This window comes from Ornithodoros turicata, chromosome 1 (genome assembly GCF_037126465.1).
Source record: "Ornithodoros turicata isolate Travis chromosome 1, ASM3712646v1, whole genome shotgun sequence".
Lineage (NCBI taxonomy): Eukaryota > Metazoa > Arthropoda > Arachnida > Ixodida > Argasidae > Ornithodoros > Ornithodoros turicata.
The window spans coordinates 29,202,833-29,274,921 of NC_088201.1; the positions used below are offsets into that span (position 1 = coordinate 29,202,833).

Below are 72,089 nucleotides of genomic sequence, written 5' to 3' on the forward strand. Positions count from 1 at the left end.
AGAAACGAGGAAATTGAGAGACCTTTCTAACGTTTAACTACCCAGGGAGTTTCCATCCCTTGTAGTAGGTGTATTAAAAAAATCATTTCAAGCCTCCAATAATTTTGGCTCCAAATTTTCACGACACGACCACAGGGATTATATGCGCGCCTCGTGCATTCGCGAAGTCACGGTTCAAGTCTGTGACTGGACCATAGTTTACTTAGCGCTGAGCCTTATATTACTCTCACAGCATTTCGTAAAAGCAGCACTGATACACATTATGTTTATTCGCTTTCACTGTCTTCATGTCTCCAGCCTCTCGACCAGCCTCTAAGGCCCCCTTTTGTGTTTGTGATTTTTTTTCCGATTTGTTATAGCAAGTCGGCCTACGCTTGACTAGCCTTCCCTCCCTTTCACTTTTCAATAAACATATGCCCCCCCCCCCCCTCGATAAACACTCATACACCGTCTTTGCCGATGTAGCGCACATGCAATGAGTGTGTGTGAGAAAAAGAAAAAAGGAAAAATAGGCGCCACGTGAGTCCTACATTGCTTCTATGCTTGTGCACATTTATGAATTACTTTGCTATTACAGAGCTAAAGCAATGCGCGTGATTGGAAACATGGAGGGTAAGGACTTTGGCTTGTTGGTAGGACATTCTAAGACAGGAATAGCAGTGAGGGATGAACCACTGCAGTGGTGCAGTGGTTCATCATCTATCGTAATTCCGTCTTCATCCTGGATTCGTCTAGGATCCCTCACTGCTATTCCTCTCTTAGAACTGAAAATATGACGCATGAACTTGATGTTTCCCGGGTCCCAGCAGTAATCCCCTCCCCCTCCCAAGCCATACCCAGGTTGTTCTCCTCTGACAAACATTTATTTATATGCCACAAACCACGACACCTAACTTACGAGAAAAGAGGCACGTAAATAATCCGTTACAATAATCCGTTCCGTAATCCGTTCAGTAGAGCCGTTACAGTAATCAATACTTCTTAAGTATCGGAGTGCGGATTGCGATACTTTTTTTTAAAATCGGGGATAAAGTTGTTATGTGGAGATGCGTAATTAAACTTCAATTTCCCGATATAGAATAACGAATTTCTCACATACTCTCATACGCTCCTAGCCAACCATCACCCCGAATGACAACGTTCTCACTCTAGATTTGTTGAAAACGGGAGGAGGAGCCTATTTTGTGCCATTATGCACGGCACAAAATAGGCCCCTCCTCCCGTTTTCAACAAATCAGGGGCGAGAACGTTGTCATTCGGGATGATGGTTGGCTAGGAGCGTGCTATGTGATGAAGTTCATTTCTAAGAGTGTAGTAAGGCACACGGTAGACCCAGTGTCAAATTATTAGGTAATTTTGATTGATTGATTTTTAAAAGAAAAAAATTGACATGTTAGTCTCGAGTCACTCGGGACTGGCTACTCCAGGACGCGTTATTAAGAAAGGGAAAGAAAGGGAAATTACACAAAACTCGACGCTTTGCAACGGAATGGAAACAGAATAAATTAGCACATCACCACCTAGCTTGGCACCAAAAGCGAAATTTCAATGCACAAAAACAAAGAGCGTCACAATCTGTCAGAGAGGTCCGTCGAGACGAGAAAGTGCACAAGGGCGCGCATGGCAGGTATGAGCTGATTTGCTGGCCAGCATCCAAGAACCTTTTCGGTGGAGTATGGCCGATTATCCAGGCGGGACAGTGACGGCACAAGGGTACAACGGTGTGCACTGTACCTCGGGCAGTCTTGGAGTATATGATCCACGTCCTCAACTACATCACACAGACCGCAGTTGGGGGACGGGACCATGCCGAGCTTAAACAAAAGTCGTCCAGTGTATGGCACGTTCACTCTTAAAAATGAACTTCACCACATAGCACGCTCCTAGCCAACCATCACCCCAAATGACAACGTTCTCGCCCTAGTATTGTTGAAAACGGGAGGAGTAGCCTACTTTGTTTCCATTATGCACGGCACAAAATAGGCTTCTCCTCCCGTTTTCAACAAATCTAGGACGAGAACGTTGTCATTCGGGGTGATGGTTGGCTAGGAGCGTGCTATGTGGTGAAGTTCATTTTTAAGAGTGTTGAGGCGAAGCCTGTAGATGAGCGACGTTGATGGATCGAGGAAGCGCTGACGGCATATAAAAACGGAGATCTGGGTCCACTTTGCGCAGGAACGACGTAGAAGGGACACTGCTGCGCCAGTGTTCGCTGCACAGACGTCTCATAAGAGTAAAATACGTAGGGTGCGTCGGTACGCCACGTGAGCCCGTCTCGCAAGTAGGTCGGCAGCCTCATTCCCAGGGACGCCACAATGACCTGGGATCCACTGGAAGGTGATGTTATGTGTCTGTGTGACAGCACACGAATACTCCCTGAGGACGTCACACACCAGTGGAGCGAGGGAGCTCGAGCTCATGGTGCACTGCAGAGCTTGGAGGGCGGTTTTAGAGTCACTGTATATGGTCCAGTGCAATGTACTTTGTACATCTGGATTGCATTCTTTGTGACTGTCCACGCTTCCTTCAGAGCGAGAGCAGCAACGCAGGGAAACGCATTTATGGACGCTGCAATCCTGCCACTGATTAAACTTCAAACGGCAGATTGTATTCACGACAAGAGCAATCAAGCTAATTACTTGAACGTCACGGGTTCTCGGGTGGAGTGCGCACCAACAGCCTCACGTTCCTGTTGCGAAGGGCAACCATGTCCATTTCCCTATTCCATGCTCGCTGCATCGTCGCTGGTCAGTAGCGCAGTGGTCTGATACCACAGAGATTTGTTTCCTGTGTTTTTGTCGTACCCGAAATGCACATGCGAATGTACTTATTTTCACATTTGGAAGCCCCTGATAGTCGAAACTTGCAAGAGTAATATTAAATTCGAATGCAAGCGCTGTAATGCCGTAGTATCCAAGCCAAACGAATGCCCGCAACTCTAGTAAAGACAATGAGTTTATTACTAATAGAAAAATTGCGGCGGGCTCCGAATGGCCGAGCCTTAGTGTTTTACATGAAAACGTCACGATCTCCGACTCCGTAGCGGGATTTTAGATGGGGTAGAGCAATGGGGTATAGTATCGCCCCGGCGATGAAACTCCCCTTCCATCATCACAAAATAAAGTTGTTGTTGTTTGTTGTTCATTCCATCATATTAGTCATTTATTACTAGAAGGTAAGGGCTCACTGTGCGCGCCGGCAGTCGATTTTGCCTCCGTCGCTAATCTTCTTCGGCGCTCACGCAGCTCTCTCTCGATCGCTCGGTGCTGGACTTTGGGGGCTTTTTGGGTTCCGCTGGAGCCCCCCTTTCTTCTGATTGCCGTTTTCTTCGATTCTGGTCACATTTTAGTTTCATATATGCCGACATTCTGACAAGATGTTAATATTTCAACTTTGCAAATTTATACAATTTTGGTTATTGTTGTTGAAGCCGATGTCGCTTAAGGTCCAGGTAGAACCTCTCAAGTGCTATCCAGCGACACCTCGACAGGCGTCCTAGCTTCTCACGTTCGCGAGATAGACTGCCTGCAAGGTAGCGGCAAGACCAGCGAGACCCTCACTAGGGGCGCCACTGTGCCGCCTCTTGGTGTGGATCCTCGTGTTGGTTTCATTTCTGTTACTTACAGTAAAGACTGTCATATTGGAATGAAAATGCCACTTACTTGGAACACAAATGTCGTTTTCGTCATGCATTACCAGGAAATATCAACGCTGAACAGCCTTTTACACGTGCAATGCCTTGATACGCCATGAAATGTGCGAACACTACCCGGGAAATTTCAGTTCAGTGAACACTAGGAGGCGACTCCCAAACTTCTCGGCGCCGCCCGCCACACCCAGCGATTGCATCAACCGAAATGACCTTGTTAACTAGAATCTTACACCTGTAAGTGTAAGCTATATCTGGATTTAGCCGGTTGGTTGCTATCGGTTTATTACTCACCGAGTTATCGCGGCATGAAATTCGGCATAATTTCGTTGCATCGTAAATTTTGACCTGGCTACCGAGCCGAACTTACAGATGTTTTAATAATATAATTAAAATAATTAAAATAATGCACTTTTACCACATTGCAAGAATAAATGCGAGTTCTTTGGCTGATTGTACCGAAAATTCGCACATAAACACAACAAGCTTGGACTGCGTTATCGTAGCGGAAAAGTTCCCGGTGTGCCGCCCAGCACTTTACACCTTCCGGAAAAAAGTCTTGTGTGGACAGAGTTCATATTTTTCCCGGTAAGTTTTTTTCCCTAGTCCGGCCCCTGATCGTAGCTGTCATATAGTGCGCGCCAGCCTGCGTACAAGCATTTGAGAATAGCTGAAGCCAAGAAGACGCAGATAAAACAGGTAGACTGTCTTCTCCTGTTTTGTTCGCGTCTTCTTGGCTCCAGCTATTCCGAAGTGCAGGTATACCAACGAGACCAGTTTCCTGTCTTGATAGTTGCGTACAAGAGACAGATGAGTTCCGCTCACGAGCAACATGCAAGCACAGCATCATGAACATCCACGAATGTCTTGAGTCCATTTTTCGCACGTGATTTGGCGGTCCCGATCCGCAGGAGTGTCTTTGTTCGCATTTGAGCTTTCTGACCTCCTTCTGACAGCCAAGAAGAGGTTGCCATTAGGTCGCCTTCATGAGCCGACAGCATTTGCGTATCGGAATTCTACAGTGTTGCGATATTAATGGGCGTCAAATATGCGGGTCATTTCCGTGCAGTACTATGAACCAGACTATTCAATGGACCAAGTTTCATGGAGCTGCATGAAGGAAGAGTCAAGAATCTGCAGTTTATCGCGTCGTCGTTTCTTATTTCTTTTGTACACTTTCGGTGACGTTTTTGCGTTGGGCTTTTCACGAGATCACCCTGCCCCAAAACGTATTCTACGTTGAAAAAACGTGCAGTTGCTGGAGTGACTTCGTCGAGAGTGACACGTCCGCTATACGTCCTCCACACTCTAAATCATTTCACACCTTTAAAGGTGTAAAATAGGTGTATTAACAAAGATCACACCCGTTTCACACCCTACAACTTTGTTTTGGAAGTTCCTGAGGGTGTAACAATGGTGTACTACGCCCTCAGGTGAAATATGGTGATAAGTGTGTCGCCTGGGTGTAGAAAGGGAGTATGTTTATTTTCGTTCACATGAACAAAAGTAAATATATACAACAACAGGGAACAGGAAGTTACATTACAAAAGTGCATGGCCTGGATTTACAACACGTCTACCATCTACAGATTTAGAAGATCTGTTGAGATAGTGCCTAAATTTCTTAAAACACGTTGCTCCTCATTGAGAGACAGAACAAATACTTGATAGTGCTCATCATACTCAACTATAGTTAATGTTTGTATAAGAAAGATGGTATCAGAGTTAATAACATATATGCCTGTAATAACACGGGTAAGTCCTCCTCGGAATATTCTTTGGCAACAACACAGCCAACAGCAAATGTGTTATCATTATCAACTGCACTTTTCACATAGACTATAGATTCTGCGTGAATATCACGGTCATGAATAAAACTCTGAATTGCTTCTGGGGCATGTTGAAGTATTATCTCCTTGGAACCATCAGTAGATGTGGCATTTCTGATGAAGGGCAGCAACCACACATACATTTGATAAAATTGATGTTTTCTTGCTAATGAAAGGGTTATGTTTTAAAATGTCGAGTTTTTCTAGCAACATCTTTAAAATGCTAGTATTTCCCTTCGAAACGCGTACAACCATACAGATAGGAGAGGACCAAACATCCCGATGAGTCGCGGATAATGAACAACGTAATCCATTTTACAGGGGTTAGATATTTGTGGGTACAGCACTGCAAAGCCTTGAAGAAACGAATAAATGCAACGTTCTAAGTAATGAACATGCATATGGGGAAGGTGCCTGCTCATGAGAAGGTCTACAATTTCACGAAAAGCTATATACACCTGCCATGCTTCATTGCCATGCACAGCTGCCATGCCATTCATGATTGTCTGTATGTCGGCTGTGCATGTTTGCACACATATTTAATCACCTTGATGTGCATACATATATGGACCTCAATGTGATTACCTATACGCAATATGCTGGTAATTGTGAATACACAGTTACCACAGCATATTGCCACAAACCCAGCAGTTTTATTCGGCGTTACACCCTTCACACCCCAATTGCCATGAGGGTGTTAAAATACACATTAAAAGGTGTGCGCCATGAACATTTTGATTTACACCCTTTAAGGTGTAAAACGATTTAGAGTGCAGTACGCTCTCCCATCGTTACTGCATATGTATTTGTTGTTGTTCTCTTACGGATCATACTTGTCCTATCACAATCCTATTGTTGCCACGCCTGAATCATAGTGGGAAAATGCGTGTGTATTGGGGAGTGTGTGTCTGGGGGTGGCTATGGGTGTTTTCGACCGTATGGATCATGTGAAGAATAGCGGAAAATCCACCAGGGACATCAGGGGCGTCAGTATAGTTCACGGGTCACAGGGAGGTAATACGAGTTCTGGAGATTCAAAACATGGCGTACTTGTTCAGACACCTGACGCTCGCGTTCCACTCCTAGAGTGGAAAACCTCCCCACTTCATCGTCAGAATATTATTGTTGTTGTTCACGCTCGCACATAATTATAAGGCTACGCGTTTAGGAGGCGAATACAGTTCTGCAGTGAAAGATGGAAGAAAGATGGGAGTCACTGAAAAGGTTAGCCAGCTGTAGGGGTCGAACCCACATCTTCTGGATTACCGGTCCAGGGCTCTACCATCCAACCTCAGAACATCAGTTCTCTCATGTTCAACAGTGCTGCAGTGCTGGCGAATGCCGTGCTACGAAGAATTATGTCTGCGTCGAGTTGTTTCGCCCTGTACTTCTTCCGCTGGGTACGAGTTGCTAGGACGAGTCGTCTTCCGACCTTAAATACGGTATGCCGTCTGATTTCGGCGCGCGTTAAAGAATCCTCAAGTGGGCAGAATTAATCCGCAGAGCGTCGCTCATGATCATTGTTGTCTCGCGACGCCACGAATTCTCATCACTTGTTCCGCTCGAAACGGGTTAATGCGGCCATTAGTACCCTGAACCCTACTTCTCGTAAGTACCCTGCACGCGCTGGGCCACAGACGCTTTCTTTCCGTAAACACCATTTTCTGCTCTCCCTAATCACGCTTTCTTTACAAGTTACTATATTTTCACTGTAGTCCCGAACCTTGGTGCTATTTCAGTCATTTGTGTGCACAAGGTCGGATAAACGGAGAGAGCGACATACATTCTCTGTGTGTTCAAAAGAGGTTCTGTGTATATCAGCATCAGGCTGGTTTCACACTAACGTTTTTCTCGTCAGTGTTTTTCACGGAGCCAAAACGGAGCCATTGGAACCTACCGGGCTGGATTGCCCTTAGGTTCTATTTTTTATGCAAACGGACGACAAAAGCTTTAGTGTGAAACGGACCTAATGTATAGGAAAAGTTGATAATTCAGAACCCTTGCTTTTGATAAAGAACAAGTTCTTTGTCACTCTTTGCATGTTTAAGAGGAAAGCATCACAACAGTAGGTTGAGAGGTATGAGCCATTTCCAGAGCCCACTGCCCAACTGACGCCAGGGTCATCGCAGGATCAGACAGCCCAGTCTTGCTGTCAACCAATCGACAGTCAATCTGGATTTGCTAAGAACATGATCGCTTCTTTATAACTATAGCTCTAGATGGGCTTGCTCTTCCAGAAACTCACAGCAGGTCGCTTCTCATTAAGGGTGCAAATGTTTTCTTAACAATAATGTATAATAATGCACAATTGAAATACGGAATGTAATTGGTCTGAGGATGAAACACAGAAACAGACGAATACAACACAAGCTTCAAGGTGCCTAACAACATGAACAGTTGAAATATGGCAATATGGTAAGTCGTCGGAAAGCAGATGTCAGCGTATAGCGTAGTGGTTATAGCACACTTGATCGGTAATCGAGAGATGCCCGCCGGGCTTTGTCGACGGCTGCAATAGTATTTCAACTGTTCATGTGCCCCCTTCAGCCTCAGAACAGTTACTTTCCGTCATCTATAATAATGCAGTTGGGAGTCAACGGCGATCTGCTCCAAAAAGGGAAGCGCTCGACGTTTTTTATCTTCTTTGACGGTAACTCTGCTATCTAGGCAGCTTCAACGCAGCAACTGAGTTGTGGCCATGTGTATGTGGGTCAAACCGGGCGGTGTCTAAATGTCACATTTAGGGAGCATGCCCTGGCCACTAGGAATAGCACTCCATCTGGGCACCTGGCGACACACACGAGTACATGTGGATGCACGGCTTTATTTGAAGAGACACGTACAGACGCGTTCTGTCGCGATCAGACTGCAGGGGAGATCCGGGAAGCATTTCTTATCGCGGAATTTGGCACAGATAGTTGCGTCAGCACCTCCTCCATTCTGCTGACAACTCCGAAGATACAGTATCACCGTCGTCGTCCCCCACGAAACAACTCAACGCTAACAACCAGAATTCTTATACCCCACTCCCCTTTCCTGTTTACGCCTAATGCTTTTAAGCGGTTGTGTTAAAATACTTAAATTCCTTAAGTTGTGAGTAGCGGTGTGTGTGTGTTTCCTGTTTTTGTGCCTGCTTGACCTAAACATGAGCTTCAACAAAACGCAGTGGTAAGAACGGGATATGAAATGTCTGGAGAGCGTCTTCCAGCATTTTGTTACCGAGCCACACTGCTTAGTTTGCGCTGCCCAAAATGCGCTATGCGGCTATGAGTGCGCTCATAGAACTGACGAAAGTGCCCGTATTTCGGAAGACATCTGGTCATGCTACTTATTTGCCGCAGCATACTTTATACAGGAGCAACGAGATAATTGAGACGTAACATCGCGTCGTCGGTGAGGGCGAAGAAAGTATATCCAACGTGATTAGAGCCAGTGGTTTATCCAGAATCCCAAGCATGGAGGGGTGTTGGAAAAAATGGGGGGAGGCATTATTAAAATTACGTCATTACAGCTTAACATATCATTACCGACATGTGTCTAAAGCTGAAATCGCAAGGGCACTCCCTGTAGGGGGGGGGGGGGTACACAGGTGAAAATGTTAGGCGAAAAGTTTGGTGAAAAAGTTTCCCTTTGGATATTTTTTCCTGAAATCTCCCAAATGTTCTGTGACACCTCCTAACTTTTTGATTTCAGGAAAAAAGGTCCAAAGGGAAAAAAGATCCATAGGGAAAGAAGATCCACTAGTGGATCTTCTTTCTCGTTTGGATCTTCTTTCCCTATGGATGTTTCTTCCGTATGGATCTTCTTTCCTGTTTGGATCTTTATTCCCTCCGTCACGTGACCACGTTGGAACTTCTTGGTGTTGTACAGTTGCAGTTCGTATTGCGACATGGCTCCTTGCGTACATTTACGAGCTCTTCAAGCCCTAATCACATTCTTAGCAGCAACAGGGCTCCTGCGTGAACTCTGAATATTCATCATCATTCACCATCCTCTTCCCCTCAAACAATTGGATAGGGTGCCGCCTGAGCACGAAACATCTCACTACATCATCATTACTTAAGCATTCGTTGCTGTTGTCGTTGCTTATTTCACGAATTCTTCACAGTCAATGTTATTACAAGTAGAATAAGGAAATAATAATAATAAGTAATAATATCCTTAATATTGTAAACTGCAAGAAATCTGTCGCTAATACCGCCAACAAGCCATCTGCTGGTTCCCTGTCCGAATGACAATGCGTCAGGTCAGTCGAAGCGATTCCAATCACCAGGAGCACGTGACACCACGACCTTTTTTGTGTGTGCGTGTGTAAAAACGTGTTCTTCCATTTTTTTTTACACACTACAAAAGGCAAAGAAATGAGGCATAACTTTAGCTTTAGAGCTGGTCAGTTGTTGGCTATAGCGCAACATATCGATGGTCGTGGACCACATGTAAGAGTTCACATTTTTGTTTACCTATATCTCAAGTCAACACAGGGGCAGTGTTAAAACGACATTTTTGCACTTGAAACGCGTATTTAGTGGGTGAAAAAAGCAAAAGAATAATGGAAGGCACAACCTCATTTTATGGATAATATACATCGTGAGCTGACGTTATTTCAACGCAGTAATGCTCACTTGAGGCATCATCAGTAGAGCCTTCACGCAACTCACTCCCGTCAAGTCATGTAGGTTGGGCGCAATTTGCAATACATTTTAAATATTTCATTATTTAAAAACGGTAGAAAATCCGATTTCGTCTTTATCATGCTTTGTAGGTGTTTTTGCAACTCTTGTTTATGCACGTGTATTAGGCAAGGTAGAAATCTCCGTGGCCGATAAGACCTCTCAACAGTTGGAAGCTTCGTGCTATTGTCCACAGTATCCCCCGTGTCGGGCGTAGTCAGACAAAAGGCGTCTGTATTTGCGAAACAAAGAACGTCGTTCAAAGGCTGCAAAGCCAAAAAGGGTGTGGGGAACTGTGACCTGGAACGGCACGCGGTCACTTAGTACGGGTAGATTCATGAACCCACAGTTGATTCTGGAAATGCCCAACTCATCGGCCTTGGGAGCGACATCATCAGAAGAATCTTCAGTGAGTCATCCCAGTCCTACATGTCAACGGTCCCCATCACGTGACCACAAAGACAAAGGACCTTCGAGGATAAAGTTTGCTGTCCATCGCGAAGAACCTGTGACTGCTTGCGTTGCCTTCTTACCCACAGCCAGCGACCGATGGCCACTTTTGGGATACCGACTTTTGTGCCGTCCCACCACCGGTCAAGTAAGCCAGTATTACAGTACAAGAGTAGACGCTGGGAAAACGCGGTTTGGAATTCTCCTACAAGGACACCAATCGTAAGGACCCCTCGGTAGTGTATTACCGATATGTGCAGTGCTACAAGTTGAGCCGCAGTAACGCAAGTTCCGGCCTGAAGCGCACGGTTGCCCACCTGACTTTAAGAAATGGCGTCATTGTTACGGATCCGGACAATCCTTCCACGCCACACTGCTGCACGCCAGGATCTGGAGAGTGTTCAACTGCCAGGGTACTGACCAAGAGATACCTGTACGAGAAGAGGACAGAGGTCAGGACCACGAAGAAGAGGCCGCGAGAAGCGTTCAACGATGCAGTAAGTGCCGTCGAGAGCAGATTTTCCGAATACCCAGCAGACGTGCAGCAACAACTAAAGGGAGAGCTGAACACCGGCTATGGCTTTGTTGCGAAGAGAAGAAGCCTGTCGATGAACCGTCAGTTTGGCGTGCTGAAGGGAAATAGCGTGGACGCCATACTGCCTCAACTGAAAGTCAGTCACGATGGAGAGCCCTTCCTCCGTTTTGAAGAACGGACCGAGGGAAGGAGGATGCTGATCTTCTTCGCGGACAAAGACCTTGAAGGACTACAGGCGGCTGAATATGTGCTCGGAGATGGAAATTTCAAATTTAATCCGCCTGAGTTCCACAATCCAGGCCAGTTCTATACGCTGCACGTAGTGGTCAAAGCCCATCCATTTCTGTACGCTCTCATGCAGCGCATGGACAGGGCTGCCTACGAGACACTCTTCACAGTGTTAAGGGACGGTCTGATAAGAAAGTTTGGCCACGTACACACCCTTTCAACAAGCGTCACGTGGCTTTTCGATTTTGAAATGGCTGCTATCCTGGCCGTAAAAACAGTCTCCAGCGGCACACAAGGCGCGCCGAAGGTAAGTCCTCATGAATTTTATATGCGTGTGTCTTCAAGCTGTCAGTACACATAGTTATTGAAGGCGACCGCGTACGCTACCTAAAGTAAGCGCCAATAATGGGTTCAGGGCCAAATGTAGAGCTTGACAGTAACTGTGCAAATTTACAGCCGGTGTAATGCGACGCTTGAACATTCTATTCCTCAGTTTTTCGCGTTCGTTGGACTACTTCTAGATGCCTTCAGCTCGTCCAAACAATATATGCGTCCGAATGAACATGATATTTACTTTGCTGTCAATTTTCTCTGGTGTGGTATTCCTGGGGTTATGCATCAAGCTTCGGAACTCTTGCTATTAGTGAAACTCTGCTCTTCACCGACTGTTTTTGCTGTCCAGGTTCATGGATGCGCCTTTCACTACGCGAAGGCTCTCAACACAAAGCGGGACGAGCTGGGTTTAAAGAAGTTGTGCGCCGAACATTCTGGTGTCGCCTTGTGGATGACCAGAGTGAGGCACCTTCCCTTTGTGCCAGACGAATTTCGGCTGCAGTTTGCAGAAGACCTCCTAGCAGCGCATCCTGACTTGCCGCCACTTGAAGCAGCGAGACTGCAACGATTCTCCCGATACTTCGCAAGGTTCTGGATCCAAAATGCTGTCATCAAAGACATATGTGGTCAATTCAAAAATACCGGGCCCCGAACCACGAACATGGCAGAAGGCTGGCACAACGGCCTACTGAGCCGTATCGACAGGCGGCACCCCAGTTTGGCAGAGCTGTTGCAGTGGCTCCAAACCTCGCAGCATGCCACTCAGAATCGCATGCTTGCTCTAAGGCTTGATCCCCTCGCCGTAGGAAGGCCACAATGCCCAAGCGTGCTTCGGAGGAACAGGCTGTTGCTTTCCGAGATGGACAGATTTGAAACGTATGTAGCGGGGCACGTCCCCACGTTTGCTGATGTTGCGAACTACTTGGACTCAATTATTGAGACCGGCGTACTCCTTGCAAGTTAGGGATATTTTGAAATGACGTTGTGATCTGTTGGAATGCAATGACACCTTCCTGCAAATAAAAACGTGAGACTGCTCAATTCGTCCCCGAATGGTGATGATTCACAACGAAGCATATTCTGCTCTTGGGGTGAGGAAGATGGGGACTACTGCAAAACACTTACTTGCGTGGCTCCAAATTCCTGCGCATCTGACAGAAGGCCATACGGCCAGGCATTTTTGGCATATAGTTTGCAGGAGCATAGGGGGGGGGGGGGGATCGGGTTATATAGGTCCTCAATAACCCGGGTGTAATCGGGTTGAGCGAGCTGAGTCTGATTCAACCCTGTTCTGGTGGAATCTGATTGAATCAGGTGTGATTCCTCGGTTTCCTCGGCATAATACTCGTGACACGCGAGTAGACATACACACAGAACATTTACTCCATGCATTTAAGATACCGCAGTGTCTTTGTTTGGCGTGGCGGTTTGGGGTGCTGGACAGGTTGTGCGCTACACCCGTGTGGGATTCGACACACAAGTTCTGTGATAGCTGTGACTGTCGCCCTCGTCCAGCGGTCTTCGTGGAAATATCGGGCCAAACTTCATACAAATTGACAACATGATACGATGGTCCGCTTATTAACCACGCGCTTCCTCGCTTGGATTCCCTTTCCCTACTGATCCTTTTGCCGTATGGATCTTCTTTCTCGTTTGGATCTTCTTTCCCTATGGATGTTTCTTGCGTATGGATCTTCTTTCTCGTTTGGATCTTTTTCCCCTTTGGATCTTTTTCCCTCTGTCACGTGACCCCGTTGGATCTTTCTTCCACAAGCGCATTTGGAGGGGGGAGGGTGTTATAGGGAGTATAGGTATAGGGGGTATAGGGAGGTATAGGGGGTCGGGATAAATCACTGATTAGAGCACTGCTGAAGCGCGCGCGATTAGAAAGTTGTCGTCCTCCTGTGTAGAGTCGCTGAGCAATGTGTGTTTCCGATGGCTGTTGCGCATCAGTGGTTGATGCATTTTGTACCTGCCAAGTATTCGTAACTGTTGCGCATTTACGGTGGTCTAAATGTCCTACCAAATATGGGCCTTTCTCGTGGATGACCCAGATGAACGCGACTACAACAGCTGCTCCGTATCAGCTTCAAGTGTGTCAATATTTCTCAGCTATGCTATCATGCGAGCTTCGTAGTGGACCATTCCCTTGTGACGCTTCTGATCTACCTAAACGCAATGTCTGGCTTCCCTCGATAATAATTGATTAGATCGGGTCTGATCAGGAGTGGTTCGGTAAGTCCAGTACGAAAGTCAGGTTCGGTCGGTGTACGAACCCGCCTCATGGTCGATTTCTCCCTCACAAAATAACGATTTCATTATCCACACGAATAATACAAAGCGATATTTAACGCCTATGTCATACACTGTGTGTGCTGACGTTACTGCAGTTATTATGCGAGCGCGTTGCACAATTGTACTCTTTAGATGGGATAAATATATGAGTTCTCATATTACTTAGAACAGTGATGCGCATTGCCGTGAGCCCAGGAGGAACGAAATCAGTACCGCAGCCACATTGGATATATGCGTGGAAATCAGGTCACTCGTCTGGATTAGTCGTTCCAATGTATGCAGTTCGGCCAACATCTTCATAGTTTTCTAACCGAAGCAGCATGCATAAAAGGTAAAAAGGGTAATTGGAGTAGATTTACACGTACGGCGTGTCAGCCTATTTGTGTGGCGACATGCTGCACGTGCCGCAGGATAGGACTGCGGATTATTTCGACCACCTGGGGTTCTTTTGACGTGCGCCGGAAATCTCCGACGCACGGTGCAGCATGCATGCGGTACATTAAACGACACGCAGCCTGCTCCCATGAAGAGCGCGGAAGAAGCCTATACCAGTTGACGCTAGTGTGAAGCAGGAAGTTGCTACTGCCTGAGCAAGTTTCTATTGTCTGCATAACGTCTCCGTTCCGCGCCTTAGCGATTGCTCCTTAGTTTATTACCATTGACTTTTCTGTATGCAGTATCACGCTCTCAATCCATACATTCTTTTGCAGCACGTCAGCGGCGGCAATTGCTTTACTACTCTTATCAGCAGTATGCAAGATGAGGTTCTGCATTCTGTCGTCTTAGACACGCGACTTACTCAGTCGCATCAAGATTGATATAAGTAAACAGAAACATGAAGACGAACAGAAGTGCACAGACTACGCGATTACAAAATGACGAGCAGGTAGGTGCGGAGCGCAACATGCATTATGCATCATTCCTTATGTGCGCTACTTATACAGAAAGATCTGAAGTGTCTGGAGAAAGCTTTGAATCCTTGAAACCGAGATTGCATTCAGCGACGCATTTTGCTTAGATGTATGTCTTGATTTAGGTGGTTCGGGCCACAACGAGACTAATGCTAAAAAAATAAAAAATACAAAATAAGAAAGTAAAAGTGAAAGAAACGAACGGGCTGAGAACGGTGAGAAAAGTATCGAGAACAGAGAGCAATTCCTGTCGTGATATTCAAAAAATAGTAACTTAAATGTGTAATTCAAAAAACAGTAACAGATGCGCCAGCGGCATGGCCGAGCGGGTTAAGGCGTCCCGCTCGTTCGTGGCAGCGAAGGTCGTGCTGAGGACTGGGAGGTGGTGGGTTCGAATCCTACCACCCGCAGTCTGAGGTTTTCCTGAGTCTGAGGTCTACCTGGCTGTCTGAGGTTTTCCCTGGGTTTTCCAAATACTTTCCAGACGGATGTCAGCACAGTTCACCCTGAAGTCGGCCCCAGGACGCATACTATACCACACTCCTTCCTGCTGTCATCTCTCCACCTGTCGACATCTGTACGCCGCTCATAGCCACAATTGCTTCGCAGCGCTACCACGGAATAAAAAAAAGTAACAGATGCAATAGATCAACGGGTAGTTACAGCAAGGTGCTCTAGAGAGTGTTATATACCAGGCGTTCCACACGAATTGCTCTGGTGGGACATCGCCTTGAGGCTCTTTAATATTCGGACTGTGGAAATCTCCAACTACCAAGAATGTTTCGCACAAATGCTGTGCGAATATTCGGATTTTTCGAACACAGAAGCGAATAATTGCATATTCGATTCGAATTCCGAATCGAACATGGCATTGTATTCGAATTTCGATTCGAAGCGATGTCTCTTCCAAGCCACCTATATTCGAATAGTTCCGAAGCTCGAATGATCAATACGCTGTGCGGACACCATCAAAATGTCGCCGTGTGAGGCTTCTCCGACATTTGATGGCGGGCATATTGTAAGATTTCGAAGACTTGGAAAGAACTCAATAATTTGCAGACTGCTTTTTTTGTAACTAACCAGGTGGTGTTGCAACCATACGGGTTTTCAACGGACTCAAAGAAAGGATTTAAATGAAATATAAAAAAGCCACTTTGTTCGCTAATTTGTTCCCGCAAGCTATACGTCTCTTACAGTGGTACCGGCCTCGGCTGGTTCAGTCGATAGCGTGTCCCAAGGTTACGGGTTGGAACCCGGCGGCCGAAGACGCCAGCATGTGGTGGCAGGGTACAAGCTGCTCATACACGCTGTATTCTGCGAGGGACGTTAAATACAGTGTGCCGCGTGCTGAGGTTTCGGTGCAACCCTCAGGTGGGCAAAGTTTATTCGACCACTGTGGCGTCGCTCATGATCACAGTTATCTCGCGACGTAAAGCCTCGGAGTGGTGAGACGAGTCAGGAACGTGGCTTCAACTCGTTTGCTTTCCTTATACCTTCGCTCATTCTGGTGTAAGACGTTCAAACTTCTGTACATCGCACTGAATTCTGAGAAGGTGGACAACTGACGGGCCATTTCTTACAGGTTAAAAGGTGCTCCTGACCAGACTCAGCTCTAATAACGTAATAACCTTATAGGCCAAAATAGCCCTAAACGGCTCTCTTAGGTATGATTGTACAGTATAAAAGAAGTATTAACCTTTTGAGTAATACGTGCTGTGACGCATTTCTCTCACAAAATAGCTGACAGACCCACTCGGTACATGGTCAAACGCTTTCCGTCCGTCGCTAAAGTATCCCTTCCAGGAAGGATGACACAAGATCGTTTTGCTAAGTTCTGTTCGCTGATGTTAATAGATGACCCGTGGTATCGCGCAATCTGTTGACATTTAATGAATATGCACGAACTAACCAAGCTCAGCAATTGGCGGAGAATTAAGCCGAAGGCACACGCTATCTCAGCTACGCCGCGCTGAGTTCGAAGACCTTCCCGTCCACCGATTCGTATCTATGAGTCCATGAGGTCGAACCACATGGTGAGATCTGTCCATCTCTAATCCACCCACCAGGTAAACCCTAATGAGGTGTTCTAACACACAACAGCGTCGTGACCGTTGCCTCGGTAACACGCCGGTATGAGTGAAAAAAGAAATCGATGCGGAAACCGACTGCGTTTCCTTGCGCACGTTTTTTTTTCTCGCTTCCACCGTAATGGGATTAACGGTGTCCTCACGAGAAATTCCCAGCGTTAAGACACATTACTTCGGGGAAGTCTTTCAATTCCCGAAATAATTTGTGCTCGTATAGGACCAAGTTGTGTAGAAGTAGTAAGGCGAAACATTTTCGAAATCAAGAATAAGAAGCCAATGAACCTTTACCGTTTTTAATCCTAATCCTGATTCATATAGTCGCCAATTTTCGTCCCAATTGATCTGAACTTCACTTGCTATTTATGACCTTTCACGGCTTATTTCCTTGCATTCCAACCGTCTCTTGCCATTTTCCATGCTATTGATTAGATTTTAATGGAATTGTTTCTCTGTTTTTGTTAAGTTGCTTTTAATGCTTGCTCTCAGGTCTTCTTGGGCGTTGTTGGATCCCGTTCGATTTCGTCAAATATTGACGTCTAACGCAATGTCTTATTCCTTGGGTTTCTATTAGTTTTTACGCTTTCTTTGAGGTTTTGTTGGGCTTCTGAAATCTTTCGTGTTTTTTTATTTTATTGTTAAGGTATTGAATATTGCTGGCTTCATCTGGATGCCGTTGAATTTCGAATCGAGTTCGATGGATTGTGATGCATTGCAGCTTAGCGCGTAATTTCTAAGTCGAGGCAATCTAATTACCATGATTGGAGACGCGTAACTGGGAAATGTTGTGTTTGCTACCACTAGTATCAAGTTACTGCCAAGACATTTCTTCGCTGATCCTCGACATCAAACAGCGATCCAGCACCTAATAAAGTAGTTGCCATGAGACGATAATGAATCTTTGAAGGAAGCTTTATTTTTTTAATTTTTTTTCGGCTGCCCTTCTGGTTGAGTTCTCCATTGTTCTGACGGCGTACAGTGCACTCTCGGCCTGTTCTGGCCAGATGTCATTGTGAACGCCATCATACAGGGCGGTTTGGTTGGCGGCCAAGTTGTTTTCTGACGCCTTTTCAACCTCAATTGGTTTAATTTCATAATGGTATGTTTTGCAATAAAGCACGTAGGTGTGCAAATGTGGCCTCGTACTGCTGGCCACTCCTAACGATGCGCTAAAAAGACTCACTTATAGCCGATGCGGTGCACTCAGACATCGGAGGAATAAGCTGCCATGTTGAGTAAAGCACCGTATAATTTACACCAGCAAAACACGTTCATGTATGCTGTCGGGGAAATGTTGACAAGCTCCAAAACGGAATACAGACTGAGACGTGTGACCAGGACAGGATGATGATTTTGCTACGAGCGACCACTTGAGGGTGATCACAAAAACGGCGGCTGCAATGTATCCTTGTGACTAACGCTAAAAATATCCAATCAAAACTGGAGGCCAGAATTAAAATGGGATCCGTATTCAAGTAAATACAACCAGTATAACAAATAGTAATAACAATAGTATAACAATAGTAACAAATAATAAATACAAAAAGTAAACATGTTCCAATCCAAAATCTCTATTTGTCTTCCAGACTGAGATCATGTGGGAACGCGCATGGTGAGCCTGAAACTTGTTTTCTCCTTACTCGGAGCCCAACAAATGAGCATTTCAGAAACAGGGAAAGAAGAATGGCTAAAGAATGCGATGACAGTTAATCTCCTTGCATAGCATATATTTTGCATGGCAATAGGCCGTTCTGACAGCAAGACTAAACAGTGTGATAGGGAGCATTATGCATCCAGCCCAGGTGTGCAGTGTTCAAGGTCGAAGTACGTATATAGCGCTCTCCGGCATTCGAGACATGATACAATCCACCGAATTTTGCCGGTCAGTGGAGCACTTTTGTCTCTGGATCAGTCGAAGGCATCTGACAGGGTAGCGCAGTCTTATCTGTTGCCTTCTTAGCGCGTATGGACTTCCGGCAGAGTTTTCCCAATGGATCAAAACGGAATACATCCACCAAACCAATACTCTGTTGTTCGACAATACCATTGGTGGTACCTTCCATGTAGAGCGCGGTGTTAGACAAGGCTGTCCACTATCACCACTGCTATTTGCTATCAGCTTCGATCCGTTTCTTCGCAGTATCGTCTCATGTAGCAGAGTGAATGGGTTACCGCTCCCTGGTTCTGGCACTTGGAAGGTGGCTGCTTATGCTGACGACATCACAAGTTTCTTCCTCGACCCACACTCGCTCATGCACATCTTGGACCTGTTTGATCAGTACGCTTTGTATTCTGGGGCGAGCTTGAATAAAGACAAGAGCAAAGTTGCCGTTGTTGGGAAGTTTTAGCCTCAATCAACTGAGTTTTGCCGTGTGCCCGACACTTCGCATTTTAGGTGTTCTCTTTACAGCTAAGGGATTGTCACGGTCAAACTGAACACAATCCATCTTGGAAATACAGAAAGTGATAGCCAGAGCGAACACCTTCGCACTCTTCTACAGAGAGAAGGCGTACCTGATACGAGGAGTCTTTACGGCGCGACTGTGGCACCTCTCACACGTGAACTCGGTTGTCCGTTCACTACATTCAGCACCGGCTCCCGTAACATAGTGGTTAGGATGATCGCTTCCCACGCCGAGACTGGGAGGTGACACGAGTCCGAATCCTGGCACCGGCTGTGCTCTATGAGGTTTTTTCTAGGTTTTGCGAAGACTTTCCAGTCGAATGTCGGCACAGTTCCCCCTGAAGTCGGCCCAGGACGCATATTAACCCCCTGCCCCCACTCCATCTTGCAGTCCTCTCTCCATCCGTCCACGTCTGTACGCCGCTCATAGCTATAGTTGCTTCGCGACGCTAACGCGGAATATAAAAAAATACATTCAGCCCTCATCAAGTTATTCTGGAGTGGTATAGAGCACATTACGTCGCACGCCGATATCTCCATTGTCCAACTTTGCGGGAGACATTTGCGGTGTGGATGGGGCCTACCCTAAATAGATACAGTGTGGCACGCAGGATATGGTCAATATTATCTCGAAAATACCGCTTGCGGCTCCCTGCTGGACTCCAAACAAGATCATCGGTACAACAGAAGGCAAGCTTCGGGTTCTCTTCACAGCAATAGCAGAACAAGTTCTTTGGAAGACCGATGCAGAGACACCATACTGTCCAGGCAGTGTTGCTCCGTGGTGATGTTGGTCGACCGTGTTGGGAGTGAGGTGTATGAAACAGTATCTTGAAAGGCAGTTGCTGATGATGGGTACGGGAAACAGCATTTTTGTCTGCATGGACCTGTGCCAACATAGTCGAGGTTGCTAATTCCGGGTGAAACTATTCACAACATTCTAACAAGAACGGTATAACTTCAGTACTTGCTTGCGAACCTAAAACGTAAAAAGAAAAAGAAGAAAAAGGAAAAGGTCGTCTCGACGGCAGAGGCTTGCCGCCATCGTGTAAATAGGCGGCGATTGTTTTTCATCTGTGCCACCTGAGTGAACGTTGTGAATGCTTGCAATGCTCGCCCCAGAATACAAAGCGTACTGATCAAACAGGTCCAAGATGTGCATGAGCGAGTGTGGGTCGAGGAAGAAACTTGTGATGTCAGCAAAAGCAGCCACCTTCCAAGTGCCAGAACCAGGGAGCGGTAACCCATTCACTCTGCTACATGAGACGATACTGCGAAGAAACGGATCAAAGCTGATAGCAAATAGCAGTGGTGATAATGGACAGCCTTGTCTAACACCGCGCTCTACATGGAAGGTGCCACCAATGGTATTATCGAACAACAGAGTATTGGCCGTGTGTACTTTTCGAAAAAAAAAAAGTAGACGGGCTACAGCCGATCCTTTGAGCAATCGGTCTTTCTGGATGCACCTCTTCAGCGAGCGCACTCTCACTTGGGCGCAGCTCTTGAACTTTTGACCTACATGTTGAACTCCATTATCATCTCTGTTCGTCTCTGGACATCATCCCTTTGTGTTTTCATCATCTCATCATCGGTTTGAACTTTCTGTATTAAGTGTACTGGGGTAGCCAGTTTGACTTCATCGAAACTGACATCCCCATTTTTTTCTTTATTCACATCACATCACATCTTCAGCGAGCACGATGGCCCGAATGCCACTATCTTCGCCGACGCAGGTCAGAATCTTCATCGCTCACGACACATTGAGAGAACAAGCTTCAAATATGGCAAAACGGCTCGTTGACGCTTTGTGATTCTCCAGCTGACGGCGACTTACAGTTGGTTGTTGAATGATGGAGCGCGGAGAGTACCCCAACCTTACTCCGAATCGAGTCACCTTCCTTCGTAGGGACTTGGGAGGTTACCCGGGGGACTAATAACCGTCAGTTGCAGTTGAACGCTGTTTTTGTGTTGTTCATCCATGTCTTCATGTGTCCTTGCCTTCTTTAAACGAGCCTCAGAATGCAATAAAAAAATGGCGCCTCAACATGCTGGACTCGCTATTGATAGAAGACCACCCTACTGCAGGTTAAGTATACGGAAGTCGGACGAAGTAGCCAAATGGTTTGTCGAGAGGGGAAAAAAAAAAAAAAAGCAGAAGGGAGCAATGAAGTCAAATGGAACGTACGTAGGTCCAGAGGCTCAGGTGAGACTATGGTTTCTCGGAAGCGTCGGTCGCATAATCGATAACGCGGCCATCGATCGCCGTTCGATCGCCGGTCAAATAATATTCGATACTTCTGTCGCGTCCACGAGACGCTCGGTCTCTGACATCTGGCGTCCTACTAGTCACAACGTGTTTCATTCGGTTCGTGCAGCAAGAACATCACCAAAGGACGCACAAAGGGGAACGTGGGATGCTTGCTGGAAAGACCTTCCAATGGAACAGCAGCAAATATATGATGACATGGATCGTTTTGCCGCTGTGAGACAGGTCACTGATATGAGAAATGAGTTAAGGAGTGTGCAGAACAATTAAGGTGTCCTCGGGTGGCTAAGCAATACAGAACAAAAAGATGGCGAAATTATCAAGAAAAAGGTCAGTAGTAGAAAACGCAAAAAACGAAACAGATATCGTGGGACTAAAACATCTGGAGCAAGCAGGTGGTCGTCGGGAACTCCATACATATTTGAAGACCCCGACGGTGCTGCACAGCGTCCTGACAAGGGCCTGTAATTGCAGCCAGATCGAATGGCTTCCTGCTGTCTATCCAGCTGAGCACGAAGTATCGGCCTCTCCGTTATATATATATATATATATATATATATATATATACACACACAGGGAAAATAGCCAAAGCTCCGTGGCTGCACGTGGAGCATATGTTTATCATTTGATCGTGTACTCCCAGCCGGGGACAGCTGTTTCGTTCTACTTGGAACTCGTCAGCCCGGCGCAGGGAAGTGAGAGTGACACGATCTTGGTTAACGTCTCGGTTATCCGGAATTCGTTATCCGTATCCGGACAGCAAGTACGGGGAACAATCTTCCAGGACCTGTGGGTAATTCTGATTCGCATATCCGAAGAAGTGTCAACGTCCTCTGTCCCTGCTTCCTGGCATGTGCTGTGTTCGCATTATTCCGGAAAAGGGTCACATCTCACCGGGCATTCTGTACTCTCTGTTTGACCCCCCTTTCTTCAGACGTCACTCCCTTTTGGTGTGTGCGGCCACACGGTAGAGATGGTAGACGAAGCGGAAGAGGTCCCCTGTACCCACAGGGGTCAAGAAATCCACGTGTAAGGGTCAATGTTCAGGCCGTTCCAAAACATCGCCTTGTCGTCTGGCATACGCCAAAGGCATTTGCAAAAAGACAAAAACATGTGCGCGGACAAACTTTCTGTGACATTACCCTTCTTTGAACAGCAGGGTGACGTGGCGTGCGACCTGGCTGTTACCAAAATTCTGTCACACGCGTACCTACCATTTCAAGCGGCTCACGTCGCATTTTTGAACAAACGATCTTGGCATTGTTTCCTTTTCTGGGGCTGTCTCCCAAATTTTTCAGGTTCCCCCTGAAATTTGCTTGGTTCGGTTATCTGGAAATTCGTTATCCGGACGAAAAGGGACGACTCCCGAGGTGTCCGGATAATCGAGACATACTGTATATATATAGCTGAAATGAAACACAGCCTGCGAAGGTATGGGAAGTAAGAAAAAATTGGGATAATTTATTTATATTTAAGATGCTTGAATTGCTAAAAGGGTTGTCTACGTTACGGCGGAGGCTCCGCCTTCGTCAGGACAAAAAATAAAAAAAATAAAAAAAAGGACAAAAAAAAAAGACAAAATACCTATAGCTCACATTCTGACGTTCTCAATATTTGCTACGACGCCGCGTTTAGAGCATAAGCTTATATCGGAGCATCCGATACTGTGCTTGAATTGTGGCTAGAGTGAGGCGAAGTCCGTGCAGGATGGAGGCAAAGTAGCGTGGTAAACGGTATGGAACGGAAAATTCCAAATTTGGATCCACCGAATACATGAAAGACCTGTCCGCGATGTCTGGACACCATTGCTGCAGAGCCAGAGGCTGGATCATCGCAGACAAGAGTGAACACCTGTCACCCCTCTACAGCACATTGAGCACGGCCGTCTGGGACTGATGTGCAGCCGCTGCCAGTCTGTTGGCCTCGTCATTACCACAGTGATCCGGGACTCAGTGCAGGGATATGCGGTGGCCTTCGTCGCTCATAGACGCTGAACTTGATGGAGGATGTCTGTTACGACTGGGGCTAGCGACCTACGAATCTCCATGTTTGCTATATGCACTGTAGAGCAGCCATTGAATCCGTGTGGACCACCCATGCGTGCGAATTATTATTAGATATTGTAAGAGGGAGGACCGAGGACACGCGTCCTCTTTCTTCACTCCGCATAACAGGTATACCTCACAGTATATTTCGTGGAAACTACAAGATGACATAAAGCTTTGCCGACGTGCTGATGCACTATGTGAGCGACGGTATCCATGTGACACAGGGTCCGTTGCGAGGATAAAAGTAGCCGATGAGCATTCCAGCGTGGTGAATCCATCGTTGAAGGCTGCAGCGTGATCAGCATATCTGATGCAATGTGTCGCCTGCGAGCTGTTTGAGAACTTGTGTTGGCACTTTGTTCCTCTGCAAGCTCCGTTATACAGGAACGAACAGGGGCTCGTAGATTCTTAGGTCGTTCCATGTTCCTGTTCCTGGACTACTTTCGTCAGTGTATGGTACGAGGCGACGCCTCCCGGGTTTTCGCACTAGAAATGTGTAGGGAAAGGATCAGGAACCACAACAGAGCTTTATTGCAGAAGAGCTGCAATATCGCCGAACAACTCAAACCACCGATACGCGCATACCAAGCGCAGGCGCCATTTTTCGTCATTTCGTCATTTTTCTCACTCGTTTTTCCCCCCCTGATTCCCCACGAAATACGCGTGAAAGCTCTTCGCAGCAATTGTTTAGAATCTCCAGCCAACCAAAACGACCTTTACGTGCCGTCGCGTGGCGAGGGCGCCAACTTGAAAAATAACGACATCACGCGTCATGTGCGAGTTGAAGGTTGAGGCCCAAGTGGCAGGCGACCGATGCATCCCCGGGTGCAACACACACTGCGACTCAGGAAGATTACAGTATAGGCAGTATAGGCCTAAGCAGATGAGCATTGAATACATTACAAAAAAATGTCGTAAACGAATAGTTGGATTTCTCTCCATCCACGCGTACTGTTGACCTATAATACCCACGAGCCCTTCAACACGTCATCCCTAACCCTTTAAATACGGTGCCAATGATCAGGACGATGTCCACAAGAACAGTCTCTGTTAGAACTATCGTCTGCTCTCGTCCTCAATGTCTTCCCTTAACATTAAAAAAAAAAAAAAAAAAATTAGTATTATAATCACACGATTCAAATGTTCTGTCGTTCTAATAAAGAATCGGTTGCATCTTTGGCCATTGTGCCAAAGACCTTTAAACGCGGTAGCTCTATGAGGCTAGAGGCCGTCGCTGGCAGTAAATGTTTTGGCGAAACTCTCTTTGAAAACACAGTCTGGTGATCACGTGGTAACAGTGCCACCACGTGGCCTATATGAAGCTGCGGTCGGACCTACACGGTGACTGGCGCCATAAAGCGCGACAAAAAACTTATTCAACGCATGAAAATTTTGTCAATGATTGATGAAAGCTGGCGGCATGTTTTTTTCTGTCCGGAGATTGGAAGGATGTTCACGGTGGTTGTGGTGACAAAACTGCGGCCACGCTCAGGCGACAAACACACAACAAGCCTGATTCCTTTCAAGTGGCTCACATCACGCTCACATCACGTTGCTGATCTTTCATTTGACAGCTTCCTTTATCGTGTCGTTTTCGTAGACTCCTTCCAATGAGTCTAACCCCGAATAAGGACGCACATACCTCTTGCTTATTTTCGTAAGTTGCACTGATTTGCTTTTGCTCCGCATACGTATCTCGTGAAGAAAGTTCACCGTGTGTTTCCCTTATCGTTCCCAATGGGTCTGTGTATTCGCAAAAACGTGCAAGTCACATCTTTCGACTGACCGCGGGCTTGGCTGAGTAACGGTGTCTTCGACCGGTTGGTTCCGATCTCTCTAGAGTGCTCTGGAGCGTCGTTTCATCTTCGACTGGTCGAAAGACAGCACTCTCGCTGCATTCGACTGGTTCATTTGGAGCTCTTTGCTCCAACTCAGAGCGCTCTAGGGCGTTTATATTTATTCGCTCGGAATCGCTCGGAGCCGTGTATTCGCTATGAGTCCGAGCTCCTCCGAGCGAACAAACATAAACGCCCCCTAGAGTGCTCTCACCAACGCAGTCGGAGCGGTTGCGAAATCTGGTTAACGTGAATCTGTTAATCTGGATAACTGCGGCAGGCGTGAAATCCAGTAGAAGTCGATGATAGCCAGAACCGATCGAAAGGTCAGCCAAACGTTAAGACTCCTGATTGGGCGACTGGCTATGCATAATATCTACAACGTTGCACTCTCATTGGTCGTGTTTTCAGTGTTGTGTGAGTTATCTCAAACTATGGGCTCTATGGGGAGCTGTTGGAACCTGTTGGAGTGAGATGCGGTCTGACCCGCTTCAGCTCGGAGTATCGAAACGACCAGTCGAGGACACCATAAGGTAAACCCATGACAAGTACTAGTAGTCGCCAAACGTGAGACGACGTCCACCAGCATGAGTTCGGTGGAACACGATTTCATGAATACGGTTTCCGTTATAGTTACCGCCCTTGGATTTCATTTCCGTTTCGGTAATCGAAAAGAAAATAGTCTCGTTTGTTTCTGTTTTCGTTTCCCGCAGATTGAATTAGGGCAGTTTTCGTTTCTCGTTTCCATTACTGTTTCCGGTAACAATCCCTGGTTCCAACTCACGTTTGTGGAGTTGGGCGAATTGCAAGAAAGGAGCAGTATGACGATTCTTGCTTCAAAGGCGTCACCGTCGCGTAATATTTTAAAACCTTAATACGGTTTAAATCTATTCGTTACATCCCTGAAACACGTTCGATGTCCGACAACAACAACATATATGTATTGTGATGATGAAGTGGGGAGGTTTTCCACTCTAGGAGTGGAACACTACCCCATAGCTAGGGGTCTAATATGAGTGGTGACAATGATGAGTAATGACGATGAGAGATGACGGGAATGATCGAAGTCGCGATGGTGATGCTGAACGTGATCGTGATGGTGGGAATGTCCGAGGGCGCTGCTGGGGTCATAATGAGTCCTTTAGGCCTGTCGCTTCAAAGAAGTCAACCACATGACGTAAGGCCGCCCTGGAGTCGGCAGCGGTGTCCCAAGGGCTGAGGATGGTCGACAAGTTGAAGGGGCGGCAGCCAAGGGTGGCAAGCTGTGACTGCACTGTACGCCTCTTGTTGATATAGTCCCGGCAGCGGAGGAGTATGTGCTCAACGTTGGCAAGTTGCACCGCACTCGCCGCACATAGGGCTAGCCTCACAGCCTAGCTGGTATCGATAGGACGCAGTGAAGGCCACATTCAGACGTAACCTGTGGATGAGCGACTTCAGAGGACGAGGAAGCTTTGCAGGCAGCCGGTATGACAGCGTTGGGTCTACACTTCCCAAAGAGGACCTAGTTGGAATGTCGTGTTGCCACTGTAGGGTAGACCAGGAATCGGACAAATGCCTGAGGAGGGATCTTCTGTCTCCTCTCGAGAGTATAATGGGCATAGAAGGCCGTTGTTGGTGTGCAGCGGCAGCGGCAGCGTCGGCCTCGTGGTTCCCAGTTATTCCGCAATGCCCTGGAGCCCACCGAAAGGCAACGTAGTTGGAGCGATCTTGTAGGGACTTCATGGCGCACAGGATGTCTATCACCACTGAGGAAAGGGAACCGCGGATGCCCATGTTTTTAATGTACAGGAGAGCTGCCTTGGAGTCGGTGTAAATTACCCAGTGCCGCGGTTCGCAGTCTTCCGCATATGTCAAGAATAACAAGATAGCACAAAGTTCAGCGGAGGTCGATGAGGTACGGTGAGATAGACGACACCCACGTGTAACAGACTCTGATGGAATGGCAAAGGCAGAAGATGAAGTGTCCCTGGTCGACGATCCATCCGTGTATACAGCGATACTGTTGTGGTATTGAGCCTCGATGAAGTCAAGGGTAAATTGCCTAAGAATAGAATCAGGATAGCTCTTTTTTGTTGTTTTGAGGCCGGGGATGGAGACAGTGACAGGCGGCGATGGCAACGTCCATGGAGGCACTTTGGGTGCCGTCGGGTCGACTATGAATTTGGGGATATGAGGTCTGAATGATGTCACAGCAGCATGAACCGTCGCGTTCCGTCTAGCGTGAAGCTTGCCAATCAGAGAGTGATGGTTATGATGGGCACGGAGACGCAGATAGTGGCGTGCAGTTTCCCGAGTACGGAGAACCTCAATGGGGATGTCCCTGGCCTCAGCCACTACTAGACGTGTTTCAGCGCCTCGCGGGACCCCGAGACATACCCGAAGACTGCGCGCTAGCATGTCTCGAATCCTTTGAATCAGTGTCTGAGGAAGTCCGTGCAGGACGGGAAGGCTGTACATCACTGAGCCACGAACCAGGGCATTGTGCAGCATGAGGAGATCCTTCTCGTCTCGCCCCCATCTCATACCTGCGAAGTGACGAATCACGTTGACCCAGCGTTGGACTTTCTGTCCAATGACGTCTATGTGGCGCTTCCACGACAAATTGCATGATAGAGTCACGCCGAGGAACTTGTGATGTGTCACCTGCTCCAGTGGGCTTCCACCAATATACAGGCGATATCTATGCATGTCTTTGCGTGTGAAGGCTAGAACTGCGCTTTTCTCTACGGATATCTCCATTCCTGCCTGGAGTAAGTAGAGGCGAATGGCATCTAACGTGCGCTGAAGACGCTGACGGAGTGCTGGACGGGAAGTGCCTGTAGTCCAAACACAGAGGTCATCGGCATACAGGGGCAAGTTGACTTTCCGCTGAATGCAGGTTCTAATGCCCGCCATAACGGCATTAAAGAGGAGCCGACTTAGGACGTTTCCTTGTGGTACCCCCTGAGAGATGGGGAATTGCTCTGTGTCGCCTTGTCTTGTCCGGAAGAAAATACCTCGTTGACTGAGGAAATCGGCTATCCAAAGCAACGTTGTACGTGAGAGCGCAGCGCTGTATAGAGCATGTAAGATTGATGGATGGCTAACGGTGTCGTATGCTCTCTTAACATCAAGAAATACCGCCGCCGAGATCTTCCTGTCTCGTCGTGCCTCTTCCACCGACGTGACCAAGTCGAGGACAGAGTCTATCGAACTGCGGTGCCGTCGAAACCCAGCTTGCTCTTGAGGGAAGAAGGCACGAGCCACCACTCAATTCTACGCAAGACCATTCTTTCCATAACTTTCCCCAAGCAGCTGGTCAGAGTTACCGGGCGAAATGATGCCAATTGGGATGGGTGTTTTCCTGGTTTTAGCAACGGTACCACTTGGCCGACTTTCCACTGCCTAGGAACCTGTCCATGCCTCCACGAGTGATTGCAGATGTTCAGCAGGGCCTGAAGGGAAGTAGGGTCAAGGTTTCGAATCACCGTGTATGTAATGGCGTCCGGGCCTGGAGACGACTTCTTGCATGCAGCTGAAATGGCTGACGAAAGTTCTGCCACGGAGAAGTCCATATCCAAGGCAGGGACAGCTGATGGGTTGGCATGCTCGAGAATAGATGTCACATGGGCTGTATGGGTTAGGTACTCCTCGGTGCTGGTTACATTGGCTCCCTTGGTAATGACACGACAGAATTCCCTGGCCACCTCTTTCTCAGACGTAGATGTTAAGAGCGCAAGAGCTCCAAGTGGGTTCCGAACTGGAGGGTTCTCCTTTAAACTTCTTGCGACTCTCCATATCCGAGCAGGGCTCTCAAAAGGTGATAAGGAGCAACAGAAGTGCCGCCACCGTCGACGGTCAAGGTTTCGGAGTTCTTTCTGTACAAGCCTACTCGCGCATCTTGCTTCCTGTATATCAGAAAGATCTCCTGTCCGTCGAGCTTTACGTTCAGCGCGCCTTCGGACAGCACGTAGTTGCACCACACGAGGGTTAGACCCTAAGTGACCAGAACACACGTTGACTGTTTTAGAGGACGAGGCAAGGGCATCGGCAATGACATTTTCTAGCTGATCCACAGAAAGCAAAGGGTGGGCTCTATCTCCACATGCTGTACGAAACGAACGCCAGTCTGTTAATTTCGCCGTTCTACATCCCGCTCTCGTTGAATATCCATCATGCGTGATGTATATGGCCACGTGGTCGCTTCCCCTGCCATCAAGGTCCGTGTGCCAATGTAGCTTCCTACAGATATCTCTTGAGCAGAAGGAGACGTCCAGAACGTCCGTAGTGAAAGACCTCCGCAAAAACGTGTGTGATCCATCATTCAGGATGCAGAGATCCATGCTCTCGATCAGCTCCATCCATATTTTCCCTCGACGATCAGTTTTGGTGCTCCCCCATGCAGGGTGGTGAGCGTTAATACCACCGACCACTAGATAAGGAGACTCTAAATTGTCCAGCACAGCCTTCAGATCGGTCTTGGACACCTTAGCTGACGGCGGCACGTATAAGTTCACCACAGTGACGACAGTTTTACCCAAGCGAATTTTACACCAGATACAGTCTAGGCCAGCCACTTTCGGCGTTGGAAGGGCGGCTGCATTGAAATCGCGTCGAACAAGCAGGACCGTCCTTGAGATATCGGTATCTTCTTGCGTGACCAAACTGTAACCGCTGAGTCTGAAGTCCTTCTCAACATAAGCTTCACTAATAGCCAACATGGGAATTCGATGCCGAAGTAGAAATTCCTTAAGATCTGGCAGCTTGTTGCGCAGACTGCGCGCGTTCCACTGCATGAAGACAGCATTCCTATTCGATGTCCGAAGAATGCAGGTGAATAGTCAATTGGCGTCGACGTGTTTCGTCCCATTTCTAGTATTCTGAGCGGACAGCCAGATTTAGAGCAGCTATACTTATACCAGACTCTTAGGTCAACGCGTAATGGAATCTCATACTCTTTTGATGAGAGCAGCGTAAGGGCGGGGCAGAGTCGTCCTGCATACTCATCACACACGGAAAGGTCGTCTCATTTATTGTCGTCGTGGTACACGTTTCCACTTTGAATTCACCTATCTTCTGCGGGAAATATTTTATATCTAAGGCATAATCGTAGACACCGAAACTAGCGTCCCGAGTTTTTTGTAAAAAAAAAAGTGTTTTGTGTTTGTTCCAGACCAACAACGACAACAAATAAATCTTTGACGTGGGTGTTTCACAGCTGGGGAGCAGTACCCTACGTCCTACCCCATTACAGTGTAACACTAGACGAGAGATTTGAATGAAGTGAAATGAGGTAAGTACAAGCATGGGCGTTCCCAGGATTTTTCCCGGGGGGGGGGGGAGCGTGCAATCCCTCACCTCTTTTCCTGGAGACGGACGCTGCGGACTGTGCGAGTGTTCAGAGGTTCGTATCATGACATCTGAGAAAAATGAGTTCAAGTAACTCATGGAAAAGGTGCAGACGACAGGAATACACGGTCCCCCTTTGTCCCCCGCTCGGTATACGCCCGTGAGTACAAGTCATTCGCGGAACAGTTGAGGTGTCCTTGGTTGACGGTGCTATGCCAAACAAAAGGAGAATGAAATTTAAAAAAGAAAAAAACAGGAAGGACTTAAAGGAGTACTGAAGGGTCATTAGAAAAAAGAGTAACACTACAGCGTCTGGAGCAAATAGCTGGCCACCAGGAACTCCATTTGGAGGAACATTTGAAGACCTCGGCAGTGGTTCCGACAAGGGCTTATAATTGCAGCATGGTTGAATAGCTTCCTGCTGGCACTACTCAACCGGACTGAATTCAAAGAGTGTCTATATCAGACAGCTTACTCTACAAATGTTCACCAGTCGTTCTGCGGAGGAACGAGGAAAAAGCACAATCACATTACCCGAATGTCTTTTCTAAAGTATCCATTTTATTTCTTCCCCCACAGAACCAAGTTTTATAACATTAAGTTTCAACCAGGTTTTCCATTGCTTTTCTAAAACATGCTCGCAGAAGACTCCTGCAATCTTTAGTGCTCCTTCCGACTGCCACAAATTTGCATAGCATAACAATTGCATAAATTCGCATAACAATTCATTAAGATACGTCGCATATTTTTTATATATATTTATATTTCTGTACCATCACTTAATTCGATATAATCTAGGATGCGTAGTTGTGACACTACTTGATGGACAAACGACAGAGAGAGAGAAAAGAGCGCAGATATGATTCTTTCTCGGCCGGCGTATAAGACCGCAAGACCTTCCACAACAACATATACATGATCATGATGATGATGATGACGTAAAAAGACCTTCACACTGCATCGAACCACCACATTTTCAAAGTTTACTTTCGGAGGATCACTCGGCGATGCGGAGGGAATGGGTTTCCCGCCAAACGAAAAAGCGCAGGCCCTCAGTAAAAGTGTACCCACAGCACGTGTTCCACAGATATGGCGACACACACGCGAATGAGGATTCGTTTGCACATGTTGGATGGACTACAGTTACGCGGTTGTGACAATAATTAAGGCTCGTTCCACCGCAACAGGAGAGTGTGGATCATAGCCGGTAATGAAACAGTTGCTCCGACCATTCTGCCGCCATTCGCCACCGTCCACCACGACCACTAATTTGCGAGCTAATGCGCGCCCATTTCGTGCAACCTACTATAGCGAGAAACTTATTCTCTTTTTTCAATGCTCCCGCGTTTAATATCTGTTTGATATTCGTTCGGTAGCTCGTGGCTTTACGTCGCGAATCAGTATTGATCACGCATAATTCCCTTGGAAGTCGGCCCAGGACGCACATTCCCCCAGAGCGTTAGTCGTGACGTAGCCCACCTTTGTGAAGTCCACAACGGCAAGCTCTTCCAGCCGTACCACCACCACCACCACCACCCACACCGATTATCGCAAAAACTATCACCCTGCGAGTGCCTTTGAGCGTGTTGCACAGTCAAGTCATAGAAGGAGTACCACCCGCCCCACGGTGTGTCGAAATTATTTCATTTTGCGAATATCGCCGAAAAAAAAAAACAGTATTATTAGCTAATTGTACTAATGTATTATTCGGGAGTTCGATAAATGAATATGTCGCCGCTCAATATAAGCACACGTCCAAGAATCGGTTCGATTGTGGAGGAAGCGACATGCTGCTCCAAAGGGGAGAGGGAACGAAATCAATACTCGGGGCTCTGTCGTGGAGAATTCAAATCCCAATAATGGTAGCACCTGGCTAGAACTCCGGCAACCTAGTTAGATTTATTACCAATGAACCGTGCAGAAATGGGGTCACGTTCGGCTAATGTATGGTACTTCGGTGTTTCCACGCTGTGAAGTGTTCAGTTGACTTTGATCGTATCGATTGCGCTGTAACGCAATCTGTAACGATTGACGTTTAGGAACAACTGCAGCACTTGTTGCACGAACGCACATTCGGGACTATATAATTGGCCGTAATTTGCCTTGTTTCTGACCTCATCCACGGGTGTTTTTCAAAGGTGCGATGCTCTTTTATTGCAAACGGGTGCACCATGAAGGGACGCACTGGTCATTATGCAACGTTATCATTATTATTGAACGGCATCCCCCTCCCCTCATTATTGGCGCTGTCAAGGCAAGGAAAACAGCAAGGTATCGAACGTCATCTTCCTCTGACTGTTCAAAACTTGGACCCGACGAACTCCGTAGATAAAGATGGCCCCGTTATGTACACTTTGTTGTCCGTTTCACGAATTACGTGACAGAAAACGCCTTGCTACCAAGTGCACTTTGCAGTCGTATCCGATAGCAGGTGTCACTGTGCACAACGTGGGGTAGCATGTCACGAAATCCTGCTGCACTATTTTACTACTTGTGCGTGACATCAGCCGCGGTTAACGAAAAGGCCCACATAGAGTGGAGAGGGAAAGGCAGCTGGGCCCCGGGAAAAATCGAAGCTGTCTGGATGACGCGCTAACCCTGGCTCGATAGCTGTGGTTGTCGCTTTTCCCGCTCAGTCGAAAACCGGTAGCTGATAAGAGAGGTTGCAGCAGCTGTAGCCAATATGAGCGTCACAGCTCAAGGGGGTCGAGGATTTTATCCGTCACGCGACACCAAGAACGACAACGTGACGAAGAAAATAAGACCTCTTTAGTGGCGAGCGTATCAGCCACACACCGCAGGCGTTGCAGGTAAAAGCGTGGCGCTTACCTCATTTTCGCTTGGTAGCAGAGTTGTACGTAACTCGTTACCCAGTAACCAGTTGCTTTTTTGGTAACGAAGTAACGACTTAGTTACTTTGCCAAAAATTGTAACTAATAACGTATTCAGTTAAATCGGTAACTCGTTACTCACGTTACTCGTTCCTTTTCTTCGTTTACACTATTCTTCAATATGGATGGCATTATCAATTAGTACGTGGAATTTCCGTAGGCTTTCTAACACGTAGTGACCTTACCTGGATGTTCAGCTCCTGGGAACCTCTGGTCGACAGTCATTCTTTTCTTGAGTCCTAAGGCGAAGGGCACGTTGAATACTGCATTGTTACCTGGTCGTGTCATTTACCATGCATAATATTCCTGTAAAAAGCCCCTGTGGATTTCCTTTTTTTCCCCCTGTTATCTCAGAGCCGCTGCCAATGGATAAACTAGAGTCACGAAATTCGCCTAAACTCGGATCCTGTGATGACATTTTCATTTACCGTGTTGTTGTAAAATGTGTTCACCTGACCTGGATGAAGAGACCCCGGGTTCATTATAAGCAGCTCGTATCCCTCATTAACCGCGCGGTGTATCCCTGGAAAAAGCCTTAGTCCGTGTATTTTCCCTCCCACCTGCACGCTTATCGTCTCTGAGAATCTCTTGTCGTCCAGTGAGAGTCACTCCTCGGATTAGTGAGAAAACTCAGATGATAACCGCGTCAGTGTTTCCCGCTTTGGACGAGAAGTTCGAGGTGAAGGCGACAAAAGGTGACGAGAATTTTGTATTTTCGTACCTTTTTTTTTTCGTACCTACCAAGTAGCTTGACTCACGTGAAATGGATCAAAATGACGTGGACAAAGTATCAGGAGACATACTTGCATTTATTTGAAGCGAGAACTGGCGGTACAGGGCGTGCCTGTATAAGGCGTACGAGCCGCTATTTTCCGCAAATTCAAATTCAGACGAGAGTAACAAAAGTCCAGTCAGCATGCTTTTTGTGTATGATATAAAGAACGCAAGTGCGTTAGCTCTAGTGGGAACTTTGACGAGGCCACTTTGTTAAATTAGTAGCAAGGTGTCTATTTTTCTTTAGCATATACCTGCAGCATGCCTCATATACGATGTAGGTTTAACATGCATAGCAATAGCAAAGTGACAAAAATATGACAAATACTAGGTTCAAGAGCATTTAAGAGCTTCTCTTAATTGTGCACTAAAACATATATGTGAATTTTACTAATATTCGCATACAAAAACTGTTACTTGGGTAAGACACCAACTCACAGAAAAACATCTGGTACACTGTGCGACACCGCATTTGTGACACACCCCTTTCTTATAAATAACCAGGCCAATAACCTGCATGTGTACACATCCAAAGGAAATACAAGCAAGCGGTCAACAACACGTCCGATGTTTTGTCTTTCAGGTGAAGAGATACTTGTTCTCAGAAGAGATTGTTTTATTGGTGTTTTCCACTGCAGCAGTAATGGTGACAATGTCAGTAACATACGACAAGATGTCGAAGCGGAATCTTTGCTGCAAGATCATAAAAAAAGCTTCATTCGCTACATAGCGCCCACTCAATGTGAATTCGAGCACTGGCTACTGACTGGTGCTGGTCAAAGTACTTACTGCAGACGCGACTGTGACGGTAATTTGCTTTTCCCATGTCACGTCTCATAAGGCTTTTAGTCGCGTAATTTAAGCACTGCAACCCAGTGATAAACCATCACAGCAGACTTCTCAGACGAAACAACTATCGCAGCAACGCGCAGAAACCTACGCCAGAATCCATCCAGTGCGTGACAAAAAGCGTCACGTGATACGGCTGACCGAAGAGCCGCTAGTGTTCGCTCTCGAGGCGATAGTGCAGGGAATAATATCGCTTTTATGTTGCTCATTGACTGGCGTGTAGATTTCATTCGCCATTAACACACGAAAACAAGAAAAAAAAAACACGTCTCCCAATTTTAACAAATCGGAGAGCGAATGGAAACACTCTGTCGGCTGTGATGTGTTTCATCAGCTATCCGCAACTATACGCCCCTGTATTTTTGGCCGCTCAGGCGGCTGCGGGACCATTTTTTCCGCCACACAACCAGGGACGATTTTTTCCCGGACCATTTTTTTCCTACACCCCTCTCTCGGACGTAGCGTACGGGTCATACGATGTAGCGTCATGGGATGACGGATTCGATTTACCGTGGTATTTCTTGTGGCATTCGGAACCGTAGCTCGGGATCACCTTAAAACAGGGGCGACGTCCGTTCCATGAGTGCACCAATCGTCCTTTTGGCGTCGCCTTTAGTAAAATAAATATACCTTATCCGCGTTCCATCACTCAGGTGGACTCGTCGTGCACCTGCGGCCTCGTTCCCGTACATGCCGCAGAGGCCAGTGACCCACTGAAGCTGGTTGTCATGGGGCGCGGACAATTGCTGACCGGACAATTGCTCACAGGAAAATTGCTCACCGGATAATTGCTCACCAAAAAACTGCTGAAGCCGGACAATTGCTCACCGCCTTTCACCACACTTATATTGCGATTTTATTTCGCGTTTTTATGTAATGTGATTTTATTTCGCGTTTATGGCGCCCATATACTTGACTTTTTATGTTAGCTGAACTTTTTTTTTTAGCTTTCTAAGGTTGCGTCAAATGGATCTAGGAAATCCACCAGCGAAGAGGGTGAGGCGAGAGGTCGCCCACTTGCAGGCACGCCTGAAGCGTCTTTGTCAGGACTACCTGCGTCACAAGGATCTTGCAAGACACATATAGAAGCCGCGGGGAGATACATCCGCTTCCGAAACCATTACGATGATGAAAATAAACACCACGTGGTTTCAAAAGCACACTTGTCTTTGGGAGCAAAGCTTCGCTTTGTCCACGAAAAAGGTTGAGAACTGGCACGGAAGCAGAACTCGCAAGATGGCAAGGTAGCAGGCGAGCTGGTGATTACGGACATCCATAATTAAAACGGAGAGACTGAGGGACACATAAACGACACGTCGTATTGTGACCGTGTCGTTTAGTTCCTCAGTGCCTGGGTTTTAATTATGTATGTAAGAGCTCGACGTTTGCGGGAAGCGTTCAACCTTAGGAGGCTAAAAAAGAAGTTCGGCCAACATAAAAAAGTCATGTACGAGGGGTGTCCAAGTCAAACCGGGTCTTTTCATTTTTCGCAAAAGTAAAATGAACTTACCGGCGAGAAATTACTTTTATTTTTCAACGTAATCTCCAGCTGCACTAATGCACTTGTCCCAGCGTTTCACGAGGGCTTGGATGCCAGCAGCGTAGAAATCCTTACCGGCGCGTAGCAGCCATGATCGGACCGTATTCTTGACCTCGTCGTCACAGCTGAAGTGGCGGCCCCCAAGGAACGCCTTCAGTGGCCCGAAGAGATGGAAATCGCTGGGGGCGAGGTCTGGACTGTAAGGGGGATGTGGCAGCAACTCCCATCCAAGTTCCTGTAAGGTGTGTGTCGTGAGATGCGCGGTATGCGGGCGTGCATTGTCCTGTAGGAGGAGGACTCCTTTGGTGATGAGGCCCGGCCGCTTTTGCTTCAGGGCCTTATGCACATCCCTGAGAACCTGGCAGTAATATGCACTATTGATGATGGTACCAGTGGGCAGAAAATCAACATGAACAACGCCAGCCTTGTCCCAGAAAACCGTGGCCATGACCTTACCCGCAGACGGGGTGCTTCGGAACTTCTTGGGAGCTGGCGCGCCCGAATGTTTCCACTGTTTTGATGCGCGTTTAGACTCAGGAGTGAAATGTTGCACCCACGTTTCATCGCACGTGATGATCCGGTCAAGGAACGGCTGTCCTTCAGTGTCGAAACGGTACCTTAGCTCTTGGGAGGATTCCAGTCTTCTCTGCCGGTCACACACGGAGAGCTGCCTCGTGATCCAACGGGCACTAACTTTCCGAAACTGGAGGTGTTCATGAATGATAGGGTTCAACGTTCCCACAGAAAGGTCCGTCTTTCGAGCCAGTTCTAGATATGTTCATCAGGCGCACCACACATTGGATTTTCTTAGGAACTCTGACACTGGGCTCTGAGCCGCCCCGGCCGGGATCGTCCTGCACTGATGTACGGCCGTCTCGGAACCGTTTGCACCACTCAAACGCTTTGCTGCGGCTAAGTGTATCGTGGCCATACTGAGCCTGAAGTCTTCTGTGAATTTCAGATGACTTTACGCCTTCATTCACGAGAACCTTCATGACAATAGGCGATTTCAGATATTGCCCTTGTGCTCCGCACGGGGGCCCTCCGTCGCCCAAGTCACGCGCATCGCGCAATGCGTTGTGGGAAATGGTTTGCATTCGTGCTCGTCTGCCTGGTCTGCCTGTTGCTTGATGGTGCGGGAGGTGAAGGAGAGAGAAAACCGAAACCGTTTGCGCTCTTCTTCTTCTCTCTGACTCATGGAAACTAAATCCCAAGGTGCAGCGGGGCTTTCGCAACACGGCGTTCTCTGGTGGGCCATCCATGCACTTTCTGAAATCGTCTATTCGCTGTTCCATGTGCGCGCTCACCTCGTTGTCGGCCATCTTGTCCAGCACGTGTCTTCTGTTTTGCACAAACTTTGGACCACCACGTGGTGAACGCGGAGGCCTGTCGCGTGTGAAAATGACGAAAAAGAAGTAGCGCGAGCCATTTGTACACTCAGGAGACAGAAAGTCCCGGTTTGGCTTGAACACCCCTCGTATATGAGCGCCATAAACGCGAAATAAAATCACATCACAAAGAAACAAGAAATAATAACAACAACGAGTTTTATTTTGTGATTACCTTAATAATATATCCATTTACCTGATTGTGGTTATCTCAGTAACTTTATTATTGCGATCACAATATAAGTGCGGTGAAAGAGGCGGTGAGCACTTATCCCTCTTCAACGGTTCTGTGGTGAGTTTGGTTTGATTTTAAGAACAAATGAAATGGAGATTTGGCTTCACTAGTGTGAGGCGCGCAACTCCACATCACTTGCACCAGTTACTTTGGTGGAACACTCCTGGAATGATGATGCCAATTAAGAGGAGGAGGAGGATGGTGATGATGATGATGATGATTAGCGGTGATGGTGATTCCGACAGAAAACAATTGCACACACACTGAGATGTCACAGAACGCGCAAACACGCAACACGCAAACGGTCGAACAGTAAAACCCACAAAACACTCATAGCCTCAAAACTTGTTGTCCGCATCAATGTCCCGGAAAAATTTCACTACGGCGGAGTACGCTCGGTGTCTGACACTCTGATTCCAGGACCCAAGTACTTTTGAAACACTGAGCGGACGGCGGTCCACTGCTGTCAGCTCCGACTGTAGAAGGCGACGAGCTTCAGTATATCGTACGCCGGACATCAAAATGTGCTCGACATCTTTCATAACGCCGCACATGGAGCAGTTTGGGGAGGCTGCTTTTCCGATCGTTTGTAAAAAGCTACGGCTCTATGGGGCCTTCAGACGGAACCGGTAGATTAGGGTCTCCATGGACCGAGGAAGCGAGGCTGGGACCAACCGAACGAAAAGTCTGGGTCTATGCTGATCAGTGGATGCCTTCGAGAATCACTGCGCCACAGGTTTCTCCTTAGTCTCTTCGTTAAAGTTGACAACATTAAGCGGGTGCCAAAGGGGGCAAAATACATCTTACGAACCCAACCGGACTGATGTGCCCGGGAAGCCGCTGCATCCGCCGCGTCATTCCCAGGTATGCAGGAATGGCCAGGGATCCACTGAAGGATGATGTCGTGTCCTTGTGACCTGCTGATCCGCCCGGCGCTTGTAATGCTCGCAATCCGGTCTGTGAATCACTGTAAACAACCCATGATTTGGGGTCTTCATGCGCCTCTATAAATTGCATCGCCATAATCATCACATGGAGCTCTGCGGCCGTGGGCGACGTGCGATGAGACAATCGTGCGCAGCTCTGAATGCAGAGCTCAGGGACGACATATGCACACGTGGATCCTTACTCATTTGTAGACGCATCCGGTCAAAATGCACACTCTGTCCCTCTGACTGTGCATTATCTGAAGAGCTTGCTGACGCACAACAGTGGAGGGCACGAACTTGCTCCCCGTGCGACCCGATACTTTCGTGTACACCCGAGGCTGTAGCAAAGTCCAGGGAGGGCTGGAGTGTACTGGCAAATGCTTATGCCGGGGGACGTAAGTGCGGCACGGCATAATAGCTTGATGAAACCTACAAAAACTTCGTGTCGAAAGAGCTCTTGACAACGGGTGCCGACGAAATCTCGTTGTTAGTCGAACGTAATGGCGCAGCGATTCTACCATCTGTAGCACAGGAAGTGAGGCTGTCTCAACTCGGCTACAACAGCTGCATTAGACGCTGCTCTGGGAACACCAAGGGAGATCTTGATGCTCTTTGTCAACGCACGTTCTAAAATCATTTCCGACGACGGCGCAAGATCATGAAGAACTGGGAGGTGGAACGTGAGAGGAGATCGTACCAAAGCAGTATGGAGGGTAAGCATTGATGTACATGATGAGCTCCATTGGCAACCTGCCAAAAAGCGTAGGATATTGGTACGAGCATGCAACTTGGTCTTGAGGCTTAGGACTTCAGGTCTCCATGAGAGCGAACGATCCACGATGACTCCAAGGAACCGGTGAGGCGTAACTCGTGACACAGCATGTTCATTTACCTCCAGCTGTAACCTCGGCAACCGTTTCCGCGTGAACGGAAGGAAGACTATCTTTACCGGAGAGACGTCATTACCCCGCTCTGTGAGAAACCTCATCACCTGGTCAAGGGAGCCGGAACTGCAGTGCCGGCCATTGCTTTCCTGAAGTCCAAAGGCAGATATCATCCGCATAGAAACTGATTGTCACTCCCCGTGGCAGCAGCTGTGGCAGGAACGAGAGTACTACGTTGAAGAGCAATGGGCTGAGACCTTGAGGCACTCTCGTTTCCTGTGCATGATAGTGGCTGTCACAGTCGCCTGTGCGTATGAACACCTTCCGATCCTGCAGATATGCCGCAATCCACCGAAATGAGCGTCCAGTTAAACCCAGCTTATACAACGAGTGTTGCACATACACGTGTATCACACTGTCATAGGCACTCTTAATATCAAGGAAAACGGCGACCGTTAGGCGTCCGTTAGCCTGTTCTTCTTCAGTACTTGTAACTAAGTCAAGTATGCAGTCCATTGCGCAGCGGGACTTCCGGAACCCTGCCATGCAGTCCGGAAATAACCTGTTCGACTCCAGGTACCATTCGACTCTCTTGAGAATTAAACGCTCCACTACCTTACACAGGCTGCTCATCAGACTGACCGGGCGAAAGGATCCCAGCTTTCGTGGAGACTTGCCTGGTTTCAAGACTGGAATGATCTGCGACGTCTTCCAGGATTCCGGGAGGACACCTTCACGCCAGCTCTTGTTGATCAATTCTAACATCAAGTTCAATGCCAGAGGGCGCCAAAGCTGGCAATCGCTTTGTAGGTAATCCCATCCGGGCCTGGTGCAGAGCGTTTCGTACACGAACGGATTCCTGCTTCCAACTCCCATAGCGTAAAGTTTGTGTCCACTGGACCATTGCTGCTTCCATGAACGGCAGCACTTAACTCTTGGCGAGGCTTGACCACTGATTCCACGCAGACATTGCTAGATGACGCGGCAGAGCTGGTCTAACTGACATAGCTGGTCAGCTAGTGATCGTTTATGCAATCCGCAAGAATCCGGAAAGAATTCACTTGAGTAACAGGCGTACCCAGACTCTTGGCAATCTGCCAAATCCGTGTAGCGGGTGTGGAGGGAGTTAGTGACGCCCAGAAGTTTCTCCTAGTCCGAGGAGCTAGCCGCGCCAGATGACGTCGGATGATCCCACGAAGTCGGCAGGCTTCTTTGTAGTGAACGTACTCTCCTATTCTGCGGAACATTCTTTCTGCTCGTCAATGGATGGAGCGAAGCCTCTCGAATTCAATATCCACAGCACTATACCGCGAAGCTGCAGTGATTGACTTCGTGATATGGTCGTTACATTTGGCTATTGTAGTGCTGAGCTCGTCAAATGAGGTGACACTGTGCACCTTTGCCTCCATCCCATTTTTGAACTGACTCCAATCAGTAACGTTAACATTGCGCGTTAGCATTTGTCCCTGAGAGAGAGAAATATGCACAGGGACATGGTCACTTCCCATAGCATCGTAGCTCACCATCCGGGATATTGGACGAGGAAAACTGCGAGAGCATAATGAAATGTCCAAACAGCTGCTATATGTGGGCCCACGAAAGAATGTCGCAGATCCATCATTGAGATCCATCATCTGTTATGAGGGGGGGGGGGGGGGATTTATTGGCAGAAAAAAAGAAAAAGAAAGAAAAGAAACGGGAAAGGTCAGCCATGAGCAGTTGTCCGGTCTCAGCAGTTTTTTGGTGAGCAGTTGTCCGGTGAGCAATTGTCCGGGATCCGGTTGTCGTGGCTCTGTGCTGATGCGTAGACCAGCGGAGCCTGTTCCTCTGGTGCAATTGGTTCAGTAGTGGTTCGATATTTAAACTTTACAAAGGTCAGGTTTCAACTCAAGTGTAGGACTTGACTCCTCACTGTGGACCTCACCGTTAATATATTTTCACTAAATTACTTTGAGGAGAACAGAACTTCACCGCCAGCAACGGGGCAGGGTGCCGCCTCTGGCGATGAAACTCCCCACTCATCACCATTTCAATAAAGTTGTTGTTGCTGCTGTTCATCCCATGACACGATGAACGCCCGATTTGTGAAAAGCGGGTGCGTACACCGTTTTATGACAATTAACCTAACTACATGAGTGTCACAGAAGGGCGTCCGGGTTTAAACAAATCTGGGGACAGAACGATATGTCATTCGGAATTATGGTTGGCTAGGAGCAACCTGCAGAATAAGGGGGGGATGGGATTATTTATTTTGGCAGGAAAAGTTAGTCAGAAAGGACGGCTCGCTATTCCTTGGTAAATAATTCCTCAGTGAGTAGTCACGTTCCTGGGGTACTCAGAGTCAGGCGATGTGGTGTCAGGGGTCTTCCGCCGTCCCATCCACGATGTGACAGGCTGCTGAGGAGACCGGTATCCCGAAGGTAGTGGAGAAGCGCTGCGGTTACACCACCGCTGCGTGTGCCAAGTAATGTTACGAGAGAGATGTTGGAGTATCCGAGACTGGTCATGCGAGACTTGAGCGTGTCGCGGAAGGCCCCGAAACGGCGGCAGTCGAAAAGAAGGTGCCGAACTGTCTGCCTCATTGTTGCAGGTATAGGGGTGTCGTGGCTTGCTGGTCCATTTTGAACAGCAGTGACGGAGTGCAGAAATGAAAAACACATGAATATAGCCGGTAACCGTGTTGGCTTGCTGAGCTCAAGATCACGGGTTCGATCCCGGCCGAGGGCGGTAGCAATGTGGGAGGGGGGGGGGGGGTAAACATTGCTGCCAGCACCGTGTGTCGGAGATTTCCGGCGCACGTCTAAAGAACCCAAGGTGGTCGAAATTATCCGCAGTCCTACACTCTTAAAAATGAACTTCACCATATAGCACGCTCCTAGCCAACCATCCTCATGAGTGACATCGTTCCGTCCTCTGATTTGCTGCAAACGGGAGGCGTACGCCATTTTTGTGGCATTATGCAGTTAATAATCAAATCAAGGGAGAGAACGTTGTCATTCGGGATGATGGTTGGCTAGGAGCGTGCTATGCGGTGATGCTGTTTTTGTAACAGTGTCCCCTGCGGCACGTGCAGCATGTCGCCACACAAATACACTGGGATCCGGACATTTCGGTGCGCGGACGTTTCGGTGCATGGACATTTCGGTGCACGGCCACTTCGGTGCACGGCCATTTCGGTGCAAAACGTTGCTGAGATGTCCCGAAAAAATGGTCTCGGGAATGGCTGTCGCGATGTCGACATATCGTAATAAAACGAAGGGAAGAAGGCGGCTTGGGGGGGGGGGGGGGGGAGGGCATCAAAAGTGGTGTTGACAAGGAATTTGGTTTACATAGAGAAGAACGTGCTTTGTGTATTTTTTTGTGTATTATTATAGATTTAAGACCTGATCTGCATGTGATCGTGGTCTGTCGTGGCTTTTAAACTTTTGGGGCATTTTCTTTTTAATATTTTGCGCCCCATGTTCTAGTCGGTGCTGTACAGATATTCATTTTTTTATTTCTTTTTTCAAGAGTAGATGAAGAATTGCTTTGTCATTTTGTAGTGAGTATTACATTGAAAAGGGTATCTTCAAGGTACGGATACTATGCAATTTGAATTCCATTTGTTGAGGACGTGCCGGTTACATCTTTAGTGGATGCATTTGATTACACGTTATTCCCCTTGTATTCCTACATAATTTTTCCTCTGGGATTGCCGCTTATTTTCAAGGCCTAAACAACGACATAATATTACCATGGTGCCACTCCAAAAGCTGTTGGACCTGCTAGTCATAAAATTATTGCGGTCACTTAAAATGATAAAATAATTTCAAATAATAAATTACGTGATTGGCAATTATGTACTGCTTCTGTGGTTTAACCTCAATCTTTTGTTTTCTTAACTCGAGAGCAAAAGCTGACTGACTGAATGCGTAGCGCATGTCGGAGCGCACTATACGTGTTACTTTTGTCACGCATTTTTTTTTTTATATAGGGTTTCCTTTACTGCGGACCACATTATTTTTGACATAGTTCATCACAGTGAATCACTCACGGGATGGCCATAATGTGATAAAACGGCTTATTCCATGCTTGAAGTCTTTTGTTCCATTTAAGCAAACTTGAAGGGCCACGGCCCCCGGGAAGGTGCAGTTTTTATCGAAACGAGAACACAGGAACGGGACATGGTAACTTGGTAACTTTTTGGAATACAAGGGGAATAACGTCTAATCAAATGCTTACACCAAAGCTGTAACCAGCACGTCCTCAACAAATGGAATTCAAATTGCATAATATCCGTACCTTGAAGATACCCTCTTCGAGATAATACTCACTACAAAATGACAAAGCAATTCTTCACCTACTCTTGAAAAAAGAAATAAAAAAATGAATATCTGTACAGCACCGACTAGAACATGGGGCGCAAAATATTAAAAAGAAAATGCCCCAAAAGTTTAAAAGCCACGACAGACCACGATCACATGCAGATCAGGTCTTAAATCTATAATAGTACACAAAAAATACATAAAGCACGTTCTTCTCTACGTCAACCAAATTCCTTGACAACACTACTTTTGATGCCAAGCCGCCCTCTTCCCGTTGTTTTATTACGATATGCCGACATCGTGACAGCCATTCCCGGGACCATTTTTCTCGGAACCAAGTTGCAGTGATCCCCCGCCCCCGCCGCTGTAACGCTTTGCACCGAAATGCCCGTGCACCGAAATGTCTGTGCACCGAAACGTCCGTGCACCGAAACGTCCGTGCACCGAAATGTCCGCACCAAAATGTCCTATACCCAAATAGGCTGACTCGGCTTACGTGTAGATCTACTCCCAATTGAAGCTGATGTTCCACACTTTCTCCTCGACTGTCACAGATTCGACACCCCTCGAGCCACGCTGAGACGACGCCTACTCGAGCTGCGGTGCACGGACTTTTCTCTGGCCACTCTGCTCGGCCCAGTACGAGATCACACACACCGGTCTGTGACCAAAGCAGTTCTGACTTTCTTGAGAGATTCAGGTCTTATGAACAGCCTGTGAACTCTGTCGTGCAATCTCATTCTTCTGTGCCCCACTCTCACCCTCAACGCATTAACCTCATGCTTTCCCTTTAAAGTCATCTTCTGTGATCCATCTCATCATTCTTTCACCGTTTGTTAGTAATCTTTTTTTGTCATCTTTGTCTTTAATCTACCTCATCCTTCTTTCATCATTTGTTAGTTTATCCTTTATTTCCTAATTCTTTTTCTTTTTATTTATTTCTTATTTCTTAATTTTCTTTATTTATTTATTTCTCTTTCCTTCCTATTTCTTTCTTTGTTTAATTCTTTTCTTTTTATTTGTTTATTATTTCTTAATTTTATTTATTTATTTATTTCTGGAATAGCAAGCCGACGTCTCGTTTGGCTGACCTTTCCCACGTTTTTTTTTCCTTTTCGTCTAATAAATATATCCCCCCCCCCAATTAGTATATGCGTCACGGCACTAAGGCATAATATCGCCCATATGTGTGAGAATTAAGAAGAAAGTGTGTTCGACGACCTCTTTATGCGGTTACAGCGTGACACGACGAGAACAACCAAATGCGTTCGGATTTGTCGAGGAAGGGAGCTTTTATGCAACACTTTGCACTTACACTCTAAAAACAGAACTTCACCGCCGGCATATGACACATTCTGCGATAGCCACGACGCTGAATGATAGAGTTATCGCTTCTGAGCTGAAGGGGTTACACCATTTTATGGCAATTAACGTGAGCCGAAATTGTCACAAAAGAGGCGTACACTTCCAAAGTTCAACAAAGGAAGAAAGATAACGTATCATTCAGAGCACGTTATGCGGTGAAGTTCTGTTTCTAGAGGGTGTAAAGTTTTGTAAAAAGAGAGAGAGAAAAAAAAAAGAAATGAAAACGAAAAGCCTCTCGTTTGCAAAGGACTGACAAAGGAACGATACCTCTCTGAATGACGCCCTGAGCGAATGCGAGTATACGTATCTACACTCTTAATACAGAACTTCACCGCATAACACGATTCCTAGTCAACCATAATCCCGGATGACAACGTTCTCTCCTCTGATTTGTTGAAAACAGGAGGCGTACGCCTTTTGTGACTTACGCAGTCACGTTAATTGTCACAAGAAGGCGTACGCTCTGCGCTTTCGCCCAAATCAGGAGTGACAACGATCTCAATCTGCACAATGACTGGCCTTCAGCGTGCTATGTGGTGAAGTTCTGTTTTAAGACCCTGCGATCTGGGTTCGAATTCGGGCGCTGGCTCTGCTGTCAGGGTGTTTTCTCTGGGCTTTCCCCATACGCGCTTTAAGACACATGTCGTCGCAGTTCCATATGAAGTCGACCCAGGACGCACGATTCCCCCTCTGCGATAGTCCTGCAACGTTGCCTGCCTGAACGTGGCCGACTAAGGCAAGCAGTACACCGCCACCATCTGTTGTAAGAGGCAGGGTTGAAATGATACCTGGTATTCATGTTACTAAAACCCCGAGACTAGGGAACTACGAAAACAGAGACACACGGACAAAGTCTCGAGAGGTACTCGGTCCTCCAGTATTTCTTGCCTACGTACAGAAAAGGATGGGTCAATGCTTTCACTGCTGGGTACATTTAGTGGAAATTGCGGAGGAGCAAATAATGTAGCTCTTTGTTTGCACAGATACACCTGCATGAGCGACGACTGACCCTATCGAGTGATGCGAAACGGCGAAGGGAGCGCTCGCTGGTGCTTGCAGAAAGCTCCGCTTACACAGCCATTGATTTTTCATTACCGACCGTGGGCTCCTAAAGAGCGCAACAGTCTGCTCCCGGGATTTCCAAGCCGCATCCGGAAGCAGCCGGATCAGCGGTGGAACCGTCACGCTATCGCCTCGGCAAAGAACTGTGGTCCAGTGGTTTTCACATAAAGGGTTCACGGGAGATAGGGTGCCGTGAAGTGATATTATAGCGTTGAGCGACGCAATACTGTGTGTGTGTGGGGGGAGGGGGGGCGTATATTTATTAGAACAAAGAAAAAAAAGGAAAGGTCAGCCAAACGGGACGTCGGCTTGCTATTCCGCGAAGAAAAAAGAAAAAGAAATAACCGACGAAGAAAATAAATGGAAAGAAAATAATTAGGCTTTCGTCGTTCATTGCCTACACTTAAAAGTGAGTGCTCCTGCAAGTGGTCTCCAGTGTAAGATTAGTATATTTCATCCGAAGCCGGAGGAAAATTCTGTGGTTGGTACGGCAGTTGACAAAAAGTCAGTGACTCGAGCCCACACCTTTCTCATTGCCGATCATGTATATTACACAGAGTTGTACGTAACGGGTTACTAGTAATTGCGTTACTAGTAATCAATTACTTTTTTCAGTAATTTTTTAACGTAATCAATTAAGTTTGTGAGCAAGTAATTTTCCAAGTAATCTGATTAAAATTTTCGGCAATCAATTACCGAGTAATCGATTACTTTTTTAACTTTCCGTCAACAATGGCAACCCTATTCCAAGCCAATCTGTACTTCTGTTCCACCACGAGTTCGACTAAAGCAATGACGTAGAGGTCACTGTGACGGCAGTCTCTAGTCCACACGTGTTCCATGCACACCACAGAAATATGATAATCCCTTACAACCGCGACCTACTGGAGCAACAGTAAAATAGGTGACTGTATTGACACATTGTGCGGCTGAACATAGCAATAGTAACAAAACGACGCGCATGTTTCGACGTGGATGTTTCGACGTTGTTTTAAGCGTGTATATAAATCTGTAATAGACGCGTGTATGTGTCTTGTATGTTGCTTTCAAAAGTATTTGTGAATTTCACTTATCATGTACGTTGGTGTCTCATATTAGAATTTGCAGCAAGAGCTGCATGGTTGCATTCACCGCAAGCTTGTTGGCTTTGGTATGGCTCACAATTTAAAAGTAATGGTAAAAGTAACGCGTAACATTTTTAATCGGTAACGTATTACATTTGTGATGAAGAATTTGTAACGGTAAAGAATTACTTTTCGCGCAGTAGTAACAGTAATTGTAATCAATTACTTTTTTCGAGTAACGGGTATAACTCTGATATTACACTACGCCGACATCGCGCTCTCGTCAGCATACGAGTTCCAAGGTCTCATGAAGACACAGACTGTGGCCCATACGTTTTCTTCCATGCACATTGACACACAGACGAGCAAACCCAGGCAGGATTCTTTCCGGTCATTGTTTGGGTGGTGGAAAGTAGCTGTTCTGAGGCTGGAACACGCAAACAGACGAACACAACACCTAAGAACATGAACAATTGAAATATAGCAGTCGTCGAAAAAGCCAGTCAGCGGCGACAATCGAAGCACACACCTCTCGGTTTCCGGTCGAGTGCGCTAACCATTACGCTATGCTGGCAGTGTTATGTTTCTCTTAATTGTCCGTTCAGCCTGTGCAATTAAAATTAATATTGCACTTTTGTTGAAACGACAGTAAGCTTAACAGGAATAACAGGACTTCCTTGTGTGTCAGAAAGAGGCAATCGCCATCCAGGGTGGACACAAACGCATAGGTTCTCTAAACGCCTAACGAACAAAGAAAATCGAGTAATTCACGAAAAAGGCAATATCAAGGCGCCATTGGCCTTTTTTTAATTATTCGAATATCCGGATAATTTTCCTTCGATGGTTCGCAGTGCCATCTGTTGGGTTGATATCCACGATATATCCGCAACGTGTATGAAAATTTAGTGGGAAACGATTACACATAACCTTTTCCAGTCTCGCATGAATGTGGAATAACCAAACATTGTGCAAACCCACTGCACACAAACTCCACCGGGACAAAGGACCGAAACTGGACGATGCACCTGCGTTCTTGTATAGTAGCGCTATTTGTAAAAGTTCGTCGTATCCGCCACCAGTGCTCTTGGCTTGCAATGATAAATTATGCTGTGGATCTCAAGGGCTTCCCGAATACACGCTCCCTCGAAGCGACCTACTTTGTTTATACACTGAGGAATGTCTCTTGTGAGATATCAGCTTCATTATGTGGTAAATTATCTAACCGAATCATTAATGATGACAGCGCTAATGGTCCCAAGGAATCACGCGACGTACGTGACAGTTTAACTGACCGTAGATACTGCGTCAAAAAACCGGAAACTGCAACACTGTACACTGCACGGATGTTTCCAAAGAATTCTCCACCATATTTATTTTCACTAGAGACGTTCATTTCACCACTCGAAAAGCGGAACTTGACCGCACAGCACACTCCTATAGCCAACCATCATCCCGAATGGCGTCCTTCTTCCCGTGATTTGTTAAAATGTGAGGTGAACGCCTTTTTCGTGACACCTATGCACTCACGTTAATTATCGCAAAAAGGCGTGCACCCCGCGCTTTCCACAAATCAGTAATGAAAAGGGTACCATTCTGTGTAATGGTTGGCCTTGCAGTGTGTCTGCTGTACACATGATGCCCTCTTTGCGTTGTTTGCCGTTCCGAGAACGCGTTGCTTATGTGAAGCAGAGTCAAGATGTAGTTAATTATGTGCTCGGCTCGTCTTAGTAGGAAATTGAAATCCTCTTTGAATAAAGGATACACGAGGAGAAGCATCGATAAAATATTGGAAGGCAGCCCGCGCACGAAGCTCCAAGTCTAATTAGGCGCCATCTTTCTGTGGAGCTTGATCCTTGCACATCCACCTCTGTCGGCCTAACGCACTACTACACATCATCATTATCTGCTCTATGAATCCCCTCACCATGCTAGTATCAAAGCGACGTGCACTTGTATGATAGGGTTGTGCTATTGTACGTTCGGGACACAATTTGGTTCTTCCGAAAGCTAATTTGTGGCAAGAAGCTAACTTGATGCCCTTGGGGTCTTTCGTTCCTTTCTTGTCTTCCACATCGAAAGTGCGCCTATGATGATGAACAGAAGAAAACAATGAGGATGACATCAGAATACCGCTCCAAGTGTTGTATGGTACCTGATTCACCTTGTGGTCTTCTGTGAGACAACATGAGGTTTCGGACAGGATAAGTTCAAATCATTATCGCAACCTCGTTGTACTCGTGAAAGAGAAGAGCACGTCTCCTCACATGCATGCACTCGAAATATAGTTGGCATCACCAAAGGGCGACATAACGATCCAAATCGCTGGGAGGACAAACATTGTTTTATTTCAGTATATTTCCTGCCCATTACCGACAGTACTAACCCAACCGAACACATCGTCAGTTGGGAAAAGACGGGAAATTTTGCAGCAGCGTGGCATATACTCTAAAAGCAGTACCACCTAAAGCGCTTTTACCCAATGTCATGTGGCCAAGTTGCGTTTTTAGAGCGTGTACGTTCCGCGAGTGCGTCTCTGAGCGTCGGCAGAGGTTGAAACACGTCGCAGAGGTGCTGCCACGCGGTGTGAAAACACGCGGGACTCACGCAATCGGTGATTGTGTGTATCGTGAGTTATCGCGCTCCTGAGAGTTTTAGTACATCGTACGCTATCGCCTTTGCGTACGTAAGCGATAGCGTTGGTGGTTCTGCACACGCGCAAAACATAAAGAGAGCTTCGCATAGTGCGCAGAAGCACCACGCTATTCCTTACGTACGCAAAGGCGATGGCGTACGATGTACTAAAACTCTCTATTTTGCCGAACTCTGCGTCTGACTGCCCTCCTTGGTAGCTCAGTCGGCAACGTGTTGGCTTGCTGAGCTCAAGGTCGCGGTTTCAGTTCCGGCCTAAGACGGCAGCAATGTGGGGGAGGTAAACATTGCTTCCAGCACCGTGTATCGGAGATTTCCGCCGCACGTCAAAAGAACCCCAGGTGGTCGAAATTATCCGCGGTCCTGCCCTGCGGCACGTGCAGCATGTCGCCACACTAGGCCGACAAACCTTTCGTGTAACGTCACGCCATTATTATTATTATTCTGCGTCTGGCTGAAATCTGCAACACGGTTGGGACTGTGATGGTGAGAGCTAGATTTTTTCTGGGCAAACGCCAACCGAAAGGACGTGCTACGCAGTGTCCGTGCGCTTTGCGAAACGAGATGGCCGCAAAAGCACAAGAACCTGCCTATGTTTTCTGAGGACTACAATGCTGTCAACGCTCAGCTAGAAAATTTGAGCGAGACCACTATACCCGGACGTCCGGCAGCTCGTGTTTCATTGGAAATGCTCCCTGGAAAGCCCTCTGTTCATCGTTTCCTTGCTGTCGTCCGCAAATATTCGTCAATACTGAACCCTTGCCTTCCTTCCAGAAAAAAAAAAAACAAAAAAACTTGAGGAACATGCATGGCTGCTGGTACCTGACGTGCACGTCCTGGCCGTGCTTGGCTTCCGTGCCGTGGCTGGCCTCCTTTCGATGAAATGTATCCCAAGTTGCCAAATTGCACGCCATACATATGGCGCCTACCTTCACAATAGGAGTCACACCAGCCTCGCTTTTGCACAGAATTGACCTGCTGTTTCAAATAACACAAACATTTCAAAACCAACTTCATCTGTCATCGACGGACTTAGGCTAACCGTTCCTTACAGCAGTCGTCTCCCGTTAAAGTTATTTCGCTAATTGTAGTCTAGTTTATTTTGTTTTCATCGACGTGTAGCTGCATTGGAATTTTTACAGCAAAAAGGACAATCGGCGTCGCAAATACCGAAACTTATCCGACTCTGACGTCACAGCAGGCACCTGCGCCAGTGTGGCGACCGCGGGAGCGGTCACATGCTTACGATCACCAATAGGAATGGCCGAGGCTCTCGTTCCTCTGACGACACGCGGAGGTTTATTCAAGGGCGTGTAGCTCGCTAACTATATATATATATATATATATATATATATACGACACCTATAGAAATATATATCTTTTTTCCTCACTGATCTGCTGTGCAGTAATGAATGTACATGATGTCATAGTCACGATTTATTTATTGTTGTTGTTGTAATGAACTATATACTATAGTAGACATCAAAGAGTCCCAATCCCCTTAACAGATGCGTCTGCTGTGAGCAAGTGGTCGACCTAGCTTAAATATTCGATGTAGCGAGTTCATATTTGCGTAGCTAACGATGTCGGTGCCAGGCGTGGCCCGTCATAGGGAGGGGAACAATGTTTTCTAAGTGGGTCGAAAAGGAAGCCTAGGACTGAATTACATGACCTGTCACGCTAATCTAATATCAATGAGAATGGCGCCGGCATAGGCGGAGCAAAATGACTGCAGCTACAAAATAGAATATAGGTCGCTCCCATTTGGTTTTCGCAGCGGTTGATGAAAAGGTGCCCCATACATGTTCTGCAAAACTCTTGGAGAGGCTAACCTCGATTCAGCAATGAAAATAACCATGAACGAACGTAGGGGTTACTATGCAGGTTTTGTCATCGTGACACGTCGTTAAAATACTATACTATTGTCAGCAGTGAGTAGCGTAACCAGAGAAATATTTCGGGAGGGGTTCTACGGGAACTTTATATGGGGGAGAGGATCACACCCTCGTTTTCCCTCTCCGAAATGCACTAGCGAAGGTACGATTTTGGGGGAGCGGTGGTTAAACCCACTCTCTGACTGTGCCACTGATTATTGTACTTTTATTTGATGCATACAATGAACCCAGAGTGCTGGGTTAACAGGCTGCAGTCCTTTGACGAGTCCCAGACACTGTCCTTCAGAACCTTCGTTTCATAATTTCTTTATTTATTTAGTAACACTACTAGCACCGACGGATGTTATATACAGGGTGTCCCAGAAAACGTACGTGTCACTAAATTATAATAAAAAAACTACGCCACCTAAAATCACGCAGTCAACGGCATTTCTTCTTACTAGCTTTTTGCCACCTCCTGGGGTGTTAGGCTCGTCAACGCTGAACCAAGGACCGTGGCTGAACTAAGTTCAATATATGACGTCGACGTGAGTTTTGAACTTTGCCAAGTTCAAGAAAAATGTTTTCCTTTCTCGGAAACTGAAGTTGGTTCTACGTCAGTGCGGATCAAAATCAATCTGTGAGCAACGCGCCGACTGGCACGAGCGTGATAGAATGAAGAACGAGAAAGTGCACAGGTACTGTCCTGTCCGGTAAAGACTGAATTGTACAGCAACACTTCCTTGAAGGCTTTCAGGTCAAATCGTACATTGTCAAATACATTTGGGCTGTGCGAACATTAGAATATTTCGGATATCGAGGCGCATAACTGTGTCTCGAATCTAATACGGAATTATACGTTCGAATTTTGAATCGAATCAATGTTTCTTCCAAACCGAATACATACAGAAACAGCACGACTTGAGCATTGATCCCATAGCGTCACAAAACATCCTCGCTATAGCGAGGATGTTTAGGAGGATATTATATTTACTATTACCAAGTATACTTGGTAATAGTAAATATAATACGGAAAACCGTTGTTCCAATTCGCGGAAATTGCCGGCCGGGCAGTCCTGCGGCAAGTTATGCAAAAAAGAAAAGAAAAGAGAAAGAAAACGAAAAAAAAAAAGAAAAGAAAAGAAAGGAACGAAACACCCGGTGACCTGCCTTTTCTTGTTATCTGCTCACTGTTGCTTGAGATGGCTGTGTCGTTTCAACCTTACCCACACACTGCACTAACCCACATGCACTGAGGTATGGTACATACCGCAAGTGCTGCGGTGAATCACCTCATCCTATCCTCATTCATATAGTAGTAGTTGTTGTTTCAACCTTGTTGCATTTATCAGCTATCCAGCAGAAGTATGGAAGAGGGAGCTGAAGGGGAGACTCATCGTTCCTTTCCACAGTTTTGTACATTACGTGACGTAGTACTTAACGCGGCCGACAATTTGCGCATCAAAGAAAATCTTGAATTTTTTCGCAGCTATTATCATTGTATAGTAGGGTAATGCGTTTTGTGTTAAAATTGGAGGTAAAAACGAAATGCCCTTTCTGTTTCGGTCAAGAAAAAAAGAAAAGAAAAAAGAGAGAAGGAAAAAAAAAAGTTCCGCTGACTTGGCACATTTCTGTTGCACGTTATTTCTGGTGACTGAAAATCGATCAAGTGCTTGGAAGTCATGGTAAAAGTTTGTCGATGACAAACACCAGTGACACCGCAAAATAGATTTTTCAACGTCTATTTTTTGACACATAACATGAAACACATCAACAGTGATATCGCATGATCAGTGAATAGAACAACGCTTCGGTTATAAAACTATTTGCTTCGTATTTCCTTTTTCTGCTCGCTTCTTTTCCAAAATGACCCTGTGTAAATTTGAGCACATGTGAACAGACAAGTGCCCTCACTGCGATGACACCACCACTTTATGGTAAAAACGGTGGAAAAGTCGCATGTCCGACGCTTTGCAACGCCCTGCACATGCATTGTTCATGTCTCTATTGTATACATTTCATATTTAGGCTGCTGCTCTCAATCAGAAGGAAAGCTGTTGTCTTTCTCCGTCTCTCAATGGAAAACCTAATTTTTGTATAGCAAGGAAATCACATCAAAACAAGGGAACATTACGGAACCTGCAACTATGGGAGGTACAGTGTCATACGTGAAGAACACAACAATCTTGTGCGCAATTATATCATTATCCGTGGCGTGAAGCTCATCTTGCGTGATCCCTACACTCTCAGAACAGAACTTCACCACATTTGCAAGCGGCATGGCCGAGTGGGTTATGGCGTCTCGCTCGTTGGTGTCGTGCTGACTGGGAGGTGGTGGGTTCGAATCCTACCACCGACTGTGCTGTATGAGGTTTTCCGAAGACTTTCCAGACGAATGTCGGCACAGTTCCTCCTGAAGCCGGCCCAGGAGGCATACTAACTCCCTGTCTCCCACTCCTTCCTGCTGTCCTCTCTTCATTCATCTATGCACGTCTGTACGACGCTCATAGCCCAGTTACCTCGCGGCGCTAACACGAAATAAAAAAAAAACAAAAAAAAAAAACGTCACCACATAGCACGTTGCCCGCCAACCATTGCCACGAATGATAGGGTTACCGCTTCTGATTCTAAGAGCGAGGGGGGCGTACGCCTTTTTGTAGCAATTTGAAGATATGATAATTGCTACTCCCGTTCGTATGAATGTGTGTATGAGTGAGCAAAAATGTAAGAGTGAAAGGAGGATGAGTGAGAGAGAGTGGCTGGTTTGTCCCTTCAGATGACGCACCCTGGAAGTCGCTGAGAAGGCGTGTTAGCTTAGCTCAATTGGTAGAAACCTGGACCGGCAATACAGAAGATGTGGGTTCGAGTCCTACAGCTAGCTAACTTTTTCAGTGACTTTCATCTTTCATCGTTAATTTCTTAGGCAAATTGAGGCTTTGTGTGAATTTGTCCCTTCTATGTTGTTCCAGCCTCAGAACATCAGTTCTTTCATGTTCACTATCATTCGTGGCAGTGGTTGGCGCACAACGTGCTATGCGGCGAAGTTCTGTTCTGAGAGTGAAGACGCTGCGCAGATGGTCACACAGCCAACGAACAGTGTCCTTCGACAGTCGGTAAGGGCCAGTTCTCACTTGGCGACGCCCGACGCGGCGTCGTGAGCGGGCGGCGGAAGTAGAGGCGCATTTCCGCCGCCCCGTCAGCGCGCACGATTTTCATGTTCCCACCACAGTGGCATTCCGTCGTCCAAAGCAGACGAAAAATCAGGAGGCGTGGCCTTTCTGTGTCACCTAATTGGTCACCAGCTATCGTTCTCGGCAGCTCTCGCCGACGTCGTGAAAAAAGGTCGGCACGGCAGTTTTTTTGGCTCGATGCCTCTCCCCTCCCGACTCCGGAAATGCGCGTCTATTTCCGCCAACCGCTCACGACGTCGCGTCGGGCGTCACCAAGTGAGAACTGGCCCTAACACCGGCGAAATTCCTCGTTTGGCATTTCAATCGTGTCTTCATGCTCATGACAAATGCGGAATCAGTAAAGGCACGGAAACAAAAGCGGTCGCCATCTTTCTAACGAACTTCAAAGTGCGTCCTTAATCTATCCTTATCTATCCTTCGTATATATCTATCGTATCTATCCTTAAAGGTACTGTAAAGCAGTAGACAAGCAGAATATGCTGGCAACGTGGCTTGAGACTTTGTTGCTTATAAATCCCATATGCGGAAACATACGACCGACAACGCTCTCTAAATATTTTTAATTTATTATGAAAAATCCGGCGTAGTGCAGCGGCGCGACGCCTGGTGTCGAACAACCCCCTGTGCAGCGGGCAACACTGTCGAATATGTATTATGTATGCAGTACTACACTCTTAAACCCGTACCTTTTATTGTATCTTTTAGAAACATGTAACTTCTATATAGACGTAGATTTCGAGATTTCTTATAGGTTACACCACTGTAACGTATATTTAGAGGTTAAAAGCGACCAAGGTCATGTCTTTACAACACGAATAGAAGTTACATCTCGGAAAAAACAAAAACATCTTGTTGTAACTTATAAATGTACCCTCTACTCCGACACTGTAACTTCTAAGCGAAATCTCCAACGATAATCTCTTTGTTAGTTTCTTATCGGTTGTTGTCCTTTTCTTTTTCAGCGTAATGCTACGTTTCAGCCTCCCATTCGAGACGACAGTTGCGAATCTACGCTGTTATTTTTTTATCTGTTTCGGCGTCACCTATACGTCAACTACATGTTATCAATGCTGTATGAACACAGATTATAAGTTCGCAGTCTGAAATACAGATAGTATGTTTCTTTTTAAAGGGTGGAAAACAATTGTCAATGCCGCAACCACCAAGATTTCCGATTTCGCTGCGTAGCCGAGCCTGGTCTAGGTCTATCCACACTGAGAGCGGTTTCCTTGAAACGCTTAACGCTCGTCGTCCGTCCGTTAACAAGTGTAATCTGTTTTAATCAGTGGTTTTCCTCGCGTTTATCATAGTATCGTCAGGAACACCGGAAAAGCTAGATGTCGCTAGCAAACAAGTATATTTTCGGTGTTCTGAGGGCAGTGGCGTATCTAGAGCTACCTGCGCCCATGGCAACATGGTTAACATGATGTCCTTGGCGATGCGTTTTCGTGTGGTCCGCACTAGGTTTCACACTACAACCTCTCTAATGGCGGGTGCTTTAGATCATTTATGAATATGCCAGGTTGAGTACCCGACCTGGCACATTCACACCCGACCACATAATGGCGCCCCTATTCACCTGGCGCCCATGGCACCCGTCCACACCTGCCACACCCTAGATACGCCACTGTCTGAGGGGAAAGTGTAGTGAGTGCGAAGATTGCAAAGAATATACAACCGAAAACGAACGTCACCACCGCAGCCCTAATTCACACACTTCATACACTGGGTAAGTGTACATTTTGTGCTAGGTACGTGCGTTATTTTGATAGCAAGAGCTCTTAGCGCATGTTTGTTGTGATTATGGCAAGCGTTTTGCGGTCCTGCATATGAACGCCACTTACGCTTGCTACTTTTCTGCTCTTACTTGGTCGCCAAGTCAATACACCGGCGTGCATTTTGCGAGCTGCGGATATATGCATCGAGATATATAATTCGCAGCTTCCTACTTGTTGTATTCTTACGATATTCTAAGACTCAATCGCGGAGTGAACGCCTTCCCGCATTTATGCTGATTTGTACCTTGTGCTTTGTACGGATTTGAATGGTTCCGTAAATGTTACTCTCATTGCCCAAACTTTTGTTCCCAGGATCCCACATGCAGGTTCACATACCGTCACCAGCGCAATGCAGTACCTCACAAACTCGTCCCAGAGCGCCTCCAACGCTGATAACGCAGTAATGTAGTGTCTCCTGCGTTACTGTACACTCATATTCCTCAAGGTTGTGTGCGTTTTATGTAATACTGTATTGCCATTTGCGCTCGCCTCTGCAACACGAATGTGGAATAAATTTTTTTCTGCTGCAATTCTCCATTTCGTTGGGTGTGTTCAGCTTAGCAAACATAGGCCAGTTGTTTTGACTCGCTAGCTTCCTCGCACTTTTATGCATTGCTTCTCACTTAGAAGATAGTTCTTTTTTCCACATACATGGTAAAGCGACCATGGTTTCTCCTCACATCAGAATCGCACTTGTGCACAATGTGTCACCTCTCGACAGACTTCTGTTTTTGTAATATACATATGTTCAAGATCTCCTTTTCTGCTGGTTCATTTTGGTACCTTGGTGTGTTCTGTAAATGTCTGTCGATATCCCACGCACAGGGTGTTTGTTTTTATTCGCATCACACCAGCGCTCATTTGACAGGTGGGTTATGTTAATTTTCGCAAATTAATCCATCCGTAGTTACAAACATTTCCGACATTTCCTGACGCATGTGTTTGTAACTACGGATCGACTAATTAGCAAAAATTCACATAACCCACCTGCCAAATGAGCGCTACTCTGTTGCGAATAAAAATGAACATCCTGTATAAAAAGCCGCACGTTGGCGTAACCTTTACGGGCAGGTGCTGGATTGAAGGCCGTAACCTCTAATTAGTGGGTTTCCTTGTAACTTTTATAAAAGGGGTCGCTCAGAGGGTACCTGGTAGCTTCTGAAATAGAGGGTAAAATATTGCGATTTTTTACCCTTTACTAAAGGGTACGGAGTTAAGAGTGTATTTTGTCTCGTTTTGTTCTTTTGGTGTCCATATTATTTTGTATCATATTTCCGTAGGAGTGCAGAGACCCCTGTTTAGTGTGTTTTTTGCGAAATAAAATCAAAAAGAAATACAGCGCTGTTCGGCTGTCGGGCCCAGTGTTACACGCATGCAACGTGGTTGCCGCCGTACGCGGCTGAGAGTACGGATCCCTTCCGAATACTAATACAGTGTTGCCCGTAATATTTAATTTTAATTTTCTAATTAACTGCACCACCGATTGGAATGAAATTTGCGCCGTTTTTGTACTGATGGCCTGGACTATCGAATAGCCACGTTAAATGAAATTCGGCCTCTGCTGCTTTACAGCACCTTTAAAGTTTTCTCGGTCGAGCGATAACCCTATCATTCGTAGCAATGGTTGGCACAGAGCGTGCTATGCGGTGAAGTTCAGTTTTTAGAGCGTTGGTATGGTGGGCTAGAAAGACTGGTGTGCTTACCGCCATTTTCAATACATAGAATGCGCGATGCCCCTGTTTTGAAGCCAAGCGCCACCAGCTCCGGTGGCGCAGCGGTAACGCGTGCGCTTGGAGACTGGGAGGTCCGCGGTTCGAATCCGCGGGCCGGCTGTGCCGTCTGGGGTTTTTCCTGGGTTTCCCTCAGATGTGTAATAGGCGTATGCCGGCACAGTTCCCCTGAAGTCGGCCCATGGACGCAGCTATCCTCCCCCCGAGCGGATTCCGCTCGGTCTTCCACTTCACCCTTTCCTCCTCTCCACCATCTTTCCCTTCCCGAGAAACATGCCGCCTAATCAGGCAGGCAGACCTCTCGGGTTCCTCCCAACGACACTCCTCCTCCCCTCCTCGAAGCCAAGCGCCTGAGCTCCGGCGCTATGCGCTCGCTGCTAACCATGCGGGTTCTCGTTGAACTAGTCCAACATGTCCCATGTGTGACGGTGTATGTGTGCTTGACTATTTTTATTAAGTATGTGCCAACCGAATCCGCGAATCCTCGGACGGGATTCGGGAATCCGAATCCCAGTCCCCGAAACGGCGAATCGAATCTTTCGAATCCACCAACCACGCTTGTTTGTTTCTTTTTCAAATTGGAGCCTCCGTAGTCCGCCGAAAGCCTCATTGGTCAACTATTAGAAAGGTATCTAGGGGTATGGTCAACGCTGCAGCGGAAGCTCCGCCTTCGTCAGGACTAAGAGATTGGAAGGGTGTCTTGAAGTTTTTGTACATGTGTAGCATAACGTCACAGTCGGGGTCCGCGCCACCTGGCGGTCGTCAGTGGGTCAAGCTCAGGAATGTTGTTGTGTCAAGTTCAGGCGTGAGGTCATCGTCCTTGGGGTCGGAAGGGTGTCATGAGTCCCGCTGAAAAGAAAAAGAAAAGGAAGCAGTACCTTATCTAAGCAGTTAAAGTTCTTATTGTTGACAATATACCAGGGTCTTCGTTAATGGCGGACTGGAATTTGTAGATAAGGTAAGATTCCCGTTGTTCTCGTGATCGATCGGAAGCAAAGTTTGACTCAAGAAGAAAAAATTGAAACTTGGTTAATTGGATGGCCCGGTTGGCGGAATTGGCGTGAAACTGGAAGATTTGGTTTTTTTGTCACGTCTGATCGGTGTGACAGACGTGCCGCACGATCAGACGTGACCAAAAAAAAAAAAAAAGAAAAATCCAGTTGGCCCTCTTCTGCTTGGTCTTGACAAGAGTTTTGGAAGCGTTATGTTTAGGGTTGGTACTATAGGAAAATGTTCCAGAGTTATCTTTGTGACCTACTTGATTACTACCTAAATAGAAGTTTGGATCAGAACTGTAGAGCACTTTCAGAACGTGCACGGCGTGCCCGCGTCTGCATTGAATAGGGCGTATTTTACAGCGGCAGCTGTTAACGGGAAGGTTCCAAGAGCTCGTCGTGCGCGTGTGTCAAAGTCCTCCTCGCCTTTCCGCTCCAGAAAGGAGTAAAACAGAGTGACAGGTGCACGCGCAGGTGGTGGAAAAGGCAAGCGGCGCTAGAGAGCGGTATCTGCTTCCGGGGCAGGGGAATCAAAAGGAAGCACACATTAGGTAGTTTTAAGATATCAGAAGCTTTCCACAGAAACAAAACAAAAAACCCTCAAGTCCAAGATCAGCAACGTAATGTCAGCCACTGCAAAGGAATCGGGTGCTTGGCGTACCTTGTTTACGGAATTGTTATCATAAAGATGTTCCAATCTGCTAGATCTCTTGTAATCCTCCAATCCTTCTTCCCTCTTGTAATCCTTGAACCGGCGCCGCGATATACAAACGACAGTAACTGCGTTTACATGGGCGCGAACGTCGACTGAAGTCCCCAGTCTACTGATCGGGAGCGTCGACCGTCCACGGTTTACATGGCAACTAGATAAGGCGCCTTAGCGCTCCCGAAATTCAGCCGACCTTACTCGCCAGCAGCAGCGCCGCCATGTCGTTAAAATGTTATCTCGGAAGTAAATATATCTTATTTTCGCAGTATATTTGTTACGAAGTGTCTTATAACGCATTTTACAGGCTTTTCGCGGAGTCTCCTCTGCCATTTTTCGTTCCACAGTCTGAAGCATAGCTTGGTTCCGCTGCCGCTTCGAATCGCTGCGATGGGATGTCTAATTCCCGAATAATGGACAACATAATTAATTTAGTGCTTGCGTCGGTTCATACGCATCGCGGTGGGTTCGAAGGGGTAGCGGGAACATTGCTTGCTTCCGTCGCCGTGCTTGCTTTCCTCCGAGAATCCGGAATTTCGCGGGCAATATGGGAAGGGCTCGCTGATGACGTAACGGACACCGATGGCCAGGTCGACTGAACCGATTTACATGGCAAAGGGAAGTCGACCATTGTCGACTGAACTACCCCCTCCTCTGCGTCGACCTCTCTTTTCAGTCAACGTAGGCCGGTTTACATGAAGAAGGGAGGTCGACCTTTGTCGCCTTCATGTAAACGCGCCTAGTGTGCAGTGTGACGCCACGTCAAGTGTGGATTGGGCGCCCAGATTATGCATGGTGGAGGCCAATACACTCTTAAATTCTGACCACCCCTTTCGATGCAAATGGGATGTAATTTGGGTGTCAATCGTTTTGCACACACCTGTTACAGTTACACCCCTCTGGGGAAAAACATTTGTATGGAGGGTGTTAGATGGGTGTAATAGTTACAGAGGCCGATTTTGAGGGTGTTACACCCTCGAAATCAATTACATCCTTACACATCAATTACACCCTTTTCACACCAGTAGCCACAGATGATCTGTGGCTACTGGTGTGAAAAGGGTGTAATTGAGCAAAATGTTTAGCATTGTCGTGCAATATAAATGCCGTGTATACGCTGAGTCCTAATTTTCCCTCATACCAAAATCAGTAAGAAACGCAGACGTTATCTTGACGGTGGGTCGATACTCTAAGCAATTCTCACTGCAGTGGCTTGTTTGTGTATGTAATCAAATTAAACTTAGACACCTCATCCTTCGTTTTGACTCGAAGGGGAGCAGGGCTCTCGAATTTGCAGACACTCGGAAGTCAAACAACAACAACAACTTTATTTTGAGATGATGAATGGGGAGTTTCTTCGCCAGGGGCGATAATCTACCCCATTGCTGGTGGTTATGTGGGGAATGAAATAATGAGCCCCTTCACAATAAGGATCGAAGTCCTATGGTGTCCAAAATGTGTCAGCTGGATCAGTCATTCCGTGTTCCCATCAGCCGTTCACGGTAGTTCGCCACAATCTAAACCATGAGCATTGAAGCCACCAAAACTACCCGCAAGCGTCCTCGAGTACGGCAGTTAACGATCGGAGCAGACACACAAGCGAAGCAAAAGCAAGGAGACGCGAACAAGCGCCACTGGACACGTCTCCCGCCTCCAACGTCTCTCCTCAATCAAATGATTCTCATCCAATCTACGCGAGGAACACTGACATCTGTGTTCTGATGGCCAATCAGCAACAAGGCAGCTGGTGCTGCCAATAACAGCACTTTTCGGCTCTTGCGCCAGCTAGTGGCGACGTTGTTTTCGAAGCGGCGCTTTCGGCTGACCTTCCCACGGCTGCGGACACGGCGATTTCCTGGAACCTTCCCGTTAACAGCTACAGCTGCAAAATGGCCACAGCCACAATTTCAAATCTACGAGCAATGTTATGTTCACTGAAATGCATCTTTTGCGTCGCATTTATACTGGAATAGCCTTTCGCATTTTGGCTTCAATTTACCGACGAAAATAGCTGCCTGAAGTGCAGGCTTGCTAACGTACATGACGGTTTCACGTGGAAGATGGAGCATCGTTTCAACGTTATCCCGAGCAATCCTTTCGGCTTAGCTTTCCTTTGCCGTCGGAAAAAGGCATTTGCGTCAGATGTCTGCCATTGTCTGTTTTTTTTTCTCGGCTGACAGACGGTACTCCATTCAATGGGCATTTAGCCCACTCCTTGCACACTTTCTTTCAATTTTGCCCATTTTCTTTCAACACGTTGTTCTTGCAATGAGCACATAAGGGTTTTGTCTGTTATTGCCTGTCGTAGTTAGTATTACCGATACATGCAAACCCTAAGACGTCCTTTCCCTCTACCTGTACTCTTTAAAAGTGTGGTTGTACCGTTGCGCTGTAACATCGCTAGTCCCATTGTAGTGAATGAGACAATTAAACATAGAAGGACAAACAAGGCTCACAACGCAAGTTGTATACTTCAATTGCATACTCCTAGAACTGCATACTTCAATCGCTAATCTGTCATTTTTCGAGCATATGCGCGTGTCCTTTTCTGTAAAGAAAAAAAAAAAGAAGAACAAACAAACACAAAAGCAATAACGTTAACAAAACAGAATGTTGCGTAAAAGGCGCGCCATGCGCATCGCCAAAGCGTTTGCCGTTGGATTTAGCGTTTCCGTACAGTTTAATCGGACATTCTAACTATCGAAGGGATGTGCATCTATGTGCTTGTGGGTCCATCACACATTCTAATGCTTGACACGAATAATTGCATAAAGAGCGACTGGAAACTGCTATTTCTGATGCTGCGTATAGGCGTTGCGCTGGACCAGGGCCCGTTTGCATCAAAATTTGGAGATCATACTTAGAGTGACTCTAATCATACTCAATCTCAATAGCCTTGGCAGTGCATTGAGCGCTCACTCAGCGCTCGCGCAGGAAGCACAGCCAAGGCTATTGAGAATGAGTCTGTGACTGATACTCAACTTTTATGCAAATAGGCCCAGGTGGCGCAGCAGAACTTGTGTCCCAGCGCCTCGGGTGGTGGCCGCCTCATAACACGGCCGCTCTGTAGCAGACGACAATCTTCACAATTCATGATGTATCGCTTAGTTTACGGATATGACAAAGCGGAAAAGCTCGAGGACTTTTTCGTACCTCCGTCGATAAAAAAAAAAAAAAAAAAAAAAAAAAAGAAAGAAAGAAAGAAATACAAAAAGAAATAAAAAAAGAGAGAGCGAGAGAGTTGCTTGAAGTTGCTGAACTTGCTTGAAGTTACTTTAACACGTGCACAACGTGCAAGCTGCGAAATCAAATTGCGATTGTTTCAGTAAACAATTACTAATATTCTTCGACGGAAGACGTCACGGTCTTAAGTTAAATAGTGAAGTTAATCAGCTTTGACGAAAGCTGCACCCGTAAAGCTGGCGTTACCGGCCATGCAAGCACATTGATGCTTTGTGCACAGACATGTAGAAGATACTACAAAACGTATTTAAAACACGTTACTAAATACTGAGCGCAAAATGTATTTGAAATACAGTAAAGATAGCTAGAAATGAAAGCATTTAGAGTAGAGTAGTAAATACTCTAAAAAGTATTTAAGATACTCAAAACATAAAGAGCCACAGAGGTGTCGAAATATGCCTGCATATTAGACATATGCTTTATTTGCACACAGTAGTAGTTGCATTTCAAAGTGCTCATCCGACAACCATCCTCTCTTCCTTTGAACAACGTTTCCCAGTTTAAGGTCAGAATACACGTGGCGTTTCAAGACTAATCATAACAGGGCGGACTTCCTTTAAAGCGGCCTGGAAATGTCATCTGTTGTCAGGTGCGTCAAAAAACAAAAAAAAAACAAAAAAAAAAAACAGAAGAATGCCCATCTGAATACTGAATATTCGACAAACGGGAAAGAGTAATTAGAATACTGGGTACTAAATACTGAAAAAAGTATTTTAATTACAGTACGAATACTAAGATACCAACAAAAGTATTTACGATACAGTATTTAGAGTACGGTACTCAAGATACCTCCAAGTCTGATTGTGCATATTTGCCAATGAGGCATCTGACAAAACAAAAACATGTGTAGCACGAAGCGGGGGGATACCTGGTGATAAATTGGAGAGAAGCATGCACGTTGATGTTACCTCAATATTTAAAGGTTCTTACTTGAATGCACGTTTATTTAGATTTCTGTAATTTAGTACACGTAATGTTGTCGCACTCACAGTTGTCGCGCGACGTAAAGCCTCCAGTTATTTATTTATTTATTTATGTAAGCAATAGTTCAAATGACATTTTGAACTCTTGAACATTTCTAGTCATCTGACATGACATCACCTTCCTCTTTTCAAGCTCGTCCATCCAAATGCCCACCAGAGTGTCTCCGTTTGTCCTCTTTAATTACCCCGGCATTTCTTCACTAATGACCGACAATCTGCACTCAGACGTAACACCATAGAACATGAATGCAAGGCACTATTACAGGACATGATAGAATATAAGTTGAGAAGAAATCTGAGGGAGATAACCTGCAGTCTTTACTTTCCCAGATGAAATAAAGGCGCACTGTTTACCGTACCCTCTCCTGTATAAGACTGCCAGACACAAAGACAAAATTCACAGTACTGAAACACACCACAGGAAAGCGGTAAAAGCGCACTGCGGAAACTGTTGATCGATATCCGAGACCGACGACGACTTCTTTTTCTTGGCGCTCCTACCGTTGTTGTGGCACCCCAAAGCATAGCAGTAATTAGTTCCACTCTTGTGTTTCCGCTGCACTCGGTGCATTTTGTCAAACCTGTTCCGTTTTGCAATTAAATGTACAAACACGTCCGAAGCCCTAACCGCCCTAACGTTCCAGAGTGCGAGCGGAGCGGCCGTGCTTTGCTCTTATACTCTGTCGCTAGGGGCAAGATGGGAGTCCCGATCACCTTCCGCAAACTTCAGCGCAACAGTCCTATTGTAAATGAACCTTAGCCAAAGATTAAGCACGCAAAATATAAATGCCATCAGTGACAACGCTTGCACATTATGCGCTTACATCAAAACTCTGAGGCTGGGGACACACAAACGACACGTTGTGTCGTGCAGGTTCTCCAGCTCGCCTACTTCCTTGCCATCTTTGTCTGTGATTTTAGGCTTAGCATATTATACCTAAGAACGTGTCTGTGTATGCTGGTGCCTGTTCCTGAACGAATATCGAACGTGAAATGTTGGACGTGTATACTTTTGGCGCAAGTTATTTAGCAATGTCAATTTCCTTTGCGCAGGTTTCACTCCCATGCGGTTATCGGCCACCGGGATGGGCAGCATTTCTTGGAATGGCAGTACTCAGCGTACCACGCTCATCATCCGGAAAAGAAGATGCTTACTGACGCAAGCTAAATGTACATACAAAACCCGTAGAACTGCATCGCACCTCCAACACAGTAGAGGATGCACTCGTACATGGAAGTAGAAGAAATTCGTTTACCAGATGCAGGATTTCATTTTGATATCAACACTTGTACAGCTCCAACGTTCTCCAGTTGCGTTCCAGTTCGCCGTCGTAACGTACTGTAGAAGCCTGTCTACTGTGTCACAGACAAGGTTTCTCCCCGTACTCAGGGTAGACACTACCGACAACCTGCTCTATTAGTCTCCCCGCACTACATAGAAGGAGCACTAAAACATCATGGCAACATCATCGCTCATGTCGTACTGTGAGAGAGTGCACATACTACCACTAGTTGTACTTGTGATAGCGCCGTTAACGTGGTCAGAGAGCAGCACCAGATATAGCGCCGAACTGGTGATGAATACCACGGACTCCCTGCACGCAGCCATCAGCCGGATGCCTGCCGACCATCACCTAAAAGGATGTGAAAAGTACTTGGATATCGTGTCCAAGGTGAAGGACTGGACTCTGCAAGGGGGCGACGCACCCAAGTTTCGTGTCACACATCCGTTTCTCTCAATGGCTGAGGGAGTTATCCCTGACGTCACTTACACCGGTGAGTAAACTGATACACTTCCTGTAAGTGTGGCACTCTAAAAACGAACCTTGACCTCATAACATGCTTCAATAGAATTGGTCAGGAACAGGGCCGGCGAGAGGGTGGGGCAGCAGGGGATGGCGCCCCGTGGCCCGGGCCACTTGAGGGACCCGCGGGACCCAAGGCCTGTCGTAATCATAGAATGAAGAAATACTTAGACTGTGTTATCCAGACGTGAGGAGCGGGCCCGGGCATGACACATCCCCGGGGCCCGTAATTTCTCTCGCCGTTCCTGATCTGGAATACATACTCGTACAGAAAGATTTGAAAACTCGTCTTTCGCGAAAACTGTTGATGATTGAATAGGATTCCAAACAATGCGTTCAAATAACCTGAAAGTTTCATTTCATGTCTTGACAACTTGTAAGAACTGCACGCTTAAAACAGAACTTGACCGCATAGCAGGCTCCTAGCCAACCATCATCACGAAGGACGTCGTTCTCCTCCCCTGATTTATTCAAAACGGGAGACGAGTATCTTTTTGTGACACTCATGCGCCTATGTTAATTGTCACAGAAAAGCATACGCCCCGTGCCTCCCACAAATCAGTAGTGATAACTGGGTATCATTCATTGCTGCAATGGTTGACCCTCCTTGTTATCAGTATACGGTGAAACTGCTCCTGCTAGGAGCAGTTTCAATGCTATTTTATTGCCCCGCAGTGTTCTCAGTAGAGAGCGGATTTTTAGACACTAGAGAGTTTTAGTACATCGTACGCAAAGGCGATAGCGTGCGTAACAGATAGCGTTGGTGGTTCTGCGCACTACGCCAAGCTCTCTTTATGTTATGGGCGTGCGCAGAACCATCAACGCTATACTTTACGTACGCAAAGGCGATAGCGTATGATGTACAAAAACTTGCTACTAACAGGTACACTGTTAAAATAGAACTTCACCACATAGCACGTTCCTAGCCAACCACCATTCCGAATGATATCATTCTGTGTCATGATTTGTTCAAAACTGAGGGCGGAGCCTATCTTGGACATGCATAATGTGCCCCAGAGAGGTGCCTCCTCCCATTTTCGGCAAATAAGGACACAGAATGATATCATTCGGAACGATGGTTGGCTAGGAACGTGCTATGTGGTGAAGTTCTGTTTTAACAGGCCGAAGACAGGCCTTGCTGATCGACCCATCTAATCCTGTACTCTCCCCGATGAACTCGTGCACCTCACCGCATCCCCATCCTTCAACCTCCTCTAACCTCCATCCGTCCGTCCTTCCTTTGTGTTTTGTTTTGCTATGCGTTTTCCTTTTCTTTTTTTGGCTATAGTCGTGACGACGCCCACTTCTGTGTGGCCAACAACGGCGAGCCTATCCTGCCATCACCCCCCCCCCCCCCCCCCCCTCTGTTTTAACAGTGTAGCGTTCTTCGTCGCATAAATCCTTCTAGGCCAACCAACCCTCAGAATCGTATCGTTTTATCTTCCGATTGGAAGGAAAGGTGATACATAAAAAGGTGTGCGCCCCCTTTCTCCGCTTATCGGGGGACAGAGCAATATCATCCGAGATGATGATTGGCATACTGCGTGCTATGCAGTCGAGGTGCTATGCAGTCAAGAGCGCCCCCTGTTAGTGCCTAAAAATCCGCTTTCTAGTTATCAGTAACTGCTACTATCAGTCCGCAGTATTGTATAAATAAATATAAAGAAAAGAATAATATACTCCAGACCATGCAGCCGCTGCCCATAACGATACCGTTATCACACGTACCTTCAAAGTGATACTTGAGTGCAAGATCTTCTCCTCGCGGAATGAAAGATCGCGTTACCTTTATACCAACATATAAGGAACGGGAGCCATCGGTTGCGCCGTTCGTGATTTGTGAACGAAAGGACCTGCAGTTTACGCTTTCCCTCTCCTTCTCACGAAGGCCAACAATGAGGAGCGCGCTCTCATTGGGCTCCGCAAACGGTATGTCCAATGATCACGGGAGGTTGTTTGAGGAAACCAATCAGAGGCCTCTCCGCATTCCTGAGAAGGAGAGGGAAAGCGTACATTGGGTTTCTTTGTCACTCAGAAATCACGAACGACGCAACGGATGAACCCCGTTCCTTTTGTGTTGTTGTCAATGTAACAGCGTGTTTCATTCTGCGAGGAGAAATTTTTTCACTTGATGTCCCTTTGAAACGGAAGTTGACCACATAACCATTGCACAGAATGATACAGTTATCACTCCTAATGACCGGCCTCGGAGGATCAGTTGGGGGCGTGTTCACCTACTGATCCCAAGGGCGCGGGCTTGAACCCGGCTGAGGACGCCATCAACTTAGTGGCAGGGTACAATGTGCATAGGCACGCCGTTGGGGACGCCTTAGGGACAGTGTGCAAAGATTTCGGTGCACGTTACAGAAGCGTCAGGTGAGGCAAATGAATCCACAGCCCGACCGCTGTGGCGTCGCTTATGCTCAGAGTTTTCTCGCGACGCAAAGCCACGAATTATCGTCATTCTCATTTGTGGAAATTCATACGCCATTTTGGAACAATTAACGTGGCTGCACAGGCGTCACAAAACGTCGTGCGCCTCCAGTTTTCGAAACATATCAAGGGAGAGAATTACGATTATTCGGGATGACGGATAGCTATTGGGGAGTGAGGAGGCCTTATTTGCGACTATGAACATAATGGCGCATGGCGCTTTTTTTTTCTTTATCACATCACCAGCTTCACCGGAGCGCATGTTGCGCGCTCCCTAAACGGGACATCTCCTTTTGCAGAGTGTGGCTTCCCGCGCTCTCACCAGTTGGAGTGCTTCTCGCACTCTCCACCCTCCTCTCCGATTGGACCCACCTGACCTTAATTAATCTTTCTAAGGCTGCAGTCAGCTGGATTGGAAGACGGCTCTATCGGAAAAGAACATTCAGTGACACCCAGAAGCCTAGAGACGCTTTGCACACGCAACGCTCTCTAGTAGCAGAGCCGCTACTTAACGCGTCCAATGCAAAATGTCCCAAAAAGGCTTCCGATTTTCAGTAAATCAGGAGAGAGAGTGATGTTCTGGGTGGTGGTTGGGGATGGAGCATCGGAATGCAAACTGCGACTTAATGACGTTTTTGCCGGGCTTCGTCACTATTGGAGTACTCCGCAAGGAAGTGCTGCTGGAAGTGAGGTTTTTCGCTGGCTTTCAGTGGATCGTTGTTGCTTCAACAGAATAATTCAACACGAACGTTCTCGCTGTTGCACTTCTTCCAATACTTTTAGGCGGCTTTTACGGTTGCCGCCGCTTCTCCGTTTGCGCCGTAACGTGTGTGAGGCAAGGTTGTGTGTGTGTAATGTGGAAACAGACACGCCATGCTGAGTCCCAGTTTGTTTTATAGTTTTTTCCCTGAATACACTTTGTCCGTCGCAGTAACAGATTGCATACCTGCAGATGTTACAGGCTTAGCCGAAAAGCATCAAAAGACACCGCTTCCCATTTCTTTTTCTACCGACTCTAAGGCTGTAGAAACACGAGGGACCTGTATTAAAAATCGGCAAAAGATGGTTGCGCTACTCCATTATTACCGCATCACAGAAAAATATGGGAGTACAGAAAATACATATCATATGGCATGTCGTGCTTGTTAACTTCTTTTATGCCGGGTTTTTTTTTTTTTTTTGTACTCTGTAGGCGTCAACCTTACGAAGTGAACGTGATAGACGCGGAACAGTAAAAAGATAAGGGCTCTCCCGTTTTTCACGCTTTTCGGTTACATATCTAACCTAATCTACAAGAAAAAGGTACTTTAAAACGGCTGTTACAGCTTGGGGAGCATCGGCCAGAGCATTGCTCCTCCTATACTCTTTTAACTTCATGTACTTCGCAGGATATCGTGAACCTTAGTATGCATCGAGTAAGTGTGCTTTTTGTCAGAACCAGTGCTAGAAAGGATTCACCTGAGGGGACTCAAAAGTGCCATCGGAGTTCCTCTGTGTACGAGAAATGTAGCTACGTATGCGGAAGCCCCAGCATTGCCTCTGCCCCTACTCGCAACCAAACAACTGCTACAACAAATCACTAGATTGGAGAAGACGAAACCAGGAAGAGCTCTCCTTAACCGACTTAAGAACAGACAACGCTCTCGCTTTATAACAACGCTGAGAACTCGCAGGTTGATCGGAATCCACACAGCAAGACCGCCCAAAAGACCAGCCCCTAGTAAAAAAAAAAACAGCCTGGATCCACTGTGGAACCAGCCAGGAAAAGTCATTCCAGGCTGGAGCTAGGCTGGCCAAGGCTGTTTCCATGCTGGGTCCAGTGCTGTTTGAATTTCCATTCTGAAACCATCCAACTTCCATTCGGAAACCAGGATGGTTCCCTGCTGGAACGAAGCTGGAAATGGGATGTTCCAGCGAGTACGCTGGGTTGTGCGAGATTCTTGGTTCTGAACGCTGTGAAGATAATCTGACTTATATAAAGCAAACAAGAAGCCGAAATTAATTTCACATATGTGTGCAAATAATTTATTTATGCCCAACTATAATAAAATAAATAAAATAATACTAAAATAAATAAACAAAATAATAAAAACAAATAAATACCCCAAAGTGTGCAAGGTTATGCACAGAACTGCACGTACATGACTAGATCGCAAAAAAAAAAAAAAAAATGTTGATTGGCTTCTTCACGCTGCAAGACGTGAGCTTTCCCGGTCTGTCAAACCGAAACTATAGCCATAATGCTCTCATCGTAAAATACGACTAACCGCCATCGGCATCAACTCAGAATCTGCTGCTGAATCGAAATCAACACCGAGAAGATCTACGACAACTCCATTGGAAGCTCACTATTGTTTGAAGCACGCGCAGGAGTACTACGAACACGAGAATGGTGGATGAAGGTTCGGCGCGGTCACCACGCCGATGGGAAACCACGCAGCCAGAGCCGGATTCTGAATCAAAGCCACAGCCGGACGGAACAGATATGGCAGAGCCGTATATTAAAAGGGAGTCTGGCCATTAATGGGTCATGCCTATACCTGAAG

At 46.7% G+C, this 72,089-nt stretch overlaps 1 protein-coding gene across 1 annotated transcript; it reads left to right on the top strand.

Moving 5' to 3' along the window:
• Nucleotides 1-10,539: 10,539 nt before the first annotated feature.
• On the top strand, nt 10,540-12,658 carry LOC135378319 (uncharacterized). Its single transcript, XM_064611322.1, has 2 exons — nt 10,540-11,668; nt 12,044-12,658. Exons 1-2 carry the CDS (start codon nt 11,207-11,209, stop codon nt 12,656-12,658), a joined length of 1,077 nt encoding a protein of 358 aa, XP_064467392.1. The 5' UTR covers nt 10,540-11,206.
• The last annotated feature ends 59,431 nt before the right edge of the window (nt 12,659-72,089 follow it).

Excerpts from the sequence above, each read along its gene's own strand:
- LOC135378319 (XM_064611322.1), top strand. The coding sequence starts at position 11,207 with ATGAACCGTCAGTTTGGCGTGCTGAAGGGAAATAGCGTGGACGCCATA. Across the intron at positions 11,669-12,043 it reads GCACACAAGGCGCGCCGAAG|GTTCATGGATGCGCCTTTCA; the intron begins GTAAGTCCTCAT and ends TTTGCTGTCCAG.